General features: G+C 40.2%; 1 pseudogene; it reads right to left on the bottom strand.

Annotated features, from left to right (window-relative positions):
- Positions 1 to 3923: 3923 nt before the first annotated feature.
- On the bottom strand, positions 3924 to 32551 carry LOC115955375 (annotated as a pseudogene).
- Positions 32552 to 72089: the final 39538 nt, after the last annotated feature.

Below are 72089 nucleotides of genomic sequence, written 5' to 3' on the forward strand. Positions count from 1 at the left end.
TTAAAGTCATTGGCCTTGAAAGCAGGGTATGCTACTTAGGAAGCTAAATTTGAGTTGTACATGCAAGCTATCAGGGAAGCCAAGATCGAGGCCCTTAGGAAGAAACTGAGAACCGGGTGGCAAGAACCCAACTCATCCATCATGCCATACACATATCTAATGAAAGAAGATCTATACATATGGACCCAACTACATAATGGTGGATACCATTATAGGACTATGACAACCAATGTCTCAAAGTGCTTCAATGGAGTACTCTAAGGTGCCTGTGGCCTGCCCATTACTGCAATGGTTGAATTCACTTGGAGCAAACTTTTCGCGTATTTCCATGATCGACACAAAGAAATTACTCATGATCTCTTGGAGGGCAAGGTATGGAGTAAATATGCCCTAAAAATCTATGATGCAAATCTAAAAAACTCTACAGGACACCAATTAAGGGAATTTAATAATTTGAATGGTATATATCAAGTAATTACCACACACAACATCTATAGCTCTGGAGGGGGACACCATAGTCATGAAATAAACATATTGGTCAGAACATGTGATTGTGGAAAGTGGCAAAATCAAAAGATCCCTTGTTCATATGCAATTAGAGTTCTTCAGTTCCTAGGGCAAGATGCGACTAGATATTGACCCTCGTTATAGTTTGGAGAATGCCATTTGCACCTATTCACATGCATTGTGGTGCCAAAGTCAGAGTCATTGTGGAGGGATGTAGACGGTCCAAAATGGGTGCCTGACCCAGAGCTGTTGTGGGCCAAAGGTCGACCTGTGAAGTCTAGGATACGGAATGAGATGGATGGGGTCTGGCGAGAACCAGGAAGCCGGAGGCTAGATTCTGACTTGAGGGAGATTCAACAAAAGTAGAGCTGTGGACTGTGTCATCAGCAAGGGCATAACCGTAGAAGATGTCCACTTTTCCGTGGGGCTTCGACAAGCAGTAATGATCCAAACTAGGTAAGTGATGATTTTATATAAAATTCCATGATTGTATCAATTAGCCAAGTTGTGTAGATTAGTACCTTTGTTTTGGCTTTTGGTATCTAACGACAATATTTCAATTTTTGTCAGGCATGCAAATACTCGATTTTGGAATGGCATTGTAGATGTAAATTGTGGTTCTCTTTACTGTGTATTCAAACTTCCTTCTGCATTGTATCGGCACAATTATTATTTTGTTCATCACTGAATGCACTTGTAATTGAAGTATTCGATATCCAATGTACCTGTTTCTAGATTGTGATATTATGAATGTTTAATTTTGTCTTTCAATTGGTTGTTAATTATTTCCATTCTTTTCCCCCTCTAAAACATGGTATTGAGTTGTGATTTATCATCAAAATTGAAGCTTAATTTTTTACTTAATCATAATATTTTAACCTGTTGGAAACTAAAGGAGAAGTTTATATTATGAAGGATTGACATTTGTTGGATATTTCTTGTATGTTCGTCATTCTTTGATATTCTTTCCTACATTATTTTCAAACATTATTAACTTGAGGCAAAATACTCTGTGCCAAATACTCTAGGTGACTGCATTTCATATGTTGTGAACTTTGAGATCCTAGAGCTTTGATACTAAAAGAACCTGCCTAATGAAGAGCTACGAAAAGTTGGGGCAAGCTGTATAACATGAGTCCACTTAAAGGGAATGTGTAATCAAGAAGCGAGATAGCTAGACTATGGAGGGAATGTGTAGTCATGAAGCAAGATCCAGTGTGGAACTATCATTTGTAATCAAAGTGTATATTTCAGTAGAAGTCTTGTCATTATGGCCTTGTAATCAAAATGTATATAGTAATAAAATTTTGTTCTCTTTTGGATTAAATCTTTTTTCTTGTCTACTTCTTCGATCAAATTCTTGCTTTTTGCCATGTAGAAATTCTCTTGTTTGCTTTGTTTCTGCTTTGCATAGGTGTTACTCTGTTTCTGTGTTTGGTTTTTCTATAGGATTGAAAAGGAAAAAAAAAAAAAAAAAAATTTCCAGTAAAACTCGAGTTTTGAGTCCTCGAGTACTGTGTAAAACTCGAATTTCTAGTCCTCAAGTACAACTATGTTTTTTTCTGGTCCTCGAGTTCTTAGGACTCGAGTTCAATGAACTCGAGTTTTGTTTTTGTTTTTGTTATTTTTTTTTTCGTAAATCCTGGCATCAGGCCCTTCTGTGATACACCTGCCAATATTCTCTTAGGTAACAAGAAAACTGAATCTAACCATTGAGTGAATTCTATCCATTTCAAGACAAATGGAGAGAAGTTTGGATACCATTAGATTCATGAAAATTAATTTTGAACTTCACTTGGATAGTCTCCACTTAGAGACAAAATGAAAAAAATCCTAATCTGGATTAAGCATGATGTAAGAGCGTACTTGAGGATAATCTAGTTTATGACCCTATAAGTTTTATAACAAATGTTAGTTTATATCCTTGTACACAATACAAAGGATTCTGACTTTTGCAATACATACAGTGGAGACATATCTCGGTCAAGTACTACAACTGGGGCTGCAAAAGCCAAATATTGTTCAAAAGTATCTGCTTTGGCTAAATGCTGTTTAAGTTTCATAGCTAAAGTTCTTTTATCAAAAATTATCGCTTACTCCACAGCAACCAATATACAATTAAACAAACGATTCAAACACAACATTCTCAAGAAAAGTATTTTGTCCATCAAAACATGCAAAGTAATTAAGGTGGGACCTGTTATGTTTCGCTCCACACAATAATGGTCTCTCTTCGTTTTGGTTTTGCTCTTTTGACTAAAGGTAACATTCAAAATTATGGTGCCAAGTGCACAAAAGGAAAGAATACATAGGCGGTATACGAAGTATCATTTTAAATAGATGAAATGAATATGAAAGAATAAAACTAACAAGAGATCAAGCCCCAAAGAACTAAACCTACGGCCATCAAAACCCCCAATCTCTTAAAAGACTTCCATACAACTCTGACTGAATCCGTTAAGCAATAAAGCACCCAATATCACTACTTCAAATCTTAGCTACCAACCATGCAATGTCTTCTGCAATATCCTTCATTGGATCCAATAAATGTGATAAAGAGAAGGAAGGCTACCGTCTTGACCAGTTGATGATGAACCACACAAGCTCTCGATGTCCATCTTGCACATACATTTATAGGGAACAACCCCATATCTTTGTACAATCGCCATAAATATGAAACCACTTCACTAGAAACAAAGTGTCACTTGGTGGTTTACATCCATAAAGAACAAAATGACCAACAACAAGTAGCTAGAGCTTCCCCTCCACACCACATCTTCTGCCTCTTAACATTAACCAAAGAAAACTTCACCTACAGGCTTCACATTTGTTAAATATATTATTAGCAACGTGATATGTTATACCATGTTATGTATGCGAGAATTGATGCGAAAGAGGAAGTATAAAATAGGAACATCGAGAACACGAAAATTACATGGTTCAACCTTGTCGGCCTACATCCACAGAGGAATCCCTCAAGAGCTATATCTTTATTGTATAGCAATGTAGTACAAAACCTGTGATACGATGAACCTTAACATAAGTATATATAAACAACTAAACCCTAGACTACTAGTACAAGCAGGAGTGGACTTGGGCCTATTACATTGGGCTAATATGTCTATTATATCTCTAACAACATTCTTTATTTCTGTAATTTTTCAGTAAAGTGATGGTCTCTATGTACTTTGTACATTTCTAACTTCACAATAACTAAGGGGAAAAAAGAAACAAGATAGCAGATCTTGGACAACAATTTATATTTGAAATATATCATTTTTTTTATTTGAACACAACTTCCAACTCTTTGATCCCCATCTTCTCACTTCTGGGAAAATTCTCTCAAAATTTTTTGATTCCTATCTATACATATACATAATCTTTACTACTAGGGATGGGATGCTAACTTACTTTTTTGTATCATGATCCTTATATGTTTAGCGAACTCCACCGTTGCTCCCAAACTGAATATCCATGGACAAAACAAGACACAGGTGTGAAGGATCCAGTGGGCAGTCACGAGTCTGATCTGGAAGCTGTGAAGGACGAAAGAAGACCTGCAGCTTAGGCAGGTAATATATCTCCAAATGTTGACATGGCAGCTGCTGATCTATCCTTGAATATACTTACTTATCCATCTGTTAGAATGGATCCCAATTTGAATGTGCTCTCTCCAAATCTGCTTCCAACTTGGCCATTACAAGGAAAGCATTTTAACATTGGCTTTCCAAAACTGTGACATAAATGGATAACTAACAAAACATTGAAACCATATTTACATAAAAGACAAGGCCATTAATTATATTATATATCTTCGTTCAAGAATAACAATCTACAGAATTACTTGCAAGATTTCCATCTCAATAGCTTGTTACAGAAGAGAAGTAAATCAACTAATGTATTGTTATTGCATGGAATAATCCAATGCCAATATCTAATAGCTATGAGATTTTGTATGCGAGCTCATTGCAGGGAAGAAAAGTGACAATTATTAACATCTGTAGTTAGCATAGTGAACTTCTAGTTAGAGCATCTGACCCAAAAACTTAGGAAATGGGATGAAGAGATCCAATAAGTAGATAATCCAACTCATAACAACTGATATGGGACTCTCTAATACCTACTCTTATGCTCAGGCCCAACAGAAACAAAAAGATAAATAAAAGGGCCCAATCAGTTAAACAAATGTAATAACGGACACAAATTAGTCTAACACGTGAATTCGAAAACATACAGAAACCAACCTCTACTCCCAAATTATAGCATCCAACCCATGAGTTCAAATTCCTAGGTAAAGAGGCCACACTAGCATATAAACTCAAATTATGGCCCATACCAACCTATTTGTAACTAGGAACTCTGTAACATGTATACAATGTTTTTAAACTATTTAGCTTTTTAAGCGATCTAATTCAATCCTAAAAAGACTACCACCAACACGTGATCAACAAAGGCATTCTTTCATAAATACTACCATATACACGTACAACTTTGCTATCTCAAAATTACCATTTTTCATATGAAAGTCAAATCACCAATTTTATGGCAGTTTCTCCTTGAGACTGCCCAAGATCTCTTTTGTGCCAAGTACACCATGAAAGTTCAAAAACGTGTACAAAAACACCTTTGAACGTTTAGACCTCCAAATAACAACTTAATCAATTCAAGCAATATGTCAAACAACTAGTGTGCGGAAACTTAACATATGCTATCAAACGAAATTGATTAAATACTATCTAAGCCATAACAGATTAATATCCACAGCGGATAAATAAAAAGGCAAAGATAGATAGGAAGGAAGATGCAAACACAAAGACAACACGCGATGTGTTATCGAAGAGGAAACCGAAGCCCTCGGCGAAAAACCTCTCCGCCGCCCTTCAAGCGGTAATCAATCCACTAGAAAATATAGTTGGGATACAAGGACAGCAATAGACCCTCCAAGCCTAATCTACCCAGTGCACCTAAGCCCTCCAAGCTTCTTGCTCCAACGAGGTTACGCCAAACCTTTTTCTTTTCTAGCTTCCCGGATTCCGCTACTAGACCGTAGCATCAACCAATGAAGATTGGTTCCTTTCTAACTGCTTCCCAGAAATCCAAACAGCAGTCTCACAATGATGATGATGGTGAGAACCTGGTTTGGTATAAAGCCTCTCAAGGATTTGACAATGGAGAGGAAGAGAGTTGAGGAATTTGAAGAGTCTCTAAGGTATAGATTGTGTGTGAATCAATCTAGTTTTTCTCTAGGGTTTCTCTCTCAAAATTCTCTCTGGAATCTCTCTTTCCATCGTGGGTAATAGGGGTATTTATACTAAAGTGGAGAGGAATGTGAAACGTCAGGTTTTTACAAAACAGGGGTGGCTCGCGGCTTGACTAAGTCGCGAGATCCAGTCGCGAGATAACCGTATGGCCAGTTGTCCTGTTTTGTCCTGTAGTGCTCCAGCTAGCATGACTGTTCATCTTCCAGCATGCTTGGCACGTGTGCAGCTTCTGGCGGCTTGCAGCCGCGAGTCACCCGCGAGTCCCAGCCGCGACACTCTGTTTTCTTGCACACTCTTGAGCAAACTTCACTCTATCTCACTCACTACCCTTACATCAAACCCACCTAAATACAGGGTTACTAAATGCTGAATTACAAGCAAATTTGTCATGGAATAAAGCCAACACATGGTTGATTAAATTCAACCTTACAATCTCCCCCTTTGGCTATTCCATGACAAAACACCATAAAACAGACTCTAGACTTAAACGTGAGTTTGGGAACAATGGCAAAACTCACTCACACCTAAATCTAGAAGCTGAGCAGCTCTTGAATCATATGAACATGAATCTCCTGAAACACAAAAATACACCATGATCATTGTAAGCAGAAAATCATAAAATGCATATGAAACAGGCAATATGTGATCAAGCAAAGATGGAGTTTAGAAACAAACCATGGCTTGATCAACCAAGTGAACACCACAAGGTAGTGATCACAGTGCTCATTCACACTTGGAATGAACACAAGGACATACAAGTTAACAAGCACAAGGCAAGACACTTGTATGCTCAACACTCAACCAATGCATAACACACAAGGTATATGCATCTAGGAACAATCCTACAAGGGCACAAGAGTGACAGTACATAAACCAAAATGCAGAACATTTAGATTAAAGTACTGATTTCAACATAGCATAAAGACTGCATTAAGCAAGGTACATACCATAAAGCCTACAAATTATGCATAAAAATATTAACCCTAAAAGCTTACAAAAGCACATGGGTACAAACCACATTATATTGAATAAAAACTTAAACAATATAAACTAAAAGTGCTTAAAATTTCTCCCCTTCAGAATGATGAGAAGCTGTGATGCTCTTGAAACATATATACTTGTAACCTAAAACACTTGCACAAAACACATTAGACCCTCAAGGTAAAGCAAGTAATACAAGGACAAATATAATGTAACAAGTAAAAAGCGATCAAGTAAACATGTTGTGAAACATATGAGAAACTTGATCAAACACCAAAACAGTCATATAGAAATGACTACAATGATCACATAGCAAAGCAAATGATCATCTGAACATGCATACAATGAAGCATAATAGCATAGGGATATATGCATGACCAAAGTACAAACATGATGCAATGAGAACAACAAAGCATAACTCAAGGCACCATAAAGCCAACAAGAAAACAAACAGAACAAAGTTTTCTAGTTAACACAATGTCTTCTCCCCCTTGGTATATGCATCTCCCCTATGGAATATCTCTCCCCCTACAAATGTGCATGAGAAATAAAATTTCTCCCCCTAAGGATGTGCACAAGAGTCATATAGAAATGACAAAATACTCCGAAACATTCTCTAGAGTATACTCTCCCCCTTTTTGTCAGGAATAGACAAAGGGTCAAGAAGAAACGAGGGCAAGAGATGAAGGTATAAACAATGCTAATGATGCATGAGGGGTGCAAGATGAATGAAAAAATGAAGCTCAAACCTAAGACAAAGTAACATGCTACAAAGCATAAGGTAAGCATGACATGCTAGGATGAAGAAATAAGGTAAAGTCCAATGCATGACAAGGGTAACAAAAGTGTGTGCAAGAGGTGGCTAAGTGTAATGCATGACCAATGCATGAAAAATGCACATGTGGGGCAAAGTGTGCAAAATACACAACTAATGAACCAAACATGTTCCTAATGAGGAAACATGAGAAACCCCAAAGTTTGGTACTCATCGGAGTCCAAACAAGCGAGAAAATGTCTAAGAGGCATTTTATCAAACACCTAGCATGCACACTATGAACAAAAATGTGAAACAATGCATGAATATCATGAAATCCACCCTTAATACATGTTCTTTCTGCCACAAGGGGCCAATATCCAATGCATATCAACAAAAGAAACCAATCCCATGAAGAAAATTGACAAAAAATAAGTTTTCCCAACCCCTATGATGAAAATCCCAACCAAGAGCACAAAACTCTCCAAAACATAATCTAAGGATCAAAATCAATGAAAAGAGTTTATAATTACCTTAGAGATGTTAATGGATTGAAAAACCATTCAAATTGGTTGGGTTTTGATGTAAAAATATTGAAAGAGGGGTTTTAGAGAGGATGGGAGAGGTTTAAAACAAGTTTCCCACGAAAAAGCTCTTTAAAAAGTTGATTCTGGGCGACTCGCGACTGGCGAGTCGCGAGACAAGTCGCGAGTGAGCCGCGAAACCTCTCTGTCTGAACTCGCGGCTTAGACTCGCGGCTTGCAAGCCGCCAAACCGAGTAGCCAAAACTGGCAGCTTGCTGGCAGCTCGCGCAAGTAGCCAAAATGAGTGGCCAAAAATTCTGATACTTGTTTTTCAAAACAGAACATGTTTAAACATTGAAAAACAAAGTAAGCACTAAACATAAACACAAAAAATGATAAAAATCACTTCCAAAAACATATAAAATGATCAAAAATCTTTTTGAATTAATCCATATAAGATTGAGCACACACACATCACATTTAGACAAGTACAATCTAACAAATGAATAAGACATTCATTGAACATTAGGCAAGTGTGTTATGTGTGTGTATCAAATGTGGAATAGTCCTTAGTCTAGAGTGAAGCTTCAATGATCAATTCAATCAAGTCATACACAACTAGTACTAAGTCAAGTGGTCTATCTCAATTATAGAAATGAACATATATGATCTCCCACACAAAAAAAAATGATTACATAAGATTGAAGCTTTTCATTTGGCTTCATACAATTCATATCATTTGATCATTTTGAATCAATAAAACTCATTTTGAGCACTACATCTCATTTTTGAAATTGATGCCTGAAATTTTTGATATTTCAATTTGATGAACAAGCCTTTGGCTTTTTGGACATCATACATTTTCATATAAGTCGCTTTCCCTTTTTCCTAGTCGAATACTAGTATGTGCGACGGCTTTTGCAGCTCATTATCTCTTTTCATTTTGAGATAAACATTTATTGAGCTCTTTAAGCAATAAAAATAAAAGAGTGGGAAGAGATATAAGCACAAGTCTACGCATGTATCAAAACCAGCATGACTATTGACTAATCATTCATGACAAGCTTGAAGATCGATTTACAACAATCACACAAAGATGTCAAGATTTTTCCCACAAAGATATAGGTGCAAAAATAACAAGCTAAGCTCGTAAATGCACAAAGCCATTTGTACAAAGGTACAAGGCCAAACTCACATGTGATATGTGCTCAAACATATACGATCAAACTTTTTGAATTTTTTACTTTTTATGTGGTTTTGGATTTTTTTTTTACTCACACAAAACTGAAATATAAAAGTAAGATCAAAAACAAAACAATGCATATAAATAGATGCAAGATGCACAAAATGCATGAAGTTATGACATTTAATGCATGAAGGGTCCTACAAAGATCGAAAGAATTAGATCAAGGACCAAAAGAGCAAAGGCTCAACCATAGGAACCCTTCCTCATCCAAACGGAACGATTGTTTGGAATGAGTGTCTCAAGAGAAGTGAGACGAGGGTTGGAAGAATGAGAACCGGAGATACACATAGACAAAGAGGTAAGAGCATTAACCACTTTCTTCAACAACTTACCATTTTCCATCCAATCCGGTTTAGCTTTCAAAGCACAATCCATGGCAAATAAACACAAGGGGTCAAGGATCACACTTAGGTATTTAAACCACAACAAGTGTACCCGCTCTGATACCAATTGAAAGTTCAAAAACGTGTACAAAAACACCTTTGAACGTTTAGACCCCCAAATAACAACTTAATCAATTCAAGCAATATGTCAAACAACTAGTGTGCGGAAACTTAACATATGCTATCAAACGAAATTGATTAAATACTATCTAAGCCATAACAGATTAATATCCACAGCAGATAAATAAAAAGGCAAAGATAGATAGGAAGGAAGATGCAAAGACAAAGACAACACGCGATGTGTTATCGAAGAGGAAACCGAAGCCCTCGGCGAAAAACCTCTCCGCCGCCCTCCAAGCGGTAATCAATCCACTAGAAAATATAGTTGGGATATAAGGACAGCAATAGACCCTCCAAGCCTAATCTACCCAGTGCACCTAAGCCCTCCAAGCTTCTTGCTCCAACGAGGTTACGCCGAACCTTTTTCTTTTCTAGCTTCCCGGATTCCGCTACTAGACCGTAGCATCAACCAATGAAGATTGGTTCCTTCCTAACTGCTTCCCAGAAATCCAAACAGCAGTCTCACAATGATGATGATGGTGAGAACCTGGTTTGGTATAAAGCCTCTCAAGGATTTGACAATGGAGAGGAAGAGAGTTGAGGAATTTGAAGAGTCTCTAAGGTATAGATTATGTGTGAATCAATCTAGTTTTTCTCTAGGGTTTCTCTCTCAAAATTCTCTCTGGAAGCTCTCTTTCCATCGTGGGTAATAGGGGTATTTATACTGGAGTGGAGAGGAATGTGAAACGTCAGGTTTTTACAAAACAGGGGTGGCTCGCGGCTTGACCTCGCGGCTTGACTAAGTCGCGAGATCCAGTCGCGAGATAACCGTATGACCAGTTGTCCTGTTTTGTCCTGTAGTGCTCCAGCTAGCATGACTGTTCATCTTCCAGCATGCTTGGCACGTGTGCAGCTTCTGGCGGCTTGCAGCCGCGAGTCACCCGCGAGTCCCAGCCGCGACACTCTGTTTTCTTGCACACTCTTGAGCAAACTTCACTCTATCTCACTCACTACCCTTACATCAAACCCACCTAAATACAGGGTTACTAAATGCTGAATTACAAGCAAATTTGTCATGGAATAAAGCCAACACATGGTTGATTAAATTCAACCTTACACACCACATAAGAAATAAGGGAGAAATATTTCAAATCAAACTACTTCAGTCCCTATCAAGAGTGCCATTGGTTTCATTGTGATAGTTTACATATTTCATAACATGTTGAATTTCATGAAATAGCATATGACATCTTAAAAAGCAATTTATGTGAAAATGCAATCATAAGGTAGGTATACCTCTATCACACACACAAAAAGATAAACAGCAGCCTTACCTGCATGAAAGATTTTAGTAATGGTGTCGCTACACCAAAACTGGAGTTATCATCCAAATCCATCTTTCGGGAAAGATCACCATTTGTATAAGCTTTCCAGGATGTTCTTGAAGAGATATCATCCGAAGGTGCTGTTATAGATGTCTTAGTTGTGCCTCTTGAAGATAAAGCTGGAGCACTGGATAACCAAGACGGATTTGAAAGTCAGAAAGCGCTTTTTTAGAGTATTTATAACCCATGCAATGATTGTATTGAATTGGGAGTGGTTAGTTGAAGAGAAAGAGCGAGAGATGACAACAATGCTAAAAGCCTAAAATAGACAAGATTGATTTATCATTCAGTACAAATGAGTTTGTTTAGAACCTCGGTTCAGGTTTGGTATTTGGTACTAGTTGATAAAATAAGATAACATACAAAGATTTATTTGAATATCTACCCACACACCCATGCACTCTATCTAATTATGGACAAGAAAAACTAAAAGGGTAGAACACTAACCTGATTGGAAGATATTTAAAGCGAGGAACTGTAGAACATCTCATAATATTGGACTCTGAATTAGTAGGCAGCTTCTGAACAGTATCCGTGTACATTCGATTAAGTTGCACATAGAATCCAAAGAGGATAGCATGCCGTAGGTATGATTGCCTCTCATTTTCCCAAAGATATGGCTCATACCTTTGAAAAAACAGACACTATCAAATCAAATGAAACCTTAATAGTCAAATAAAATTGATGATGCCAAAAATCGTCAATAAGTCACACAATCCTCACGTGCTCAAGACACCATCTGCGAAACAAAAAAAAAAAAAAAAAGACTTTAGGAGAGTACCGGTGTGGTACTGGCCAAAGATCCTCCGAAGGTTAAGTTAGGGAACTCTTCATAACTCTAGAGTGCCAGAGTTGGGGGAATTATGCATACCTTAATTTGTGAGGGCCTTTGGGTTTTTATAGTAGCATGGGGTTGATATTTGTTCCTTGGCCTAGAAGATCTTTCCTTATGGGAGAGATCTTCTTTAATTCGCGTATCTTACGGGATCCTTTCCTTATAGGACTCTCTTGATTAGAGTTAAGCGTGGGGCACAAAATATTTCCATGTCAGCCTCGTCAATGGTTCGCTTATCCTCTTCAACTTCACTCCGTCAACTTCTTATCCCATCCATATATTCTAGTCATCTCGTTCAAGTGTTTGTTGACCTCAAGGTGTAGCGTCAGCTTTAAGGTGGAACAGTCGACTTTATCCTATCGTTGTTGGGCTATGAATGTGCAAACGAGGTTGACGAGTTTATTAGGACCGTCGCCTTTCCCTAATATGGACGAGTTTATTAATACCACAAATTTACCCTTATTAGCTGCCCCTTAATTCATAGCCTCGTTGGCTTCAGTCAACGAGTTATGGAGTTCAATTCATAGCTCCATTTTTTTTTTCAAAAAAGAGAGGGCATTTATAGGTGATTCCTCGAGCAGCCTTTATTAAATGCTTGAACACGCGGCTCAAGCGAGTTGGCCCTGTTTCTGGACGAGGGTGTCGCTTCGTCTTCCGTGCAGTTTTCACCCTATATATATCTCACTTCCTTCCTCATTTTCTCCTATTTCATCATTGTTGATCTTTAGAGAGAGAGCTCATCACTTTGAGAACTTTGCGCACATCATCTTGCCTCTTTGCCTTTGTTGTCGTTCTTTTGCTAAGACCGTCACCTCTCAAGGAGCCATCTACTAACTTGGTAAGTCACCTTTTCTTTTATTTCATCCTGTCTTTGATCTTTGTTTTTCTAGTTGATCATTCAACTCTTTTAGAAAGGCAATCATCTTAAGTTTTTAGAATACCTTCGTCGCTTGTAGGTAAATAGATGTCTAGAGAAGTTACGAGTGAGCAGTCGTCAGTCCGTGAGGGAGTGGGCTATGACGAGGTCTTCCAAATAGGTCATGAGCCCAAAGAGAGCCTTTCCTGGTCGTCAGAGAGGGAAACGTTAGCTCATTCTCCTAATGAGGAAGTGGAAAGTTGTGTTGGGGAGGAAAGTGAGGAGGAGGAGATAGATGTGGGTGAGGATGAAGGTGATGAAGGAGGAGAAAAGGGAGAGGATGACGAGGATGAGGGTGATGTTAACGAGAGAACCCTCGACGGTCGAAGTTTAGGAAGCCTTGGGGATAGGCATACTTGTCCATTTATCCTCCCCAAAATGTGGACCATCAATGACTTCTTGCAGACGATGACGGCCAACATCTTCAAGAATTTGAGGGATCGTTACAGATTCCTAACCATATCACAATCCGTCTCCCTGGGAAATTCGAGAAGTGCTACTCAAGGAAGACTACAGACGTCGGCATGTACGACGCTATGTTCACAATAGGACTGAGGTTGCCACTGACGGTGTTGCACCATCAGTTGCCTAATTTTCTTGGATTATCCATCAGCCAAATTGCTTCACATGCTTGGAGGATCTTTATAAGGGCTAGGATTTTGTAGGGTCGTCTGAGTGGTGGGAACTGTCAGCTTTTGTTGTATGAGTTTTTTTATTACTACAGACCTTAGCACATCGTCTCGTCCCAAGGAATATACCACTTTGCTGCATGGAAGAAGGGGTTAAGGCTCATGTCAGACATGCCCGACTCTAACAGGATTTGGAAGGCTAGATACTTCTTCGTTAAGGGTACGGATTGGGTATGCTGTCTAGAAGAGTGGACTACAATGCCCTATGGTTTTGACAATACTTGGGGTATTGTCAAAGATTAAGGTTTAGCACCATTAGTTTATGCTTTAACTTTTTCCATTTATTTTTTTAAGTGTTTTAATGTCGTCGTTTTCCTTTTTCAGCCAATGTTTGTCCAAACATAACTGACAAGTAGGAGGCCTTCATTCGTCAAGTTCTTGAAATCCCATTTGTGCAATGGAAGTGTAGGGATTTAATTACCCATGACATGCTGCACCCATAATATGGTGGTCCGGAGCCAACGCCTGTAGCATGTAGATTAAATACTTACTCCCGTCAGCATAAGTTATTACTTATTTATTTCCGTCGTTTTTTCTTTTTGTCGTCTCTTGGTCTAAGACTTGTCACTTGTCCTTTGCAGAAATGGAGGCAGCCAGACAAAGGGCCTTGGTGAGGGCTGCTGTAGCACGCAAGAAGGAGGAAGAGAAGAAGGCGAAGGGGAAGGAAAAGGTGTCCTTGTCAGCCCCAAAGGCCGCCAAAAAGGGGGCGCCTAAGAGGAAGGCTGACGGGAAGGACGACCGTCCTTCCAAGAAAGTATCTATCACCCCCAGTGACAAACTGCCTAAGAAATCCTCGCCTCCCAAGTCTAGCCACAGAGCCGACAAAGGATTAATGACGACGTCAGGCCCCGTCACCTAGGGATCTATCCGTCATCTTCTTACTCACAAGGAACCCGTCGTTGAGGGATCTGTCCTTCTTTCTTACTTATTTACTGCTCAATAGCTGATGGTTGTTCTGTTTGCAAACGCTGGTCCATATGAAGGCGCTTTAGGATAGGAGCATCGCCCAGGAAGGGGTGATTGGCCGTCTATGCAAGCGCAACGGGATCCTGACTGACGAGCAAGATCAGTATAAGGAAGCCCTGTATGCTCTTAATAAGGAGGCGAAGGAGCTGATGGAGAAGCTGAATGAGGAGGGTGCCAAGAGGGAAAAGGAGCAACAAGCTAAGGAGGCGATTGAGAAGGAACTGACGGCTCTTCTTGGTTAGGTTGAGATAGCAAAGGTTGACACCGTCACTAAATTCAAGGCTTCATGGCCTTTTATTGACGCTTGTGTCGTCTACTATGGTGACGGGTTTAAGGACTGCTTGAAGTAGGTTAAGTCCGTCTACCCAAACTTGGATTTATCCAAGGTCTCCATAGATGACCCGCTACCATCAACCCTTGCTGGTGACACCATCTACGAGGGTACCGACGACTCTACTGAGTCCAAACATGACCCAAAGGATGAAGGTGTCATTCTTGCTCAACCTGTGGTAGATAAGGCTGTCACTCCTTTGATCCCATCAACCAAAGCTCTAGATGCTGAAAATCCTTCCACTGAGGACGCTCAAAACCCTCCTTCAAAAGACGACGAGAACCCTTCAGCTCAGCTTAGCTTAGCTTTTTATTTGTAATGACAGTTTTTGTTATGTATTTTATCTAATTTTCAGGCAATGCTTAGTACCCTTCTATTCTTTGGGCCTTGTTTGTAAAAATTTTGCTTTATTTATGGTACATTTTTATTATTTTGCACTCGTCGCTTTTGAGCAATTGTGTTTGATTTTTATGCGCATGTCCCTCCATTCTTGTGCCAGTGTCAGGATGTGTTTATCCTTCAAAGAACTTGATAACTAACTAGGAAGAATTCGTAGGCTTGTAGACTCTGTGATAACCCCATCCACTTATGGACTTATAGAACACAAGTATTCTTATAGGATGAACTCGTCTGCTTGTTGATATTGTAACAAATTCGTTTGCTTGTAGACTTGAATAAATTTAAGGCATCCCAATAGGTTGAACTCGTCCACTTGTGGATTTTAATAATAATAAACTTGTCCTTGTAAGACCTTACTAATGTACACGTCCACTTAGTAATGACTTGGTAATGAACTCATCCACTTTTAGGGACTTAATAATGGGTTCGTCCACTGAAGGACTTAGTAATGAGCTCATCCACTTAAGGATTTACTAATGAGCTCGTCCATTTAAGGACTTAATAATGAACTTGTCCACTTTTAGGGACATAATAGTAGGCTCATCCACTTAAGGACTTAGTAATGAGCTTGTCCATTTAAGGACTTAATAATGAACTCGTCCACTTTAGGAACTTTGTAAAAGTAGTTTTGTAGAGACAAATGTATACGTAGGTCATTTCTAAATAACTACTCTTATTATGATAAATGCGTGCATAAGTGAAAAATTGTTCTTAAAAAGGATAAAGAAATACTGCCCTTTAGGCTTAGAAAGTACTTTAAGCAAAAATTTAACTAAAAGAAATAAACTGGAAATGAGAAGTGTCACTCTTCCTATTGTCATCTACTGGTAGTATTTCCTAAGATGTTCGGTGTTCCACAAATGATTCAGCTTTTGTCTGTCTAGCGTCTCTGGTGATAAGTGTCTTTCCTCTGCCATGAAGTGATTTTGTAAGGTCCTTCCCAGTTAGGATCGAGCTTTCCTTGGGTGGTATCTCTAGTGGCGCCTATTACTTTCCTCAAGACAAGGTCTCCAACCTTGAAGTCTCTGTGTCTGACTCTAGAATTGTAATGTTTGGCCATAAGGTCCTAGTATCGCACGAGCCTTTGTTCCGCTGCTGCACTGACTTCGTCCACTAAGTCAAGCTGTAGATGCATCACCTCATCGTTCTTTCTTTCATCATGATTGTCTACCCTATAGCTTGTGAGTCCGACCTCAGTTGGGATAACTGCCTTACATCTGTATGCTAGTCGAAACGATGTCTCCCCGATTGGAGTCCTTGCTGTCGTTCTGTATGCCCATAGTACGCTTGGCAGCTCCTCTGGCCATATACCCTTTTCCCCCTCGACCCAAGTCTTGATGATCTTAAGCAAGGATCGGTTTGTGACCTCAACCTGTCTGTTGGCTTGAGGGTGGGCGGGAGAGGAGTATTGGTTCTTGATTCCTAATTGTGAGCAAAAATCCCTGAATGAGTCATTGTCGAACTGCTTCCTGTTATCTAAGACTAAGACCCTAGGGATCCCATACCTACAGACGATGTTTCTCCATATGAAGCTTCTCATGTTCTTTTTTGTTATGGCGGCCAAGGCTTCGGCTTCCACCCATTTGGTGAAATAATCTATGTCAACTATAAGGAACTTCAACTACCGCACTACTATTGGAAATGGACCCATAAGCAAATGGCCACGGGGCCGTCATTAGGGTTAGTTCTTCCGTCAGCTGTCTGATGACGTTGCTAAACCTTTGACATTTATCACAAGCTTTGACATAAGTATGGGCATCCTTCTGCATAGTAGGCCAATAGTATCTAGCTCAAATCAGTTTCTGTACCAACGACCGCGACCCTGAGTGGTTCCCACAAATCCCTTCGTGGACTTCTCTCATGACATAGTCTGCTTCTTTGAGGCTTAAACATCTCAAGTATAGGCGGGAGAAGCCTCTCTTATACAAGACGCCCTTTATCAAAATGAACCATGCTGCTTGGACCTTTAGTTTCCTTGCTGCTTCCTTATCGTCTAGTAATGCGCCGTTTTTTAAGTAAGAAACTAATGGTGTGGTTTAGTTGTTTTTAAAGCTAATCTCCTGCACATTGACGGGATCTATTAATGGCAAAATCTAAACAAAAGAAAGTACCTTGTCGGGGATGATCATGTGTTCTACTGATACAGCCTTGGCAATGTAGTCGACTTGCTCATTCTCCCCTCTGGGGATTTGAACGATCTTGGCCTGTAGGTCATCTATCCTTCTCTTTACTTGCTCCAAGTACTTCTTTATCCTTTCACCCTTACATTCATAATCACCGTTTACTTGGTTTGTGGCGACCTGGGAGTCGTAATAATTAACCACTCTTGTGGCCCCTGCTGCTTTAGCGAGATTTAATCCTGCCACTAAAGTTTCGTACTCTGCTTCATTATTGGTCGTAGGGAAGTCCAGACAAACCATGCATTCGATCTCGTCCCCTTCTAAAGAACGAAGTACAATGCCCGCTCCACCTGCCTATCTGTTAGACGACCCGTCTACGTGTACACTCCACTGAGGATATTCTTCTTCCCCCTGACCTTCCACGTTAGTGAATTCTGCAATAAAGTCAGCAACCACCTACGCCTTAATGGCAGTACGCGGGCAGTACTGTATGTCGAATTCACTCAAATTTGTTGCCCATAGTGCCATTCGTCCGGCAACTTCAAGATTACTCATTGCTCACTGCAAAGGATTGTCAGTCAGGACGATCACCGTATGGGCTTGGAAGTATGGCTTAAGCTTGCGGGCTGCTATAACTAAAGCGAAGAAGAACTTCTCCATCGGTGGGTGCCTATCTTCTGCACCACGAAGTGCTCGACTGGCATATTACACGGGTTTTTGCACTTGGTCCTCTTCTCTGATCGAGGCTACACTAACGGCGGCCAGGGATATAGCCAAGTAAAGGAACAATTCTTTCCCTGGTTTTGAGCGACTCAGCAACAACGGGGAAGAGAGGTAGGCCTTCAGATCCTCGAACGCCTGCTGACACTCGACTTTTTACCAGCATGTCATCAACATAGACTTAGACATTTCTTCTAATCTGCTGTGCAAACATCTTGTTCATGAGCCTCTAATATGTCGCGCCTACGTTTTTGAGGCCGAACAGCATTATTTTATAGCAAAAAAGGCCCGGGCTAGTAACAAACGAAGTCTTCTCCTGATTTGCTTCATCCATTTTGATCTGGTTATAACCTGAAAAAGCCTCCATGAAGCTCAATAACTGGTGTTGAGCCGTAGATTCAACTAGGACATCGACTTGCAGTAGGGGGTAACTATCTTTGGGCACACTTTGTTCAAGTCTGTGAAGTCTACGCACATTCTCCATTTCCCGTTGGCTTTCTTGACCATCACAACGTTTGCCAGCCAGTCAAGGTAGTAAACTTTCCTAATGAAGCCTGCCTCTTGTAACTTACGGACTTCTTCTACTATAGCTTAGTCTCGTTTTGGGGCAAACACCCGCTTATTCTGACGAAGGGGTAGAAAGGAGGGTGACATATTCAACCTGTGCACCATGACCGAAGGGTCGATTCCCGACATGTCTTCATGACTCCAGGCAAATACATCCTGGTTTTCTTGGAGGAAAGTTGTGAGTGCTCGGCGAACCATCGAGCTAGCAAGGGTGCCAATCCTTATTGTTCGATCTGGCTTGGAGTTGTCGAGAGGTATCTCTTCAAGTCTTTCAACTGGCTCTGCCACCATTCATGACTCTTCTATGTTCATTATCTACACATAGTCGTCCATCTCCAACATTGATATGTAACACTCTCGTGTAGCAGCCTAATCTCCACGTACTTCTCCTACTCCATACTCAGTGGGGAACTTGATCATCAGGTGGTAGGTCGAGGTTACGGCCTTTCACAAGTTGAAGGTAGGTTGCTCGAGGATGGCATTATAGGCTGACAAGCAGTTGACAACTAGGAATGTAACATCTTTAATGATTTGCTAAGGATAATCACCAACCGTAATGGGTAGCATGACTGCGCCAAGGAGGTATACTTTAGTCCCTCCGAACCCAACGAATGGGGCATTGGTTGGGACCAGCCATTCTTTGTCAATCCCTATTTGCTAGAATGCTGGGTAGTAAAGGATGTCAGCACAACTTCCGTTGTCGACCAAGACCTGGTGTGTGTTGAAGACAACCCGTACGCTAACGACAAGTGCATTGTCATACAGGTGGTGGAGACGTTAAGCATCTTCTTCTGAGAATTCGATGATGGGGTTGTCGATCTGCGCCATCTTTGGGACAAAGCCCGTTAGCTGGACATTCTAAACCATCCTGAGGTAAGTTTTTTGAGCCTTTTTGGACGAATCAAAGGCCGCCGTGCCTCCAACAATCATTCTTATATCTCCTATAGGCGGCCTTGGACGCTCATTCTCCCGTCGGGGAGCCTGTTCTTGTTGTGGGTCCACTTTTTCTGTACTAATGAACCTTTGCAACTTTCCTTGTCTAATAAGAGCTTTTATTTATTGCTTCAGGTCGCAGCAGTCAACTGTGTCATGACCGTGGTCATGGTGGAAGCGACAGTACTTGTCTCTGGACCTCTTATTGGGATCTCCCTTTAACTTGCCGAGAAATGTCATGGCTCCTTCGTCTTTGATCTGTATCAAGACTTGGTCGATCAGGGCAGTTAACGGGGTGAAGTTTGTAAACCTCCAGGTGGGGGGCTTGGAGTGCCTATCATCTCGTCGTTCTCCAGTTCTAGCCATCTTCTGCCCCCTATTTTGCCGTACATCCTCCTGTCTTTCCCTCTTCTTGGGCTTCTCTTCTTGGGCCAATAGTGTGTCTTCCGCGTTCATGTACTTCGTAGCCCTATAAAGTACATTCAACATGGTCTTTAGATCATTCTTATACAAAGAAAATAAGAACTTACCCTTTCGTAACCTATTCGTGAATGTGGCCATGAGTATCTTGTCATCAGCTTCATCGATTGAGAGTGCCTCTTTGTTATAAGGGGCTATGTAAGACCTTAGCATCTCATCCCCCCGTTGCTTAATGCTTATCAGGCATGCAATGGATTTCTTATATCTGTGCCCCCCAATAAAATGCAAGGCAAACTGGGCGTTTAACTCCTTAAAGGTACCAATGGAGTTAGGCTTTAACTTGTTGAACCAAATCCTTGCAGGACCCTTCAATGTAATAGGGAAGGCCCTACACATGATCTCATTTGCCACTCCTTGAAGGTGCGTTGGGGTCTTGAAAGACTCCAAGTGATCTAGGAGTCCTTGGATCCGTCGTAACTCTCCACCTACGACATACAAAACTTCGGCGAAAGGGGGAACAAAGTGACGGACACAGCGAATGGAAAATTAGTTTGATGGACCAAGTCATCGAAGTTGCTAGACACCTACCCTCTGAGGGCGTTCATCATGAAGTCCATCCGTTCCTTCAACATCTGCATCTCTACGACTATGTGAGGTGGAGCCGTATCTATGACGGACGGACGGCTCGTGTCCTGTTGCTCTGGTCTGCTTGGGGCGTTGTTACCTTCCAGCCTTTCTTGGTCCCTTTTCTCAACGCTGGTGCCTTCTTGGTCCTCCTTCTGAGTGTTAAGCCCCGCGTTCTTTTGGCACAGTTGCTCTTCCAAATCATGGTTTTGCTTAGTGAGGCACTCCACGGCAGCGGCGTGAGTTTGAACCTGCCTCTCGAGGGCGGCTATGCATGGTTCATCTCCTTGAACATTTTTGATGGTCGCCATTGAGCGAGTAAATACCATGCAACTCTTTGTCTAGGATGCGATAGAGTGGCTTACAAGTCACCGTCCCCACAGACGGCGCCAACTGATGATGCCGAAAATCATCAGTAAGTCACACAATCCTCACGTGCACGAGACAACATCTACGAAACAAAAACAAAGAAGACCTTAGAAGAGTACCGATGTGGTACCGGCCAAAGACCCTCCGAAGGTTAAGTTAGGGAACTTTTCACAACTCTAGAGTGCCAAAGATGGGGGAATTATGCATGCCTTAGTTTATGAGGGCCTTTGGGTTTTTATAGTAGCATAGGATTGATATTCGTTCCTTGGCCTAGAAGATCTTTCCTTGTGGAAGAGATCTTCTCTAATTCACGTATCTTATAGGATCCTTTCCTTATAGGACTTTTGATTAGAGTTAAGCGTGGGGCACAAAATATTTCCTTATATGCTTATGCATGAAGGCCAAGTAAGGTCACATCAGCCTTGTCAATGGTTCACTTATCCTTTTCAGCTTCACTCTGTCAACTTCTTATCCCGTCTATATATTCTAATCGTCTCGTTCAGGTGTTTGTTGACCTCAAGGTGCAGCTGTCAGCTTTGAGGTGGAACAGTCGACTTTATCCTATCATTGTTGGGTTATGAACGTGCAAGCGAGGCTGACGAGTTTATTAGGACCGTCGCCCTTGCCTAATATGGACAAGTTTATTAATACCACAAATTTACCCTTATCAAAAATGATATACAGAAACAAATATAAATGTAATTCTGATTGACAGGAACACCAGCAGGACAAAAACCTCTAGGAATCTAGGTGTTGGATGGCACATTTTTAGAGAGATCTACTTTTAGGTGGTTCTACCAATGAATTTTTTTGCTGTGCACTTAATATAAGTACTCTGTTTTATCCTAAAGAAGACTCATGGCAATCTCCTTTTATTGTATCCACAAACAAAACAAATTACTCATCATATTGTTTATCATTTCTACAACTTCAAGTTTGCAATGCAACAGATAGATTTTTTATTTTTTTTATTTTAAAAAGATGTATAAAATTTTGAAACATCATGCTTCATTCAAACCTTGCCGAAATAAAGGAAAACTCAACAAACCTCATAGAATTAACCATTAAAAAGTTCCATTATCAACAAGAAGCAAGAAATTTTGATGCATTGCAACCAAACTGATCAACATATGAATTAATTAACCCATTTTGGTATCGTAATCTTAATATCTTGTTCAGTACATTGGCTACCAGTATGGACAATTCAACAGCGTTTCATCTTCACTTTGCATCAAAATGTGGTTCTCCCCACATTTTCTAGCATTCCAAACTTTTTTCACAATCAAATGCCATTTATGTCTAGGATTCGATTTTTTCCACTTTGGTACTATGGTCACACATTGAAGTTGACAATATCAACCATGACCATTTAGCCAAAAGATCTTCTTTACAGCTTCCAGGTGAATATTGATAATCCTTTGAGAGTAAACATGTGCAACACAGAAACAAGTAAAACATACTGTGTCTCCAATCCTAACTTTAGAGATGACATCTTTACGAAATTTCAACATTTAATATGAGTAAAAGAAGCTTAAAATTCAAACTTTGTATACAAGAAAGGGAACTTACGTAAGCCAGTTTATGGGATCCAATCTTTGTGAAAGACGGTTTACCAACCCATCAACACGCTCTCTAATGACAGACTTCTTCTGGCCTTGTTCTTGCTTCCGTCTAAAAGGATACTTTGGCTTTTGGCTGTCAGAGAATTCGTCAGTCATATTGGAATCAGCCCCGGAAAGAACATCAGCAGCAAATCTCATGTCTAATAGAATTTGCAAAACTCCTTTTTCTGACAGTTGAGATCCACCAGCCTCTCTAGTAGAAAGAGCGTCCCCATAAATATCAATTACCTACATGGAAACATTGCATTCAATATGCACAAACAAAAGTAAAAGTAATTAGGGGATGCTCTTATACCACCAGAGAATTGAAACTGACTTAGCAACATAATGGACCAACACTAGAGAAAAAGAGAAAAATTAACATTTTATAGAAGGAATCACTAGTAAACACCTAGTCTGCTGAGAGAGAGAGAGAGAGAGATTCTTATGTAGTTCAGAAAGGTTCTTGAATAATTTCAGCTTAAAGTGAATTTAAAGCACTTTCTAGAGTGAAAATATCAATTATTTGTGTATAAGATCATTAGCATGCTTAGATTTTCAGATGATGTGATGAGTTTGATCTATGAAGAAAGGAAAACTCATTCCAGAGAAGATATCAAGAAGAAATCAAATAAGAGGAAAAACACTTCGATCCATAAAGAGCAAGACATTGGCAAAGGTAACAGCAGCTTATTACAGCCACCTCTTTTTCACTTTTTACTTGTGTACAGTACCCATGTCCAGTGAATTGCAGGAAAAGTAGATCCCCTATGCACGTCCATCAAAGGGAAAGCCAAATAACATGATATATCCTTCATGCCTCTTCTCATCTGATAAGACCAAACAAAACAATGACAGAAGGGTTCCTATGTCAATCAAGTGACCTGTACAAAACCAGCTGCCGGTTTGTCGAGCTAGAAACCAAATGAGCAAGAGACTAGTCAAGAAGGGACACAACATTCTCCGGAGCTTATTAATCCATAATGAACAGGCAAAACTAGAACATTATAAGGGACGAACAGAAGAAGATCCAAGGAAGTTGACTCATCAAAAGGAACAAGTGACAAGGAAATGGAGGGAGATAGTTGTCAACAAAGACGAAGTATTTAGCTTCCAGAATATAAGGGAGTCCATGAAACACCCCATAATTTTATTATTTATTTAATTCTTATACGTAAATTAAAAAGAAGGTCCACAATTAAATGGATTTAATTGATTTGGACCTAAGATATTAAAAATAAGATAAATACTATGGAATATGAAACCCAAGTAAGGTGGCATAAGTAAATATATGGGCCTTGATAAGCTTTTTTAAAATTTAAAAAAAAAAAAAAAAAAAAAAAAAAAAAAAAAAAAAACCCTAGCATTTTACCTCTTAAGATACATGTATATATATAACAGATTTTCTTTTGTTTTAGCCACAACACGCGGTTGAACAACCTAATTTCTTTTTTTGCTTTGTGGCTAAACGTGAGACTACTACAAGCATAGTTTCCTTTAGCTCTAAATTTAGGATGTTGAATATTCTATAGCTAGACTTGTCCCACGTTGTAGGAAAGGCATGAGTGGTGCATGGAATTATATTAGTACCTACTAGGATAATGGACATCACTCCATGAATCTCCAGCTATGATTATTATATTAGATCAAGGGTGCTTGTGGTTAATATATATTCGTTTTGATAGTTCAAATAGTGTGTAAAACACCCTTGAACGTTTAGACCCCCAATTACAAAATAACTAATTCAAGCTTTATGTCAAACAACTAGTGTGCGGAAAATGAACAAAAACTATAAAACAGAATTGGTAAACAATCTAAGCCAATTAAAATCACAACCCACAGCAAATATTAAAAGGCAAAGATAAAAGGGAAGGAAGATGCAAACACAAGAACAACACACGATGTGTTATCGAAGAGGAAACCGAAGCCTTCGACATAAAACCTCTCCACCGCCCTTCAAGCGGTAAGTAATTCACTAGAAAATATAGTTAGGATACATGGACAGCAATAGACTCTCCAAGCCTAATCTACCCAGTGCATCTAAGCCCTCCAAGTTTCTTGCTCCAACGAGGTTGCGCCGAACCTATTTCTTTTCTAGCTTCCCGGATTCCGCTACTTGACCATAGTATCAACCAATGTAGATTGGTTCCTTCTTAACTGCTTCCCAGAACACCAAAGAGCCCTCTCACAGTAATGGACATGGTGAGAAAAGGTTTTGGTAAAAGGCCTCTCAAGGGTTTAACAATGGAAAGGAAGAGAGTTAAGGAATTTGAAGAGACTCTTATGTAAAGATTGTAGATGAATCAATCTTGTTTTTCTCTAGGGTTTCTCTCTCAAAATTCTCTCTGGAAGCTCTCTTTCTTTTGTGGGCATAAAGGGTATTTATACTGGGGTGAGAATGGAATGTGAAGAGTCAGGTTTTACAAAACAGGGGTGGCTTGCAGCTTGACTGAGTCGCGAGATCCAGCCGCGAGATAACAGAACAGCCAGTTGACCTATTTTGTCCTGTAGTGCTCCAGCTAGAACGACGCTTCAACATGCTTGGCACGTGTGCTGCATTTGGCGGCTTGAAGCCGCGAGTCACCCGCGAGATCAAGTCGCGAGTCTCTGTTTTCTTGTACACTCTTGAGCATTTCAACACTCTATCTCACTCACTACCCTTACAACAATCCCACCTAAATACAAGGTTCCTAAATGCTGAAATACAAGCAAATTTGGCACGGAATAAAGCCAACAAGATGGTTGATTAAATTCAACCTTACACGTCTATAGCCTCACCTTTTTTACGGTCAAATTGACATGCATCACACTTTTGTTATTGCCTAAATACTAGTCCAGCGGCATCAAGTGAATAATAGGCAACTAGATTGATAATTAAGGCTATTACATGGCTTCCAATATTAGATTGAATATATATATACATATATATATATATATATATAAAAAAATTGCTATGAAGATTTAAAGCTTTTAAATCCTTCTGTTGAAAAGCAATCACAACATCCAAATATATTGGTTTGCTAGCTTTGACAGTACTTGCTGTGTTAAGTCCACCAAGTCATACCTATATGTAACGTTTCCAGCAAAATTATTTCCAGCATCAATTAGAAGTCTTAAGGCTTTGATCACGGAGAAAATGGGCAAATGCCCTTTTCGCGCAAATTATGTAGCGTTTTACCCTTTTTCCCAAACTAATAATGAAAATACCCTTCTTTTAAAACTCAATTTGAGATCAATCGAGTTAGGCCCTATAGTGGCATTTTTAAGGAGTCTATAGTGGCGTTTTTGAGTCTATAGTGACGTTTTAAGGACCTATAGTGGCATTTTGTAACTCGACCTCTATGAACTCGAGTTATAGGTAAAAAAATAAAATAAAATAAATAAATAAATAAATAAATAATTGCCTATAACTTGAGTTCATGGAGGTCGAGTTACAAAACGCCACTATAGGTCCTTAAAACGTCACTATAGGCTCCTTAAAACGCTATTATAGGGCTCCAGAAAATTTTTTTTTTTAAACTCGATTTATCTCAAATCGAGTTACAAAAGAGGGGCATTTCCCTAATTAGTTTGGGAAATGGGGCAAAACGCTACAATTTTTGCTCAAAAGGGACATTTGCCAATTTTTTCCCTTTGATCACCTTCTATGTAGAATACCATAAATGTGCTTGAGGCAAAGGAGAGCTGGTATTTGATGGATCCCAATCTGGGAATTTGACTATGAAATCAGTGTTATGATCTTCTATTACATCTGTACAATTGTAAATTGTGTGATAAAGAATTTCCTAAGCTGCCTCAACTTAATGAATTGCTTTGCCATAGCGTCTATGGGAATAGGACTTAGATTGAATATATATAATATTAGAGTGAATAGATATGATAAAATATATGGCTGTTACATTTAGATTGATCAGATATTCATTATTTTTAAGTAATGAATATCTATGATTACATTAATGGAAAATCCGATTAGGCACCAATATTTTTAAGTCCAAAAATCTTATCAAAGCTAAAAATGAATTGGATAGTTAAGTGAATAAATAGAGAATTTTGGATATATCAATATTATCTAGGATAAAATTGTTTAAGTGTGAAAGCTGATTTTAAGTGGGAAATTGTGTGTTGATGGACCTATCTTTGGTGTTGCTAGATTCAAATTCTACTGATTTGTTGTGATTCAAGGGAGGTTGGTTTCATATTTTTGCAACTAAGAGGTAAATGGTGTTTACTAATTTTGGAGGTTTTCCCAAAATAGTGTTTATTATTAAACTATATTATATGAAAGAAATATGTTGATATTCTATATATAAATTGATATTTTATAAATGTTTAATGTGCACATTGACTATTCGTTTTATGAAAAACTTGTGGGACAACCTAAATTTATTTAAACTTGTATCTGTGTGAAAGTTCAAATAGCATATAAAACACCAATGAATGTTTAGACTCCTAATTACAAAATTACCAACATAAGCTTATAATCAAACAGTATATGTGTAGAGTATGAAATACAAACTATATCCAAATTGGTAACACACTCTAAACCAAAATTAATTACAAACACAGCAGCAATTAAAAGGTAAAGAGAAAGGAAAGAGAGATGCAAACACAAAGATAACATCGACATGTGTTATTGAAAAGGAAACCGAAGAACTCGGTGAAAAACGTCTCTGCCGCCCTTCAAGCGGTCAAATGATCCACTAAAGAATATAGTTGGGATATATGAATAGCAGAAGACCCTCCAAGCTTAATCTACCCAGTGCATCTAAGCCCTCCAAGCTTCTTGCTCCAACAGGGTTACGCTGAACCTTGTCTTCTTTAGCTTCCCGGATCCCGCAATACACCCATTGCATCAACCAAGTAAATTGGTCCTCTCTGAACTGCTTTCCAAGCACCAAAATACCTCCTCACTTATATAGGTAAGATGAGATAAGGATTTGGCAAAATGTACCTCTCAAGGATATGTCAATGGAGAAGGTGAGAGTAGAGGAATTTGAAAAATCAAATGATAAAGATTGTGAATGAATCAATCTTGTTTTTTTTAAGGTTTCTCTCTCAAAATTCTCTCTGGAAGCTCTCTACATTTTGTGAGTATAAGGGTATTTATAGTAGTGTATGTGAGGAATACGAAAAGTCAGTTTTCATCCAAATAGGCCATTCTGGCAACTCAACCTCGCAACTAGAACGAGTCGTGAGTCTCAGTCACGAGCTAACTGTTTGGCCAGACTGTCTATTTTTTCCTATAGTGCTCTAGCTGTCGTGACCCTTCAGCTCTCCTGTATGCTTCACACGTGTGCCACTTTGGCGACTTGCCAGTCGTGAGTCAGTCGCAAGATCCAGTCACGAGACTCATTTGATTTCACACATCTTAAGTATTTTTCACACTCTCTCACACACAACCCTTACAAAAATCTCACCTAAATATAGGGTATCTATTTGCTAAATTACAAGCAAATTTGGCACAGAATAAAATCAACAGATAATTGAATAAATTCAACCTTACAGTGTGAATATATCTTTATATTTTTTAGAATTATGAATGGATTATTTTTGTGAGCATATTGAATATGTTTTGAAAACCTATAGCAAGTTGTGATTAAAAACTCAGTATTGTATTTAGTCTTTAATAAGAGATAATCATACTGATAAAAGTCCTTAGCAAGGGACAATCCCTAAAAATGGGACATTACACATTTGATAGCTCCTTAGCAAGTGAGTATACTATTGAGAATCCAAAAAGAAAGCTCCTTAGTAAGGGAGTGCACCTTTAGATTCAAAAGGAGCCACCTTTAAGAAAAGAGATGAAAAGGAGGTTCTAGTCCTAAAAGGGGACAGCACAACCCTGTCAACGGGGCGTAAACGTTGACCATAAGAAGTGCCTAGGAAATTGTTTATATGATGGTATTGATATATATATATATATATATATATATATTATGATGGCTCACAATATAAATATATTTTTTTTATATGAAATATTTGATGATAAAAATATTGATGAGTTACAAGCTATGAATTTATTATAAGAATTATTTATTTGAAAGGTTTGTTCCCACACCTCAATGTTAGTGAATTCCACTTATTGAGTTATCTCACCCTCCTTTATTCCCCCTTACAGATACATTAGAGGGATCATTAGAGTAGAGATTCTTGAAGACAACACTTATGAATAATTTTGTGGAACTGAGGATTTTATTATTATTTTTATGGTATTAAACATTGTACTGGAGAATTATTTTGAGGATGTTTTATCTTTGGTGGATTAGTGCTCTGACATTTGTAATAAGATTTTAGATTGCTGGTTGCTTTTATTTAATATTTTTATGGATTATTTAGATTGAATCGACTTTTATTGCTTATGATTTTGGGGTGTTATAGTCCAAGGTACTTTACAAAGAAAAATCACAAGATGCTGAAGAAGCAAATCACCTCATTATTCAAATCTGAACAATCAACATTAGAATATTGTAATGAACCAGAGTACACTACAACAATTGTAAAGCACAAACATTTGGAGACAAAAAATAATACATATATATTGCCATAACAGTTAGGAAGATCAATCAAAATCGTCAAGCAAGTCGCATACCTTTCCCAATAATCTTAATGCAAATTTTTGCAGAATCATTTTGTCAAGGACACGAACTCCAATTCGATGAACTTCCTCACATGCTCGGAATAAAAATGAAATAATATAAAGAGAAGGCAAAGAAGGCAGCGATATTTTTCATCTCTGATTATCCCTCATCAAACTATTCTTGCTTGATTACTGTCTCTTCCCAGCCCTACCAAAATGTTCAAAAGACGGTTCAGCTTCGTTTAGTAATTAACAATACATATCACAAACAACATAGCATTCAAACCATATTGTCAGTTTTTGGCTAAGACAAGCTTTTGGTGTTTAGTTGAGCTTCACGTCTATCCAAAGTCATTTCATATGTCTTACTGAGAAACTAAATGAACTATTTTAATTGCCTTATATATTCTACTTAACTAGTGATAATTCCAATTGAGTACTTCAAAATTTATTAGCAGGTTGATCCAAAGTTTAATCCACTTTAATTTCACATCACAAATGTCTAAATACAACGTAAAAGAATTATCATAATTGCTTCCTTGAATAACTACTGATTCCTAATTAGTTTGCAAGAACAAAAAAAGGTATAGCTTCCACCTCATTTTATATTTCACCGATGATGATCCCAGAAAATAAATTGGATCTGTTTACTCCTCATCACTCTTCATAATTTACAAGGGTTTAGCAGGCCAAACAATTAAAATCAGACCAAAACAAGAAGCTAAAATGAGTCATTTAGTTCTAACATAAGCCAACCCCAGGAGTAATCTTAACATGGACTAATAAACCTTTTCCACAACTACGGGTGAGTTTGGTTCAGCTTTTTGTAAAAGTGCATAATAAAAAAGTAGAGTTTTCAAAAAGTGCATTTTCAAAAAGCTAAGTGTTTGATAAAAACTGTTAAAAAGTGTTTTTTGAAAAAGTTAAGTGTATGGCTAGCACTTATAAAAGTAGCAGTTTGAGGGATAAATTACCAAAAAAGACAATGTATATATAAGAGCATCTCCAGCAAGTTAGACAAATTTTTGTGCTGTTTGGACAATCAACAGTGACATTTATCTTTTGCCTATCCACTTTTTTAATTTTTATTTTGTAATCAAATTTATTCTTTTTTAATATTTATTTTTCTTTTTCTATTCATTCTCAACAATTATATTTTTCAACAAAAAGTGTTACATCCACAATATTTTTTGCAATACTTTCACAAGAATCATAACAAAATCTTATATGAAAAGTTGTTACTAGTTCTAATTTGAACCCATTACTAAAATTATATTTTTACTCATCAATATTAGCTAATTACTTAAAATTTATTGTGAAAATATTGTGGTAATATTTTTAAATTGTGATTTCTAATACTTTGCCTTTTTTTTCCTCCATATGTTTCCTTTTCCTTTATTTTTTTTTTTTCTCTTGTATTTTATCCACCACACACGTGTACATTATTTTGTCCACATCCTCTCCTTTTTCCCACACCTCCACTTTCCAGAAGGCTCTCATTCTTTCATTCTTTCCTCTTTCCTTTTTCCTTTTCCGTTTGTTTCCAGAAGGCTCTCTCAATTCCAAAGCTCTCCGGCTCTCTCAATTTCTTCTCTTTTTTTTTTCTTTTTTTTTTTTTTCCACTTGATTTCCAGAACTGAACATTGTTTGGCCGCAGACCTGAACTGAACATTGAGAAGCCTCACGACCTGAACTGAACACTGCGGGTTCGGTCTTTCTTCGTCTTCCTCTTCTTCTTCCTCTTCTTCTTCTTTCTTTATGTCTTTCTATGTGTTTATGGTTGTTTGGCCGTGGGTTTGTGCTATTTGATTTCTGTATTTTTGGATTGTGGTTTGTGTTTTGGGTAATGATTTTTCTGTGTGTTCTTTGGGTTGATTTCTCATGGGTGTGGGTTGGTTATGATTTCTCTGTTCTTTGGGTTGATTTCTCACGGAGAGGGCAGAGCAGAGAGACTTACGGAGAGGGCAGAGCAAAGCAGAGAGAAGAGATGGAGGCGTCGTGCAAAGGGAGAGCAGAGATGAGAGATGAGGGGCGTGAGAGAATTGAATAATTGATGGGTATTTCCGTAATTCTAATATTGCAACGGTAACCCATCCAAAACGCGCATTGCGCGTTTTCATTTAGGGACCCTCAGGGGTCCATAAAAATTTCCGCGTTTCTCCTTATTTTTGGTCTATGCCCAAAGCGCAACTTTTATCAAAAAGTTGCGTTTTAGGCTTAACCAAATGCATATTTTGGTTTGGCTTTTTTCAAAAAGCCCCTTTTTAGGCTTAAAATGTGGAAACAAACGAGCACTAATTAGGTTTTCTCACTATTAGAAATCAAACTTTCAAGGGTGACATTCATATCCAGACTAGCAGCCCATCTTACCTAATTAAACTTATGAAACCTTAAAAATGACAAAAGCATATGGGAAAAACAGATTAAGAAGACAGTGTGTCAAGCAAAATGCCACATACCCTCAAGGGAGTAGTTGATGATAACGCATCATCTTGTCCAAGACCCCGAGAAAGAAAAACTGAAAGGTCATCTGATAACCACAATACCCACAAGCTATGAGCTCGAATGCAAAGATCTCGTGTAGTTCTACTAAATTCTTCAAGTTTTGGGCTTGCAGTTTCAATGGCTCCACGCAATGTAGCAGCAGCCGATGAAGTTTGTCTTTTAGAGCCAATGGGCAATTGTCTTCCAGGACTATCAGGCACAGGAGAATCAGCAACCACCCAGGATTGTCTCAACAAGAATGGTAACTTATCAAAAACCACAGATACAGATTCATTTACCCAAAACCTTGGTGAACCAAGTATCACCGGAATGTGTTTTGAGTGGTTTCAGAATGCAAACAGGAGTTTCCCGACGAAAAGAGATCTCTCAACAGTTATAGCAGGTGGAACAGGCCAACCTTCCTTGTTGGCATTTTCCATCGCTGCATATAAATTATTAATCTCACGCTTCAATTGCGTCACTATAGTCGACATACTTTCATAACACTTATTTTGTACATATGGCGCCAGATCCTTTTACCTTAGTGCTGCCTTTGGAGATTCTAAGAAACTCAATACATCCTGAAGAACACTCTGACAGCTGCTATCTACTGCATCTATAATCCGACTAACTTCAACACCAAAATAGGCATTCAGACAACTCTGGAAATCATTCTCTTCCACTGGTGCTTTAAATCCAGAAAGCACACCCACCTTCTTAACAGTCGAGTCAATAAACCAAACCCCACCGCCCGTAAAAGGTCTGTTCAAGTTCTCCTGGAAATCAATCTGCCCATGCCCACTAGAAATCTCCCCAATAGCACGAATTGTATCCACCACATTCACAATCCTGGTCAGATCCTCAAACATTGCAACAAATAAGCGGTCGACAACATCCATAACCTACACAAACTGCAACATCCATAAGCAGTCTACAATAAGTAAAGGGGACTACATAGCAAATGGCAATCAAAAATAGAACAGAACGCCAAATATATATAAATATATATATATATATATATATATATATATATATACAAATTGATGAGACTGATGATGGATATGGCAGATTTAGGCAAATGGGTTCCTGGGATAACGGGGACCAGCAAAGGTCATGAGAGGATCTCCTAAATCTGCCATATCCATCATCAGTCTCATCAATTTGTATATATATATTTATATATATATATATATATATATATATATATATATTATTCATTATTAGCCAACCTCCTCTCACGACCTTTGCTGGTCCCCATTATCCTAGGAACCCATTTGCCTAAATCTGCCATATCCATCATCAGTCTCATCAATTTGACCTTTCCCAGCAGGTTGACCTCTACTACTAGCAAAAGAGGTTCTTTATAAAAATGAAGAATAACATGCAACAAGTCCAATACAAGCTAATGGGTTTTCAAGGAAATAATAGCTAACTTCTTGCCCATTAAACTAACCTCTATTGCCACAAACATATGTATGAAAATGTAAGAAATTAGTAAACTTATGAGGTTTTCAAATTCTAAAGTAGGAATTGAAGTTATAAAACATGGCAAATGTAAGGTTGAATTTATTCAACCTTCTAATTGGCTTTATTCCGTGCCAAATTTGCTTGTATTTCAGCATTTAGTAACCCTGTATTTAGGTGGGCTTGTTGTAAGGGTAATTAATGAGATAGAGTGAAGTTTGTTCAAGAGTGTGCAAGAAAACAGAGACTCACGGCTTGGTCTCGCGGGTGACTCGCGGCTGCAAGCCGCCAGACGCAGCATATGTGCCAAGCATGCCGAAAGGTGAACAGTCATGCTAGCTGGAGCACTACAGGACAAAACAGGACAACTGGCCATACGGTTATCTCGCGACTGGATCTTTCAACTTAGTCAAGCCGCGAGGTCAAGCCGCGAGCCACCCCTGTTTTGTAAAACCTGACGTTTCACATTCCTCTCTTACTCCAGTATAAATACCTCTTTTACCCACGAATGTAAGAGAGCTTCCAGAGAGAATTTTGAGAGAAAAACCCTAAAGAAAAACAAGATTGATTCACCCACAATCTATACATTAGAGTCTCTTCAAATTCCTCAACTCTCTTCCACTCCATTGTCAAATCCTTGAGAGGCATCTTACCGAACCTTGTTCTCACCATATTCATCATTGTGAGAGAGCTGTTTGGATTTCTGGGAAGCAGTTAGGAAGGAACCAATTTTCATTGGTTGATGCTACGGTCTAGTAGCAGAATCCGGGAAGTTAGAAAAGAAAAAGGTTCGACACAACCTCGTTGGAGCAAGAAGCTTGGAGGGCTTAGGTACACTGGGTAGATTAGGCTTGGAGGGTCTATTACTGTCTATGTATCCCAACTATATTTTCTAGTGGATTGTTTACCGCTTGGAGGGCGGCGGAGAGGTTTTACGTCGAGGGTTTCGGTTTCCTCTTCGATAACACATCGCGTGTTGTCTTTGTGTTTGCATCTTCCTTCCCTTTTATCTTTGCCTTTTAATAACTGCTGTGGGTTGTGCTTTTAATTTGGCTTAGATAGTTTTTCGAATTCCATATTATAGTTTATGTTAAGTTTCCGCACACTAGTTGTTTGACATAATACTTGAATTGGTTAAGTTGTAATTTGGGGGTCTAAACGTTCAAGGGTGTCTATACACATATTTGAACTTTCAATTGATATCAGAGCGGGTACACTCTTATTGGTTTCAATACCATTGTGTGATCCTTGACTCCCTTTTGAGATGGATCGGTCTCAATCCCTAAATGCACATCCATATTTTGATGGTAGTAATTATGCTTTTTTGAAGGTTCGCATGAGAGCTTTTTTGTGTTCTATTGATGAATCTGTTTGGGATGCTGTTGAGATTGGTTGGACTAGACCTGAGGCAGCCAAATCCACATGGGATAAGGTAGCACTCGTTGCATCTAATGCTAACAGTAAAGCACTCAATGCTATTTTCTGCGGTGTGTCTCCAGATGAATTTCACAGGATCTCTCTCATTACCGTTACCAAAGAAGCATGGGAGATATTGGAAACCACCTACGAAGGCACGAAGAAAGTGAAAGACACCAAGTTGCAAATGCTGACCACTCGATTTGAGGAGCTCAAAATGAGTGAGGATGAGTCCTTTGACTCTTTCTATAGGAAGTTAAATAAGGTGGTTGTCAGCAAGTTCAATTTGGGGGAGAAAACGGAGGATTCTAAAATTGTAAGGAAGATCCTTCGATCATTGCAGGAAAGTTTTCGTGCTAAAGTGACAGCAATTGAAGAGAGCAAGGACCTTGATGACATCAAAGTCTAGGAGCTGGTTGGTTCTCTTTAGACTTATGAGATGTCGTTGTCCAATCAACGGAAGAGTAAATCTCTTGCTCTAAAGACCATTAATGAGAAGGTGGAAGATCAAGACTCATCGGGAGAAGATGTGGTTGACAAAGATGTTGCATACCTTATTAAAAATTTCAGAAAGTTCTTGAAATTCAAAAATAATGGCAAATTTGATGATAAAAGAAAATTCCAAAGTTCTGGAAGGGAGAAAAGGGAATTCAAAAAGAAAGATGGAAAAGAATTCCAACCTACACAAGGTGTCACTTGTTTCGAATGTAACGGGCATGGACACTTTAAGAAAGAATGTCCGAATTATTTAAAATCGAAAGGCAAAGTGTATGCCACAACATTGAGTGACTCAGATTCATCTAACTCAGAATCTGAAAAAAGCTGTGATGGAGAAGGGAACTACTCAGCTTTTATGACTATTGCTCATGTTGAGTCTTCAGACGAGTTGAATCTGCTTGTACGAGACCTTGGAGAACATAGTGATGAAGAATCACTGGGAATTGTTGAAGAATCAGATGCTGAAGAAGATGAAAGCACAGCCAATCTTCAAGAGAATTATAACTCACTCCTAGAGAAGTCGGGTGAGTACACAAGGGTGGCCAAAGCTGCTGTGAGAAAAATAAAGAAGGCAGAGGAGGATTACAAAAGTCTCCTAATCCGATATAAGGAGGCCAAATGTGAGATAGAAACACTGAATGGTGAGCTGTCAAAAGCTTACACAAAAGTGAGATTTCTTGAGTAAGAGGTTGTGCAAGCAAATGCTAAAATAGAGAGGGTCACCACCAAGAAGCTAGATGATGTTATTTCATCTCAAAAGAGTTTTTCAGACAAATCCGGATTGGGATATACCGGAGGAAGTAACTCATCTGGAAATGTCACTAAAGAAGTGAAGTTTATAAAGGCCAAAGAATCAGCCGATGTTGGTCCTACTGCTGAGAAGCCCAAGATTGAGGAGAAGAGAAATGTGGGGAACGAACGGTTGTTGAATTCCCATAATCAATCTGTGGGCAGGTCTGAATCTCGTGCCAAGTCACGCCCACGACCACAAAGAGGTCCTAGAGCAACTTATGTGTGCCATTATTGCGGACTTCAAGGGCATACTCGACCAAATTGCCAAAAGTTGAGAGCAAAGAATAGTGCAACTCCTCAAAGGTCAGGAGGACCTAGAAATGATAGAAGAAATTGGGTAGGTGAACAATCTAGAGATCAAAATGGCGATCCCGGAATGATGAACGTGATGAAGATGATAGGTGCATTCACCAACTGCTTAGAAAGCTTCTCACGAAGGTTTGAAAGCCCTAACTCCCGTACCCAATCCTATAAGGAAATCACCCCAAACGCAAGTGACGTGTGGGTGAAAAAGGGTACTCATGCATAAGCATTACAACATGTCCATGCATTAATACTTCCTATGCTTTGCGACGATGTTTGTTTGTTTGATTGTTGTTTTTGATGTTGGTCGTTTGCTTGTCTTCTTGTGCATACTTTTAATTTTTTTTTGTTGTTTTTTATCAATCTTTTGCTTTTAGTGTCAAAAATCCAAAAAACCACATAAAAATTAGAAAATCAAAAAGTTTGATTGACATTGTTGAGCTTTTGTCTCAAAACTTGTTTTGCCTTGTACCTTTGTGCTAATGGCTTTGTGCATTTTCGAGCATTGCTTGTTTCTTTGCACTCATATCACTGTGGGAAAAATCTTGAAATCTATGTGATTGTTGTAAATAGATCTTCAAACTTGTCATGAATGATTAGTGAATGGTTATGTTGATCTTGAGACATGCATAGACTTGTGTCTATATATCTTCCCACTCTTTATTTTTGTTTTTACTAAAAAAGAGCTCACCAAATGTAAATCTCCAAATGAAAAGAGATATTGAGCTGCAAAAACCTATCGTACATTCTAGTATTTGACTAGGAAAAAGGGTAAGCAACCTTATATTAAAGAGAATGTTTATTCAAAAAGCCAAAGGCTTGTTCATTAAAGTGAAATATCAAATATCACTCTCACAATAACAGGTGATTGCCTCAAAAGATCAAAATGATAAAATGTTATGATTGAAAGTGGAGTCAAATGTAAAGCTCCAAGATATGTTATCAAGTTTTGTGGGAGGTCATATATACATATTTCTATAATTGAGATGGATCACTTGATCTAGTACTAATTGTGTATGCCTTGGTTGAATTGATCATTGAAGTTTCACATTAGACTAAGGACTATCTTATTGTTGATATCCACACACAACACATAAGTTTATGTTCAATAAATGCCATATTCATTTGTGTGATTGTACTTGATGAAATGTGTTTTTTTACATAATCAATCTTTGTTAATTCAAACACAAAAAGATTTTTGAGTGTTTTTAGGTGTTTTTGGAAAGTATTTTGTTTAAAAACCTGAAAATTTCAAAAACCCTGTTTTGCCTTGTTTTGGCGACTCAGTCACGAGTAAGTCAAGTCGCGAGCCTCAGTCGCGTCTTCGCGGGTCATTGTTGGCGACTTGTTCGGGAGTGGAAGGTCCAGTCGCGAGGGTTACTTAGAGATTTTCGCGGCTTAACTCGCGACTCACTCGCGGGTAGGCCTTCCAGTCGCGAAAAACATTTAGAAAATTTTTTCAAACTTTTGTCTTTGAGTGTTTTGGCGGCTTGAACTGGCGACTTGTTGGCGACTCTCTTCAATCGCGAAAAACGCGTGTTTGGCAAAAATAGGGGCAATTTTTAAATTTTTTTCAGTTTTTCCCTCGATCTTTTGTGACTGCTCATCTTCTCTCTAAACTGTCTCCTTCCCAAACACTCCGTGTACCCATTTTCAAACCTCATTGGTGCTTCATTTCTTTTCCAAATCATCAAGAAAAGGTATGGGTCTTGTTTTCCTAATCTCATTTTCACTATTTCATGGATGTTTCTATTACCATTTGGATTGATATTGTGTTCGAAACTTTCCTCTCTTTGTGTGATGGGTATGGCTTGTTATGTTTGTTGTTGTTTTCATCCGTTTTCATGTTGAGTGATCACAATGTGCTTTTTCATTGTTCTGATATTTGCCTGTTGTTGATTCTGAAAATCTTTTGTTAAATGGGTTTGGTATTTATATGACTTGCTCCTTTCACTTGTTTGTGTGTTGATGTTGTTTTACGGCATTAGTTTACTGTGCTTTTATGTTAACATAACGTGTGGATGTTGGCATCTTGAAAGTATTACTTTAAAACAACTTCTTTTTCTGAATGTTGTGTCTCATAGCCCTGTGCTCTAGTTTGGGTGCGTTGATCCTTCATTTTGAAAATTTTTTCCATGTTCATATCTTATGTGGTATGTTTTATGATATCTGCTCTTAATGTTCAAATGCTGTCTTTGTATGCATATCATGGTCATGGTAAATTGTCTCATTGACAGTTCTATTTGAGCTTGTCTCTCTATGCTTGTTTTCACACTATCACCATTTTGCTGCACCCGTCACATTGTGCACCTTAGTATTGATGGAATTTTGGTTGGGTCTGCACTATCTTAAGTTTGTATTTATGTATTGAAATCTCTTTTTTTCACTTCTATTTGCATCGAATCATGTTGATATTTATCTTGTGTGGTACTGTTGTTGGTTCTTTGCTGTGAGCCTATTCTCTTGCAGATGTCTCGTCGATCTTCCAGGGGTAAAGACATTGTTGCTGACGATCCAGCAACACTAGTTGCTAAAAGGACTCAACTATCATCACAGGCATCTCAAGACTCCAATGAGGAGAGGTTCAGAACTCCGCTTACCTCACACATCTACTCAAACATCTTTGACAAGTTAACTCCTATAGTGGAACGGGTGGTGGAGTTTAACACCTTAGGGACCACTTTTATCCCTCAAATCTTTGAGCAACGAGATTGGGCAAACTTGTTTGGAAACTTTGACGATCCAATGGATGAACTGGTCAAAGAATGCTTCTCCAATGCAACTGATCTTAGAGCTGAACTTATTTTCTGGGTCAAAGGAAAAGAGTTTGGTATTTCCCCAAACTCTATCGCAGATCTTCTCGGCATCACTAGACCTCAGAATGTGGATCTAACTCCGTACGATAATCGAACTCCAGAGATTGAAGAAATTCTACAAATCCTAGGATCCGATCATGAAGTATCCAATACAGGAACATCCATCAGCACCGTAAAGTTTGCACCAGAGCTGACCACACTGAAGCTGATCATGTTCACTAATCTCTACCCACTGTCCAACACTACATTCATCAATCTTGGGAGAGCTCTATTCCTTTGTTATCTTATTACAGGAGCCCCCATTGATATATGTGCTCACATCTATTACACCATGAGGAAGACCACGGTTCGAACTGCAGCTCGAGGAATTATTCCATTTTGCAGTCTCATCATGAAGCTCATTCTTCATGAAGGCATTGTTCCTCCTACAGATGGAAAAATGTTAACCCGTCAGCGTCCTTTTTCCATGTACACTCTTCAAGCTAGCAGAAGTCACTCCTCTAAAACACCAAAGAATGCACACACCACATCTGCCCCTGAGTCAGAGACACCTGCACATACCACATCTACTTCGTATGCTGTTCCTGAAGTTCCACAAGCTAGTATTCCGCAAGCACAGACTACTCCTCATACTGATAGAGTGGGCAGTTTACTTGAGCATATTCAAAAACGCATTGATGAGACTGTGACTCTTCTCTACTCCATAAACAACCATGTTCAAATGCGTCACGAGACTATGGAGAATCAGCTAGACGCTATTCAACAAAAATTGGACGACAACCTTTAGCTATTCGTGCCAAAAAGGGGGAGAGCATGCAATAAGGGGGAGAAAGTTCAAAGGGAAGTGTGCATAGTGATAGGGGGAATACACACATACTTTTGACATACTTTTGTTTTAAGTCTTATCCTCTAAACTTAAAGGTTTATGTTTTTGGACTTTTAGTGTTTATATGGGTTTGACACACTGTGGTTTTGGTGTATATTTGTTTCTAACTCATAACTTATACTCTTGGTTTAATCTTTTATATATTTTGTTGATGTTATTCAGGATATATTGTGTTTGTACCCATGTGCTTATGTAAGCTTTTAGGGTTAATGTTTTCATGCATATTATGTAGGCTTTATGGTTTGTACCTTGCTTAATGCAGTCTTTTATGCTATGTTGAAATCAGTACTTCTATCTAAATGTCTTGCATTTTGATTTATGTACTGTCACTCTTGTGCCCTTGTAGGATTGTTCCTAGATGCATATACTTAGTTTATTATGCATTGGTTGAGTGTTGAGCATACAAGTATCTTGCCTTGTGCTTGTTAGCTTGTATGTCCTTGTGTTCATTCCAAGTGTGAATGAGCATTGTGGTCACTACCTTGTAGTGATTACTTGGTTGATCAAGCCATGGTTTGTTTCTTAACTCAATCTTTGTTTGATCACATATTGCCTGTTTCATATGCATTTCACGATTTTCTACTTACAATGATCATGGTGTATTGTTGTGTTTCAGGAGTCTTATGTTCATATGATTCAAGTGCTTCACAGCTTCTAGAGTTAGGTGTGAGTGAGTTTTGCTCAACTGTTCCCAACTCACATGTAAGGTTGAATTTATTCAACCATCTAATTGGCTTTACTCCGTGCCAAATTTGCTTGTATTTCAACATTTAGTAACCCTATATTTAGGTAGGCTTGTTGTAAGGGTAGTGAGTGAGATAGAGTGAAGTTTGCTCAAGAGTGTGTAAGAAAACAAAGACTCGCGGCTTGGCCTCGCGGGTGACTCGCGGCTGCAAGCCGCCAGACGCAGCACACGTGCCAAGCATGCCGGAAGGTGAACAGTCATGCTAGCTGGAGCACTACAGGAAAAAACAGGACAACTGGCCATACGGTTATCTCGCGACTGGATCTCGCAACTTAGTCAAGCCGCGAGCCACCCCTATTTTGTAAAACCTGACGTTTCACATTCCTCTCTTACTCCAGTATAAATACCCCTTTTACCCACGAATGTAAGAGAGTTTCAAAAGAGAATTTTGAGAGAGAAACCCAAAAGAAAAACAAGATTGATTCACTCACAATCTATACATTAGAGTCTCTTCAAATTCCTCAACTCTCTTCCTCTCCATTGTCAAATCCTTGAGAGGCATCTTACCAAACCTTGTTCTCACTATATTCATCACTGTGAGAGAGCTGTTTGGATTTCTGGGAAGTAGTTAAGAAGGAACCAATCTTCATTGGTTAATGCTACGGTCTAGTAGCGGAATCCGGGAAGCTAGAAAAGAAAAAGGTTCGGCACAACCTCGTTGGAGCAAGAAGCTTGGAGGGCTTAGGTGCACTGGGTAGATTAGGCTTGGAGGGTCTATTGTTATCTATGTATCCCAACTATATTTTCTAGTGGATTGTTTACCGCTTGTAGGGCGACGGAGAGGTTTTACGCCGAAGGCTTCGGTTTCCTCTTCAATAACACATCGCGTGTTGTCTTTGTGTTTGCATCTTCCTTCCCTTTTATCTTTGCCTTTTATTAACTGCTGTGGGTTGTGTTTTTAATTTGGCTTTGATAGTTTTTCCAATTCCATATTATAGCTTATGTTAAGTTTCTGCACACTAGTTGTTTGACATAATGCTTGAATTGGTTAAGTTGTAATTTGGGGGTCTAAACGTTCAAGAGTGTCTATACACATATTTGAGCTTTTAGCAAAATTCACATACAAATTCAGATGGGATGCTGACCCTAATGCATTTTACGCTTATGCTGTCTCGTATAGTGTCTGGTTTGTGGGGGAGGGGGTACTGCATCTCCTTGGTGAGGCTCCTAGCGTTGCTGCAAAGATGCAATTACAACCAAATAATGGATTAAATGAATTTTAATATCAACCATAACAACAGTCACAAAATTATTCATTACATTAAATGACATGTCATATCGTGGGGCCAGCCTTATGTCCTGCTTTGTGACCACCTGTCCCATAAGGAGGTGTTTTTCTTGTGCGTTTAGGTCGACCTTGTGGGGGTGAGTGTAACCCAACTACCTGCTTATTCTTGACATGCACATCTAGCTGTTTTGCTTGACTCTCAACAACTAAAGATCCTACAACTACGGGGGAGGATGGTGTAGCAGATGAAATGTGAGTGAGGCCCGTAGTCATGGGATTTGTATGCAATCTAGGAGTGGGCATGAATGACATGGAGTCACTATGGGCTGGTACATGGTCTATATGACCAATGCTATATGAGGGGGATTAAGTGTGCATGACAAGAGTGGTCTCATTGAAATCAATGCCGAGATCAAAGGATGGCGAAGTAAGTGAAAGATGAGCGGGGTCAAAAAATGTACATGGGGTAGGTGAAGGGATCTCGGGGTGAGAAGATGCATGAGTAATGGGTACAGGGATCTCTAGGCCAGGAAATGTAGGAGTAGTACGTGGAGGGATCTCTAGGGAAGGAGATGCATGTAGAGGTGGAGGGAACTCGAGGGCAGGAGATGCATGTGGGGGTGGAGGGGGATCCGGCCTACTGATAACTTGATGAGGTGCAGCACACTGACCATGGCTATGGCTGGCAAGAGTTGAGCACATGCTTGGTCATCCAGTATCTTCTAGCGCTTCTGGATTTGCCCTATCATTATCTTCCAAAGGAAGCTGGGCTGCTAGACGATGAAGGCGATCCACTACCTTCAACACAGCTGTAATCTGCTTGAACTCAAGACTGCCTACTACATAACGCGTCAACATCTACTTATGATTGGCAACCTGTAAGTAAATAAATACAATTAGTTCATCTAACACAAAAATGGTAATATGCAACAAAATTTGGAAAGAAAGGTCAAAGTGATTATCATAATAAGAAGTACGGTGCTAGTGTGGTCGACAAACCTCCAAGTGACCCTATCGTACCAGCGGAAGTATGGATGAACACTCAACATAGCACCCTCTAGTCGTGCTCCATGACATAATAATTGTGCTCTCCTATTCCATACTTGGATATGGCCAAGATATTTGGCCCTTCAATCCACTTTGGTCTTACCCCTCAGGTGGCATGAAAGGAATCATCAGTATCAACACAATCTGGTGTATGTTTCTCTAGTAGCCAGAGACATACAAGCGGCACTCTCACCGTCCACATCTCCCACCTGAGAAATAGAACGCAGGCAGGTGGCCTAATTCGGCTTCATATGGTTGCCACACCACCTGATATAGCCAAAAAAAAGGGTAGCACATTATGCAATGTTCCATTATTTTCAACTATGAGATATTTACAATTATAACAGTATACACTATTCATAAACATTACAATAATACAATTTGGGTACCTGGTTAGGATGCATAGAATCTAGAAACTAACAGTACCGGACTAAGCAGATTTCGTTGGGACTATTCTTCGTGCTCACGATCCACACCCACCTACAATTAAGAAAGAAGGAGTCAATATCTACCAATTATGCAATCTAATAAAAAAGAAAAAGGATTGTATGCTGATGGAAGCTTAAAAAAATCCCTACTGTTTATTTTTCTTTCAAATACTACTACTATACTACATAAGCATCCTTAGTTGTAGAATAATACTTGAATAATGCTAAGTTCAAATTTTTTTTTTTATCAACTTAAGTATTTGGGACAAGTAGGTCTAGACTTCTTTATCCGAAGACATAAATTTAATTGGTGAGAAAAAGGGAGAGAGAGACACTATAATAAAATGTTTTTTTGTTCATCATTCAATGATTATAGATCTTTTTGGCACGTTAGCTCACAAAATAATGATTACTTCTGTGGGGACCAGGTATGAGACTGTTAGGCCTTGACTCACTTGGGCTCACAATTTATTTGTAGTGGGCTTGAGGATTTCCTACTCTAGGTCGTTCTCGGCAGAGAGACTCAAAGCAACACTCAATTTCTTCTTCTCCCTTGACTGTTTTCTCTCTATTTTTCTGAACCCTTCTTCTTCCTCAACTTCTTCTATTTATTGCTTCAAGTTAGTGGGGAGATCATAATTACTGCCATTGTTAATGCAATTGGAGGTCCAATATTATCTGATTTAAATGGGTATTTAGGTGAGAGTGGGGTGCAACAATTATGACCTTGGAACTTGGTTCCAGCTTAGTCGATAGTGCTCGGTAATGTAGTTTACCGAGCATATCATGATTTTCCCGGACACGGTTCATACGCTTGTTCGGGAAAGCTTATGCCGAGCACTTATCAGAATTCAAGGCCCAAAACTAGTTTTTACACCAAGGCAGTTCCAAGAAGGGCTTAGGGCAATGGGGCTGTTCCCGTTGGGCCTAGGCCCAAGGGCCTATATGGGTCTTGGGATCTCGGTACCGTATATTAGCCCCCCCTTGATTCATACCCGGTTACCGGGAAGAATCAAGGAGCTGGCCGAGCCTTTTGACCTCGGAGATTTTTATGGCCTGGGAGTCGTGGTTACGGTTTCTCATTAATGCTCATCTCAAAAGACGTGCCGTTTCTCGGCACCAGGTACAGTTGTCATTATTGCCTGACGCTTCGTGAACCGAAGCGGCGCGCGTATCGGTTACATTTGGTATTCGCAGGGCCGTTCGTGAATCGTGCCCATTTATTGCTTGATTAAACATCTCTTTGCTCCCCTTTCTGGTTCTATAAATAGCTCCCCTCAGAACATTCTCTCATTTTTCCTCCACCTCTGATATTTCGTGCTTACTCTCTATCAACCAACTCTCTATGCGCTTACTCACCTGCCCAGTGTTCCCTTCCTCCTTAGAGCCCAAAGTAAGTTTTTCTTCCCCTTTCTATTCCTTCAGCTTATTTCTTCAAGTTCCCTTTCATAGCATTAGGTGTTATAGATGGGTTACTCTTATCTTCTAGAGTCCCCAGCTACCTTGGCCACCTTTAGGAGCACATTTAGTATTCCCGATGACGTGGATGTGGCTTACTACCACGAGAGTGATATTGCTCTCCACCGAGGATTTGGTACAGCCTTCTTTCCTCTGATGGCAATTTTAGAAGGCGGGGTTAGGTTCCCCGTGGATCCCCTTTTGACCGATACACTTAGGTACTACGGGCTGTGTCCCGACCAACTTCCCCTCAACTTTTACCGGGTAGTTAGTTGCGTCAGTAGGTTGAACCATACCTTTGATTTACAGTTAAATTACCATGACATTAACCACATGTATAGCCTCTGTGGGAACAAAGCTACCAACTATTACCTAAAGACAAGAGATAATCGGGTACGGCTGATATCATGCCTGCCTGATTCGAACGAGAACTCCGCCGGGGAGTTCGTTCGAGTGCGCGGCAATTGGTTTTCCGGGGACGTCCCTTGTCCCCTTTCACGGCGTGAAGTGGGTTTGTACCAATTTCTTGGTCTAATTGTTTTCCTCCACTTTTCGTTTTCTTTTTATTGAAGTAAATCTTTATAATCAGATACTAATATGACACTTGTTCCTTTGCAGACGGCAAAGTGTTTGTTCCGGACATCAGAACCGTCCATGCCAAGGATTTGAACTTCATCCTTCGTTTCGAGATATACGTGCACTGGGACGGACAACTCCGGGCTTCGCACCTGATCCTCGGAGTAGAGCCAGTTTACTCCACCTGGTAGAACTTTAAGCAGGTACTTCTAGTTGACAGTCCCCTGCTGTCATACATAGACGTCCGGTACACAAACTTCTTGCCATCGAAAATTACAACCGGGGAGGCGAGGAAGTTTGGACGGCGCTTCACTTGCTCGGACGAGCTAGCCCCTTTGCGAGACAAGTCCGCGGAACGGGTGTCTCGGCGCCTTAAAGAGTTAGCCCACGAAGCTATCCAACAAGAGGGCCCTGTTCAAGAGCAGCCGCAGCCCGAGAATCCCCCGACCGAGCCTCAGCAACCAGTGATTGAAGCAGCTGCCTTGTCGGCTGAAGCTATCCAACCCGGCAGAAGGATGGTGTCAAGGAAGGTCATGACCCTTGACCGCTTCGTGCCCGGTGCACGGCAGCCCAACCAGCCCCCACCCTCTCAGGGCCGAGGCTAAGGGCCTCAGCCTCCACCCTCTTCTCAGGCTGGACGGGCTCGTAAGAAACAAAAGGTAACCGATCAACCTTCCACGGGCCCGGGAGATGCTACCGTCTAGACTCCTCCTCAGCCAACAGGTGGGATCGTTATCCATGAGCCACAGACCCAGGTTGGTACAGGGGTTGTGTCCTCCTCCCAAGTGGCTCCTGCGTGGAAGCCCAAGTTCTTATTGGACGGCAAGCCATTACCTTCAACCGCCTGTGTACGGATGTGGGAGAAAGGCGAGGGTGGCCGTATTGCCCAAACTCTGGCCGAAGGTCTTCTTCTTCCCGAGGACGTGCATGCCTTTGAGGAGGGATCTGAAGAGTCTGTAGGGCGCCGATTAGAGTGGCACGCTATTGCAATAATTCTTTAGTTTATTTATTTCTTCCCATACATTCACTTCTGCTTCCTTATTAACTTTTGTGCTTGCTAGGCTGCCCAACTGGCTCACATAGTGGCTGGCCGGGCACGGGATCTTGCCGAGGAGGTCAAGCGCGAAAAGGGGGCGCGGGAGTCAGCGGCCAAAACGGCGAAGGAAAAGCTAAAGGCAGCTGAGTCCGCCGAGAAGAAGGCTGCTGCCGTGGAGAAAAACAGGGCATTGGCAGAAAAGAGGTGCGCGGAGCTCTTAACTAAGCAGAATGAAATAGAGGTCAAGCTAGCTGAAGCCATCAGCCTCAATACTTCCAATGCCAAGGAACTAGCCGACCTTAGGGCAGCCTTGGCGGCCTGCGAGCAGAAGTGGTACAACGAAGGCTTTGTTGATGCCGAGAAATCTACAGAGCCGGTAGTGGCCCAGGCTCGGAACCTGGGTTTTGAGGCCGGGTGGTTCGCCGCTCTCCAAGCACTGGGAGTTCCCGAGGATTCACACCTGAGAGACCCCGGCCAAATTCCCTTTCCGAGCCCTGTAACTGTCGTGCAGGATCCCCCGGCTGCTGTTGATGTGGAGGAAACGGCAAGCATGAGGGAGCTGGTTGAACAAATTGATGCTCATGCCGAGCCAGAGGACATGGAAGCCACCAGCATCCCAACTGTACAGGACCTTCTCGGTGAAGACTCGCATTTCCCCCTGACCAACCAGCCAGAAGTGACGGACCCGGCCCGACCCTCCAGCTGATTTTTTACAGTCCTCTTACTTTATTTATGCTTTTACTTATTTTTATCGCATTTTCAATTTAATGGTTTATTTGCCTATGTCACCGGGATGTGGTGAACGAACAATTACTTTTACTTGTTTGATTGGTAAACCGTTTTCCTTTTCTAACTTTCGTTTTTAATCTGTTGAATGAATTTCTATCTGCTTGTATGTTTTGCTTGGATCATGCCACTGTTTTGGCCATTTAATGGAATGATACCCCAAAACCTATTGCGCGGTGCTTTGGAGAATCCGAGAGTGCCAATGGATTCAGCGTTTGTAAAGGGTTAGGGTTCTCGTATGTTCGGTGATTTTGATCCTATCGAGGGTGATGTTTTTGTTTTTTACCCTTTTATTCCTTGGTGACGATAAGGCTTCCACCCGCTCGGCGAATTTAGCTTAACCAAGAGCCAGGTTTCTGTCCTTTGTGTTTTTAGTGATAGGTTTCAACCTGCTCGGCGATTTTAATCGAGCCAAGGGCCAGGTTTCTGTCCTTAGTGATTCTAGTTATAAGGTTTCCACCTGCTCGACGATTTTAATCGAGCCGAGGGCCAGGTTTCTGTCCTTAGAGATTTTAGTTATAAGGTTTCCTCCTGCTCGGCGATTTTAATCGAGCCGAGGCCCAGGTTTCTGTCCTTAGAGATTTTAGTTATAAGGTTTCCACCTGCTCGGCGATTTTAATCGAGCCGAGGGCCAGGTTTCTGTCCTTAGAGATTTTAGTCATAAGGTTTCCACCTGCTCGGCGATTTTAATCGAGCCGAGGGCCAGGTTTCTGTCCTTAGAGATTTTATTTGCAATTCTCTTGGTGTGCAGTTATGGAACCAAAAACAGCATATACAAACAACTTCATCATAATCTTGATTTTAGCAAAATACAAGTTCTGGCTTACACGGATGGTCACGCGTAGAACTTTTTTAAGTTGTTGGCATTCCACGGCCGGGGAAGTGGCCTCTCGTCAAGGTCTTCCAAGTAGTAGGCCCCTGCACCGGCGATGGCAGTAACTCTGTATGGTCCCTCCCAGGTTTGAGCAAGCTTCCCATGACTTTTCTTAGCACCAGTTCTCCGGCACTGAATTCCCTCCCCTTTACATTTCAGTTGTATCTTTGGGCTAGTTTCTGCTGATACTCGGCGAGCCGTATGGTTGCGACCTCCCTACATTCTTCTAGCCAATCCAAACGCTCCATCATCAGATCGGCGTTCTGGACGGGGTCAAACCCCGCGACCCGTGCACTGCATAAGCTCACCTCGATTGGTATCACAGCCTCCGCTCCGTACGTCAAAGAGAACGAGGTCTTGCCCGTGGATCTTCTGGGGGTCATACGGTAAGCCCATAATACATTGGGTAGCTCTTCTACCCATCTTCCTTTCGCCCCGTCCAACCTCCTCTTGAGCCCGTTCAAAACAGTCTTGTTCACTGCCTCAGCTTGGCCGTTAATTTGTGGGTAAGCTGGGGTTGAATACTTGTTCCTGATGCCGAGTTCACTGCAAAAGGTCCAAATAGCTTTGCTATCGAACTGTAGCCCATTGTCTGTTACTAGCGAATTTGGCACCCCAAACCTTGTGACTATGTTTTTACATACAAACTTTTTTATGTCAGTATCCCGGATATTTGCCAAGGCTTCGGCTTCCGCCCATTTTGTGAAGTAATCTACAGCCACCAATACAAAACGGCGGTTCCCTGTTGCTCGAGGGAATGGTCCGAGGATGTCAAGCCCCCATTGTGCGAGCGGCCATGGGCTGCTGACGGGATTTAGACGACCTGCAAGCTGATGGATCAAAGGGGCGTGCTTTTGACATTGTTCGCAACTCCGCACATATTCGGCGGCATCCTTCTGCATCTGTGGCCACCAAAACCCCTAGGTCATCGCTCTGTGTGCTAAAGATCGTCCCCCAACATGACCGCCACACACTCCCTCATGTAGCTCAGTCAGAAGCTCGCGGACTTTCTCGGGATGTAAGCATAAAAGGTAAGGGCCTGCAAAGGACCTTCGGTACAATTTATGATCCGAAGACAGCCAGTACCGGGGAGCCACCTGACGAATCTTATTGGCCTCGTCTTCATCATCCGAAACTTTATCTTCGGCAAGGAAATCTATGATCGGGTTCATCCAACACGGATTGGCCACCGCTACCTTGGCAACCTCTACTCTAGCTTTGTCGGGAATACTCTTCACACTGATACTTGGCTCTCTTATAAGTTCTATTGTGACTAGCCGTGGCGTGTCCTCGGTAGCCGATGAGGCTAACGTGGCAAGTGAGTCGGTGTGTTTGTTTTGTGACCGAGCTACCTGGGACACCTTTACCGTCCCGAATTGATCGATAATCTGCTTGGTCGCTCTTAGATAAGCTTTCATTCGAGAGTCCCGAGCCTCGAAGTCTCCTGTGATCTGATAAACAACCAGCCGAGAGTCCGAGTAAATCTTAACATCTTTTGCGCCTAGATGCAATACGGCCCTCAAACCGACCAGTAAGGCCTCATACTCGACTTCATTGTTTGAGGCTTTGAATCCCAATCTGAAGGAGTGCTCCAATCATATGCCCTCAAGGGTGATTATGACAATACTAGCCCCGACCCCAATAGCATTTGAAGCTCCGTCCACAAATACCCTCCACGGGCGAATTTCTGCATTACAGATTACCTTGCCGTCGTTCTTGGGTGTGAATTCTGCAATGAAATCTGCGAGAACCTGTCCCTTCACCGAGCTTCTAGGGCGGTATCTTATGTCAAACGATCCCAACCGAGTCCCCCATTTGGCAATTCGGCCTGTGAAGTCTGATCTCTTTAACAGTGACTGTAATGGATACTCGGTAAGGACGAACACCGTATGAGCCTGGAAGTAGTGTGGCAACTTCCTAGTGGCGTACACCAGGGCTAAAACCAACTTCTCCAGGGGCAGGTACCTTGTCTCGTCATCTACCAAGGTTTTGCTTATGTAATACACTGGCATCTATACTCCTTGGTCGCTTAGTAACACAGCATTTACGACATGGTCAGTGACTGAGAGGTACATAAATAAATCCTCCCTGGGCTCCGAGGCCGTCAACCTCGGTACCTTTGCCAAGTATTCCTTTAGCACTCGAAAAGCCTCATCACATCCCTCATCCCAATGAAACCCCTTCCACTTCTTCAGAAGTTGATAAAACGGCCGGCAGCGATCGGCGAACTTGGAGATGAATCGGTTTAGGGCGGCTAACATTCTAGTAAGCACTTGCACCTCCTTGGGATTGCTTGGTGGTCTAAGACGGTTCACGGCCTCTATTTGGTCGAGGTTAACCTCTATTCCCCGAGTAGAGATTAGATAACCCAGGAACTTGCTAGCCCCCACACCGAAAGTGCACTTCTCGGCATTCAGGGGCAATTTATGCCGCCGTAGTATCTCGAATACTCCCCGGAGGTCTTCCGTATGCGGTGACTCTTTTCTGCTTTTTACCACCATGTCGTCAATATATACTTCAACCGTGCATCCAATTTTTTCTCGGAACATTCTCGTCATCATCTGCTGGTACGTGGCTCCGGCATTCTTCAATCCAAACGGCATGACCTCATAGTGATAGTTTGCATTCGGGGATATAAATGTTGTCTTTTCTCGATCCTCGGGCACCAAGGCAATCTGGTGGTAAACTTGGAAAGCATCCAGGAAGCTCATCCTCGGGTGCCCATACGTGGCGTCTACTAGTTGATCAATCTTGGGCATTGGGAATGGGTCCTTGGGACACGCCCTGTTCAAGTCTGTGAAGTCCACACAAACTCTCCATTTACCGTTCTTCTTCTTCACTACAACTGTGTTTGCTAGCCATCTCGGAGAAGAATATTTCTTTTATGACTCTGGCCTCCTTCAGCCGCTGGACCTCCAGATTTACTACGTCGACATGTTCCTTTGACGCTCTTCTCGGTTTCTACTTCTTCGAGGGAAATGATGGGCCCACGTTGAGTTTGTGGACAATGAACTCGGGATCTACACCGGGCACTTCATACGGGTTCCAAGCGAAAACATGTACGTTTTGCAAAAGGAAGAACAACATCTCTACCCTTTCCCGGTCATTCATGCTTGTACCTATCTGGAAATACTTGTCAGTATCTGGAAGAATTCTAACCTTCAATACCTCCTCGGCCACATCCGCCTCCGTTTCCCCTCGGGGCTTCTGTAATTGCTATGAAGTTTCTTTCTCGGCCTGTTCGGCTTATTCGAGCTGTTCACTTTTCCATCTGATCGCGGCAACAAGACACTGTCTCGTCACTTGTTGGTTCCCCCTCACCTCGGCAACTCCATACTCAGTGGAAAATTTTACTTTCACGTGGAGGGTGGACGGAACAGCCTTCATGGCGTGAATCCACGGCCTCCCAAGGATTGCGGTATACGGTGAGAACGATCGGACTACTATGAAGGTAACTATAACTCCCTTGCCTTCCATGTCCACCAGGAGAGAGATTTGTCCCTCGGGAATTACGACTCTCCCGTCAAATAAGACCAGCGGCGTGTCATGTTTCACCAAATCCTGGGTCTTCAATCCGAGCCCTTCGAAGAGGTCTGGGTACATGACGTCAGCCCCGCTCCCTTGGTCGATCATCACCCTCTTCACCAAGAACCCACCTATCCGGGCCGTCACCACCAAAGCATCGTCATGAGGTTGGACCATCCCTTCCAAATCATCTTCTCCGAACGTAATGGTCAGCCGTTCAACTTTTTTCCTCTTCTCGGCTGAATCTCCTCCCGTGCAAGCCACCGTTAATACCCTTTTTGCTGCTGCCGTTCCTCTTGGTGCAGCATGGATGACTTCGATTACCCCCAGTGGAGGCGAGAGGGGGTTTCTTTTTTGTTGGACGCCCTGGCCGGCTTCTCGGTCAATGGAGTCTACAACAAACTCTTTCAGGTACCCTGCCTTTACTAGCTGCTCGAGATGATCTTTTAATACCCGACACTGCTCGGTGGTGTGTCCTTTGTCTCTGTGATAGGTGCAGTATAGGTTTTGGTTCCTCCGAGACGGGTCGCCCCCCATTTTGTTTGGCCACCTGAAGAAAGTCTCGTTCTTGATCCTCTCCAAGATTTTGTGCACGGGTTCTTTGAACGCCACATTAACCCCTTCGATTTGCACCTCTGGTTCCTGCATTCTGAAGTCTTTTTTGGGTCTTGCCGGTACAACGCCTTGCCAAGATCTCCCAAGTAACGGTGCTTTCCCCCTGCTCTGCAGCCGATCGTCCTCCAGACGTTTGTACTCCTCTATGCGTCTCATCAGTTGCCTCATATCCTCGGGGGGTCTTTTCGTCAACGACTCCCGCAATTCAGAGTCTTCGGAGAGCCCCATCCTAAAGGTGCTTGCCGCAATTTTCTCATTCCCTCCACCAATCTCGTTGTAGAGTTCCCAGTATCGACTGGTATAACTCCGAAGGGTTTCTCCGACCCTCATCTTTATGGAAAGTAGCGCGTCAACCAGTTGTTGCACTCGGCTACATGTCATGAATCTACTGCCGAACTCTTGAATCAGCTCGGCGAAGCTACGTATGGAGCCTTTCCGTAACCCATTGAACCATCTCTGGGCCGTTGAGCCGAGACTAGAGGGGAATACTTTACACATCAATGCATTATTGTGTGCATGCAAAGACATCATATGGATGTAATGACTGACATGCTCCACGGGGTCTGTCTTCCCCTCGTAGGAATTGAATGGCGGTCGCGTGAATCTGCTCGGCATAGGGGCCCGTTCAATCTCATCGAAGAACGGCGACCGGGCAACCATTCGTAAGGCTCAGCTCATGGCGTCCATGGCAGCATTGTGATGCTGCTGTTCCTCCGGCGATTCTGACCCTCGGTCATCGTATCCATGCGACCGTGAACGGTCCTGCTGGTGACGTGTCTCCCGGGAGTGCCAGTGTGGCTCTTGAGAGCGTGATCGGTCTTGGAATCATTGTGTACCAGATCGGCTGGAGCCCTCCTCACCCCGATTTCTCCTTTGCCAGGGGTTACGATTCCTTTCTTAGCGCCGACCCCTTGCCTCCAGCTCCAAATCCATTACCAATCTGCGCAACCGCTCCAGTTCTCGGTCTCTATCATCATACTGCCGATGCGCCAAGGCGCCTAAAACCGTTCGGTGTGTCTGGGCCGACCCTTCTCCTAATCCGGACCTTTCCTCTCCTCTGGGGTGCTCCCTATCCTCCCGCCGTTTCTGCCTTCTCTCCCTCCACGTCGATCCCCGAGAAGATCCTATGGAACTACTCGGCGCACGCCCTCCTGAACGCTCCTCGGACATTTCCCTTGTTTGAGTCTCAGTCGAGCCACAGCTTCGTAGGAGAGCCCCACGGTGGGCGCCAATTGTGGGGACCAGGTATGAGACTGTTGGGCCTTGACTCACTTGGGCTCACAATTTATTTGTAGTGGGTTTGAGGATTTCCTACTCTGGGTCGTTCTCGGCAGAGAGACTCAAAGCAACACTCAGTTTCTTCTTCTCCCTTGACTGTTTTCTCTCTATTTTTCTGAACCCCTTCTTCTTCCCCAACTTCTTCTATTTATAGTTTCAAGTTAGTGGGGAGATCATAATTACTACCATTGTTAGTGCAATTAGAGGTCCAATATTACCTGATTTAAGTGGGTATTTAGGTGTAAGTGGGGTGCAACAATTATGGCCTTGGAACTTGGTTCCAGCTTAGTTGATAGTGCTCGGTAATGTAGTTTACCGAGCATATCATGATTTTCCCGAACACGGTTCATACGCTTGTTCGAGAAAGCTTATGCCGAGCACTTATCAGAATTCAAGGCCCAAAACTAGTTTTTACACCAAGGCAGTTCCAAGAAGGGCTTAAGGCAATGGGGCTGTTCCCGTTGGGCCTGTGCCCAAGGGCCTATATGGGTCTTGGGATCTCGGTGCCGTACAACTTCTTATAGACTAGCAAGAGTGAACAAAAAAACTTTATTTTAATTTTTTTTTTCCTTATCAATAGTTGTGGAATTCAATTATTGTTTTTCCTATGCTATTTATCCACAAAACTCAACAAAATTATTCCACCAAAGGATGAGTTATAAAAGAAATAAAAAAGAAGAAGAAATTGAAAAAAAAGAATCTAATTAGCAAAAAAATAAAACAGAGAGAGAGATACAAGCTTTGTATCATATATATGGCCCATTCTTCCTACAATATTCTAATTGAGAAATTCGCATTTATTTTTTGGCCATAACCCCACTACCTTATTTAAAAACAACAGCAATAACAGAAACAAGAAGAAGAAGAAGAAAGCCTTAGTCCAAAAAGTATGGGGCAGCTACCTTATTTTAATCTAAAAAATACATTCAGTGGATACTACATACACACATTATATCTACTGCAGAACCCAAAAGTACAGGAAAACTTTCAAAGGCAAACATCTTCTAATATTGGCATTATCAAACGGATAGCTTAAAACCAAACCAAGTCTGCACTTGCAAGTATGGAATCTGAAACTTGGACAAAATAGAGAGAATTTAAACCACAAAGCAACCAAAAACTTGACAATGGCCCTCAGGTATCCAATAGGTAGCAAAACCCACAAACCAAATTAAAATAACCAATCAAATCATGCACAAACTTACAAACACAAAATAGCACTTTCCAACATATGGCATGTACGTCTAACCACTCAATTAATATTGTGGACCAATATTTAAAGATATATGCAAAACGCTGTCCAATAAGTAAATTGTAACACCACAGATTCTAATAACGAATGAATAAAGAACACCTAATCGCATTTTATTCTAAGATTGAACATACAACTCCACATCACTACACGCCTGCCATGTGCGGAACTCATGATAGCTTAATTTATTAAATCCTTCATTGCACAAACTACAAGCAAAACACAACTGAAGAGATAAAATTGATAGGAAACCCCACAAGCCAAAGTTTCTGACCAAAATACTCGCACAAGTAAGCTTTAGTATCAAAATACCACACAAATTTACAAGCACAAATGGCAGTGTCCAAGAAATGGCCCATAAATTTAACAACTCAATAACATTGACCATTGCTCAAAGCGTACTAAGGAAAAAGGCTGGCCTGTAGGTAAGTAGTAGACACCCACATATTCTGATTATTAAGACAGCAAAAACATAGCAAACCACCATCACACACCTGCCATATAAAACATAAAATGGGTTGCCTTTTATCGCATTAACATCACTGCAAACCCATGATCATTAACAAAATGAGCCAAATATTCAGCTCTGAGATACTCAAAGCCGATAAAGATATTGAACCCACTCGCTTAATAGAAACAACAACAAAAATAGATAATCACGAGACATCCCTCACACAAGCAACAGGTCCGTAATTCAAAATGTAGCTTTTGGGCAAGTTATCAATACACTCACAAGTCACAGCCCATTAGGCATTACCTCTAACTGCCATCCATCTCTGATAGACAACCCAACTTCAGAAACATTTCACTTAGTTTTTTTTTTTTTTTTTAGAAAGAAATCAAGTACTTTTATTAATGTAAATGAGTTACATCTAAATACAAAAACAAAACAATATGAGGTGGAATATCTTCCATCCAAACTTGGAAATCTGGTATGCATATCTGGTATGCATATAGCATGTTTCACCAAATTATGAGCTACACTATTGCTGTTTCTCTTTACATGAGAATACAACACTCTTTGAAAATGATTCGAATAAAGTTTCACATCTCCCACTAGCAAACCCAATGGACTTAGGTTCTGCTCTTGTGACTTCAAAGCTTGAATTGAACCAAGAGCATCCCCTTCTAGTATTATCCTTTGGAACCCCAACTCATGAGCGAACATCAAGACTTTCCGGGCAGCCAATGTTTCTGTCTCTTATGCCTTATATGCCTGCGATAACTTTTCTGAACATGAAGCTAGAACAGCCCCATTGTTGTCCCTTATTACAACTCCAACACCTGACTTATTTAACTCACCAAAGACCGCACCATCAAAGTTCACTTTCACAAAACCTGCTTGTGGAGCTTGCCATCTGTTACCTCCTGGACTGTTGCTTCTGATCTGCATACCTAAAGCTTCTGTGCTTGATCTGAAGTGCGCCAACATTGCAGCTGACTGTGCAGCAACTTGGTGCAGCAGATTAGCTTGAAGATTGAGCCTAACCTTGTCTCTCTGATTCCAAATAGTACAGGCCGTATATGCAAACAGCTCCAGTGATTTTCCTTTCTCTACCATCCATAACAATAGCTTTTTGACACACGTAAAATCAATTTCACCTCTAAACCCCCCCCCCCTTCCTGATCAGCCCACACAATATCAAGCTCTGGACAAGACCATAAAGCATGCACCGAATCCTCTATTGCCCTTTTACACCTTTCACATATCAGGTCCTCCAAGATTTTCCTTCGCATCAAAGCATGTTTGGTTGGAAGTACATTACAGCAAGCTCTCCAAAGGAAGTTTTTTATCTTTGGAGGGGCTTGCATCTACCATACTTCCTTCCAAACACGCTTATGACAGATTGGAGGGGTTTAAGCATTCAATTGCAGCTCCTCTTCTTCTTTAAGGAACCTATAACCAGACTTACATGTGCAGTTTCCTGAAGTGGTATACGGCCAATACAAGGAGTCCTCTGTCACATGTTGGCTAAGGGGAATTTTCTTTATCAACTTGGCACCCTCTTACACAAATAATCCATCCACCATCTGCTCATTCCAACTTCTTGTGCTTGGGTCAATAAGTGAGTCGACGTTATGATTTTCAAAACTCTCCAATGGGCAAATAGGCTGAACCGTTGGATGTTTTCCTGGCAGCCAACGATGCTACCAAATATTTATTTTTTCTCCACTTCCTACCATTTCACTTAGTTAATATAAAAAATTGATGTATGACATTCCACAACATTTGAAAGAACGCCTAGGTTCACTGAGATATGAAAAAACCCCACTCTTGGATATTACAATGTGATTAATTCCATTCAAATTTAACATTACATACCACTAAGTTTATACTAATAAATGATTATCTAAACAAAGTTTATACCAATAAATGATTATCTAAACAAAGTTTATACCAATAAATGATTATCTAAACATATGATCAGTGCTAGAAATTAATAACACTTTTATTATACATCAATCATAATATATGACCTTAGTTGTAACGCCCCAAAATCATAAGCAATAAAAGTCTATTTAATCTAAATAATCCATAAAAATATTAAATAAAAGAAACCAGAAATCTTGAATCTCATCACAAAAGTCAAAGCTCTAATTCACTAAATACAAAACATCCTCAAAATAATTCTTCAATACAATGTTTAATGCCATAAAATGATAATAAAATCCTCAATTCCACAAAATAGTTCGTAACTGCTGTCTCTGAAGAATCTCTACTCCAATAACCCCTCTAATGTATCTGTAATGGAAAATAAAGGGGGGTGAGATAACTCAATAAGTGGAATTCACTAACATTGGGGTGTGGGAACAAACCTTCAAATAAATAATTCTTACAGCAATTTCATAACTTGTAACTCATCAATATTTATCATTAAATATTTCATGTAAAAGAAAAATATCTTTATATTGTGAGCCATGATAATATATATATATATATATATATATATATATCAATACCATCACATACACAGTTTCCTAGGCTTTGCTCGTGGTCAACGTTTACGCCCCGTTGACAGTGTTATGCTGTCCCCTTTTCTGGGACTGGAACTTCCTTTTCACCCCATTTCTTAAGGATGGCTACTTTGGAACCTAAAGGTGCACTCTCTTGCTAAGGAGCTTCCTTTTTGGATCCTCAATGGTATACTCCCTTGCTAAGGAGCTATCAAATGTGCACTGTCCCCTTTTCTGGGACCATCCCTTGCTAAGGACTAGCTACAGTATGATTGTCCCTTGCTAAGGTCTAATACAACACTGAGCTTTCAATCATGACTTGCCATAGGTTTTCAAAACATATACAAGATGCTCATATACATAATCCATTCAAGATGCTCACAAAAATAATCCATTCATAATTCTCGAAAATATAAGGATATATTCACAAATACAAATTTAAATAAATTTATGTTGTCCCACAAGTTTTTCATAAAACGAATAATTAATGTGCACATCAAGCATTTATAAAATATCAATTTACATATAAAATATCAACATATTTCTTTGATATAAATAGTTTAATAATCAACGCTGTTTTGGGAAAACTCCCAAAATTAGTAAACACCACTTACCTCTTAGTTGGAAAAAAAATAAAATAAAAGAAATCAACCTCCCTTGAATCACAACAATTCAATAGAATTAGAACCTAGCAACACCAAAAATAGGTTCATCAATACACAATTTCCCACTTAAAAATCTATTTTCACACTTAAACAGTTTTATCCTAGACAATATTGATATATCCAAAATTCTCCATTTATTCACCTAACTATCCAATTTACTTTCAACTTTGATCAGATTTCTGGACTTAAAAATATTGTTGCCTAATCAGATTTTTCCATTAACGTAATCATAGATATTAATGAAACTTCAATATAGCTAAAAGAAAGCTAGTGCAATAATATAGTTCTGCCAAATCAATCTTAGAGCCAATAGAGGTCCATATCACTATACATACTATTCATACATAATCAATTTCAAAGCTTGGACCATACGGCTATATAAACAATTCCTATTATAATATTGTAATTATCAACCCAAAGACCCAAAATCCAGTACACGGCTGAACTAGTGTGAATGCATATTAACCGGTTGTTGATACCCATTTTCGCGACACATTTTCTACAAGCCCGATTCAACCAAACCCAACTTCCTTGTGGGCTCAATTCATGTATTATATTTTATTTTTTTAAGCATGGCCCAAGCCCATGCGACTTATTGGGGGAAATTGAGGAAGTGTGGTTTGGAGGGTATAAGTTGGTTCCTTTCAGACCTTTTGCATGAGCCTAGCCCATGCATGCTTCCAAGTGGGCAAGGGACACTGGTAGCACCTCAGGCTCATGGAGGAGGTCTTGTATCCAAAATTTCCACCCCAAAATAGCTTTTATGCTCTGGGTGACTGTGGCCTAAAGTTTCTGCCCTAACCCACTTTTACCTTTAAAACATAGTTGGCTCCCATTGGCCAACTCCATCTGCTAGGCCTCACTTAGGTGAGCCTTTCAATGGTCTGAAATGTCTGATCAAAGGCAACCAATTAGAGCAAACCCCCTTTATTTCCAAAATTATGTACTGTGGCCTAAAGTTTCTACCCTAACCCACTTTTACCTTTAAAACATAGTTGGCTCCCATTGGCCAACTCCATCTGCTAGGCCTCACTTAGGTCAGCCTTTCAATGGTCTGAAATTTCTGATCAAAGGCAACCAATTAGAGTTAACCCCCTTTATTTCCAAAATTATGTAAAAAGCTTACCAAACTCTATATAAAACTCTCTCTTCAGCTCATAAAAAGGGGCAGCCACGTTCTACCTAGAGCCTTGAAACTTTAGAGCAAAAAACACATTCTGCTATTCAACAATCTTACAACTCCGAAGTTTGGGGGTGGAAATATGGGTATAGGGGAACCTTCCCTCTCTTCCTCACGACCTCCCTCAATTTCCTCTTCTGTGTGACTGTGGGTCAAAGTTTCAGACCTGTTAAACCACGTTTTCCCTATAAAGCTAAAACTTGAGAGCAAAAACCTACTGAGCCAAGAGACATTCTCACAATTCTAAACCTTAGGGGTGGAAATATGGGTACAGGGGAACCTTCCCTCTCTTCCTCACGACCTTCATCATTTTCTTTTTCTGTGTGACTGTGGGTCGAAGTTTGAGACTTGTTATATTTTTATGCTTTTTCTGCACTTTCATTATTAGCATTTTGATTTTCTCTTGTCAAAGCACCATTAGCCTTTTGTTCATTATACATTTGGAATTTTGAGCTTGATTCTCCACAAATAAACACTTCTAAAGAACCCAAAGGAAGATTTGGGCCATTCTCGCATTTTCGGCCCTTGTCGCAAAAATGTCCCCAACATTTTGGTGACTCTGCTGAGGAGTCAAGCAGCTGACACAAGAGAAATGGTGCCTCCAAAGGTGTGGAACCAGCGAAGAGATGGTGTTTCTCACACCAACTTGTCATTCCAAGGGAAGTTGTATGATGCTTTACCGCGCAAGAAGAGCATTGTGAAGTTAAGCTTGAAAAAATTCTATCCTTAGCTCATTGAGCTGCTGGAGATGCTCCAAATCATGTGACAAAATCGCTCTAACCTCCGGAAACCACCCAAGAAGTTAAGGATGAAGGGAGAATCAACTTTCTTATTCAAGGAAAAAAAAATTTCTTCCACTCGTCCATATATATATATATATATATATATTTAGCTATCATTCTTATGGATGAATCATCATTTATCTCTTACTTTACATGATATTTGTGAAAAAATTTTGTTGTAGCTTGAAAATGCAAAAATGGCAAGCCACAAATCCAACCGCGAAGGGTATGACGGTTCCAACCAATAATCAACAATGCAAAGCTCTAAACATCAATTTCAAAACCAAGAACCCCTCACGCGCTGAGCATATGGGAGCCACAAGTGATTGACTCATTTTGGCACAACAATAATTGCCATTGTGTGCGACCCTTCGTAGTTGAATATTTTTGGCGTCGCCGCTAAATGAAGTCTTCACCAATTAGCTAAAGGCCATAGCTAAATGGCCCACCGCAAAGCGCTAGATATTCCATACACCAAGCCTTGAGGTAGTGACATACCATACATCAAGTTGTATTGCTGCTGAGTTAGCGCCGAGCATATGGGGGCTGCCGCGAGTGATTAAATTATTTTGGCACAACAATAGTCGTTGTTGTGTGCGACCCTTCGCAACTAAACATTTTTGGCATCATCGCTAAATGAAGTCTTCACCGAAGAGCTAAAAGCCATAGCTAAATGGCCCACCGTAAGGCGCTAGACGTTCCATGCACCAAGCCTTGAGGTTGCAACACACCATACATCAAGTCTTTAAGAAGCGACATTTCATAAGCCAAGTTTTGAAGTCATACGAGCGGCATACTACCGTTTAAAGCGCACTTAAGCTAAGACTCTCGAGCACTCTCTTTGCTAATTCATTTTTTTATACATATCGTTTAAACCATTTTAACTTTCAAATTTTTATTCAAAATATTTTTTATAAGTCGTTTATGCTATTTCGCTTGGCCATGACTATCGCTTACTAATATAAATCACATTTGCACTTAGGGTGAAATGGAAACCTTCTCAGAGCACCCAATGACAAAGAAAATCCGAACTCAATTCCCTCTCACCGAAGCTGTGACACGCTTATGAACGCTAAGCTATGACGAGCTCACGCATCCAAAATCTTGGTTGATCCACGCACGCCAAGCCATAGCATGTACATATATCTCAAGTTATGACAAGCGCATGCATTCCAAGCCATGACAACACCTTAATCCTTCTTGAATTTGAGATTATACTTGAAAAGGGAAGTTCAAACGTTGCCATCATCAAGAAAATTGTTCTTGTCACTCAATTCTTGCAATTGAAATCCATGGCCAAGCCAACTAATAAGGAAAGTTCGCGCGCACCTTTGAAGAATGCTTCACTAGAGCTCACTCTAAACATTGATGTCAAACAACTCAAAATTCACAAGCTAGTTGCTGGAAATCCATTCCAAAAATTTTTGAGTGGAATCTTAGTATTGATGTGAAAGCTCAGAATAAGCGGCATAGAGGCTAATGAAAAAAATTGTTGTGCTAGGGATGCAACAACCCTATACCGACGTCTCTAATGCTTAGCCCATCATTGTCTGAAAGTTAGAAGCTAAGCAAAGCAAAGTATGGAGCTGCTATTTGTGGTACCATGTATCTTCGACAAAGAGGCTAACCGAAGTGTGGGAGAAAAACTGTGGTGCTGGGAATGAAACAATCCTATATCGACATCTTCGATGCTTAGCCTATCATTGTCCCAAAATTAGAAGCCAAGTTAGCTGAGTATGGAGACGCTGTCTAAGGCACAACAAATCTTCGACAAAGAGGAATTATATTCTGCCCTCTATATAGCAAATGAGGAACCCCATTTTTGGAATTCATCTTGGAGAAATATGGTGAGTACTAAGGGAGGAATAAATCCTACCAACAACTCTTGGCGATGGGATACCATTGGTTTGGCATAACCAAATTCGCTAAAGTCGCCACACTTCCAAGTGCACTCCAAGCTTATACGCACACACTATATAAGCCTTCAAGACGTGAGTGCTCCATAGCCTTTTATACTCAGGGGCTTGAACTCATTGGACCTATCCATTCACCCTTGAATGAGTACATTCGGGTCTTTGCCGCGACTAAATAGTTCACTAAGTGGGCGGAAGCAATTTGACTCAAGCAAAGCTATGGGAATGGTTGTAGCCAAACTCATCAAGAAGTATATCATTTGTTACTTTGACGTCTCGTTCATAAGCGACAACAACACGTCTCGCTTATACCAATTTTTGAAGGCAAGCCCTATGAAATACTAGGAAGCCGATGAACTATCATATTATCCAAGCATGGTGAGATCCCTACATGCAAAGGTGCAATGCCTTCAATAAGGTGGGGAAAGCCAATGCTTTCTTCTAATGAGAAACCTTGCGAAACGACAAGAAAACCAACAAATTACTCTTACAGCAAAGCCTCTACATGCGAGGGTAAAAAAAAAATGCTCTCAATAAGGTAAGGAAAGCCAAACGCATACTCTCTCAATGGTAAGCCCTATCAAATGGCTAGGAAGCCAATGAGACGTTTTATCATGGCGATACCCCTACTTGTGAAGGTACAACTAGCCCTTAACAAGGTAGGGAAGCCAATGCGCCCTCAAAGGAAATCCCTACCGAATGATTAGGAAGCCGACGAGATGTCATATCATTCATATGTGGCAAAACCCCTACTTGCGAGGATGCAATGCCCTCGACAAAGTAGAGAAAGCCAACATTTTCTTAACGGCAAGCCTTTCAAAGCGGTAGAGAAGCCAACATAACATCTTAAAATTCAAGCACGGTGATCCACTACATGCGGGGACATAGCCAGCCCTCAAAAGAATGAGAAAGCCGATGCATAAACCTTATAAAGCTGCAAGGAAGTCAATAAACTATTACCCCATTGCCAAATGGTAATTCGTTATATGCAAGGATACAACTCCTCAAGAGAATGGCAAAATCGTGCATTCTATAGGGCGTTATATGCAAGAATGTGATTTCTTCAAAATTGATAGTAATACAAGCTTCATTCAAGCCGCTGTCTATGAGAACACAATCAACCTTTACGAAACGGTGACAAACAAGTGCACCATGAGCCATAGCATGCGCAAACGCAGCCCATATGTGGAGGCTTCTTGAAACTAAAGAAATAGCAACCTAATGTATGTCGACTACCAAGCGACGAGCCAAGCTTCAATACATATAAGGTTCTATTTGTGAAACCAAATCTACCTATCAATAGAGCGCTGAAAAATGGTGCACGGACAACAAGACGTGCACTTAGCCAAAACCTTTTTGCGAGGGCATGACAACCAAGCAACATGTCTACTAACTAGCCCTTGCAAAGGCAAAGCCATATTCACAACATATCCAATTAAGCACAAGTTATTCTCAAGAGACTACGTGCATATAATCTATCAAAATTATGCTACTTCATCGCAAGGTGCACTCGACCCTTCCAAGCAAGCTTTTCTCAATATATTCAAATGGTCACGGCCATACAAGAGTTGTTTTCGCAAAAAAAAACGTGTTCATAGCCTATTGAAGAAAGGTAGAAACTCATTCTCAAGGTACAAAATGCAAACTATTCACATCCTTGAGGTACAAATCATTCTTTTCATTCCAAAATTCAAATTACATGTTGAGACATAGTATATGTGTTTCTTTGTACAAAATACAAATTGTACTTACAAACCATAACAGTGCAAATTCAAAATGGCACCAATATAACTAGACAGGAGCTACTCTATACATAAGTGGGCTGTCCACAAGGGTGGAATACAAGAGAAAATGTTTCCAAGGCAGCAGCCCATATTACACACTTCAACTAGTTCGAAATTTCAAAACTTGGGGCTCAATACAAGACAGTCGGATAAAAAAAAAATAAAAAAAAAATAAAAAAATAAAAAAAAAAAAAGGGGAAAGCAAGAAAGGAGGCGAAGGAAAAAGTTAAAGCAATGTCGTAGTCCCTATCCAACATCACCATCTTTGGGACATTGGCTTGCAATCGCTCTCTTCTTTACTTCGAAGCCGCAAGTGAGAAACAGACTAAAAATGGCCTAAAGTTATTAGCAACAACCATGGTACCATCTATTGCAGCTCTATGTTGTTGTTTGTAGTGGCTTTAATCTTAGAAAATGATGCATTGGCAATGGGATTGGCCTCGGGAATGAAAGTCCCAATGACGACATCACAATTGTCTAAGCCACAGTCATCCTACAAGAAATCATAGTACAACTCACTCAATATACTATTATATGCAATCAAGAAAAGAAAATGAAGAAAGATATGTGACTTACCAAGTGAGTTACAAAGTTCCCACTCAACAATGGTGTATCTCCCAAAGTATTCTTATTCTATGCAGGACGGCAATGCGATGCACTCAATAATCCCTATTGGCATGAAAAGGGGTTGGCAATGAGTTTTGACTTCTCACAATAGATTTTATGTTTCCAAAGAAATCCATGGCTTCATTCTCAAACAAATGGAGCTGCGACATTACCACAAGCGAAAGCATCTCGACACAACGACGTTTCATTGAACATTTTTTATAGCCACGCAACAAAGAGGAATCTCCAACTTGCTCACAAGTTACTCCATTCATCATTTTAGCGTACACAACAGCTATTTTACAAGGCGACCTCTCATGCTATCATGGTCAATCTGGTCCTATCAAGGCCCAAGACGCGAGGGCTGTTATAGATGGGCAATACCATAATCAAATAATAGACGCTCTATAGAATCATTAATAATGGTTTCGCCAACACTCTCCTCTTCATCACAACAAACATGAAGCAACAACAACTTATGACTCTGCATTTTATTCGCATTCGCCATGATAACACAATATTGGGGGCTGCCAGTGCCAGCACATACAGCAGCTATGTCACACCTTTATACTACATCGCCAAGTGATATTTTTGCTCCATTCTATCTCAAATGCGCTATACGGCTAACAATATCACTTATAGCTCGTGGTTATAGCTTCATCAAAACAAATCTTGGCAAACGTAATCTCATCAAATTAACCAACAATCAAGCAACTCAAGAAAATTGAAGCATCCTTAATGTGGTACAATTTGCATAGAGTTTCAAGATAGCCTTTCATTCATCATCATCTTCTCCTATGGACCCAAGTCAAATTTACAGTCAAGTATGCTACTTCTACTTCCAACACCAATACCTACTCAATATCAGGCATGGTTGTGCTACGAACTGATTTTCATGCCTTGCGACTATCGAAATCAATAAGGAGTCTACTTCGATATGAAATTCAGATTCAATTACAATGACTCAACCTTATGGGTCGATACCTCACGGTATCTGCGATCTCCTAAGGAAGAGCCAACCTACGCATCAACGGCACTATTCATTCAACATGTCGCCAAATACATCCAAGAGATCGGCCAAAAAAAAGTTAACTCACCGAGGTGAGCATCGCATCTGACTTTATCGAGCTTGCACAAAGAACAGATTCAACATCCTGTCGCCGCTTTCGGCATCAAATCTCTTACAACAAAATCCTCGCTCCTTAGTGAAGAAGGTTCCTTCCTCTTCGCCAACAACATTGCTTAGCCAAAATTGGTATAGATGGTCTAGCAACCATGGGCGGCAATCTATCGCAAACCTCCACTAACATCATCGATGGAACAACTCTACTCTTTGTCGATGGGTTTCCTCTTCCTTTAGCGATGGCACTTCGTCCCACCTAAATCCTGACATTTTCAACGGTGGACGGTGCTGAGCTCTTCAAGTTTATGCTTTGCACCAACAAAGATCTCCTCCAGTCCTCCGTTTTGCCGTCATCATCTCACCGCCCTTAGGTTTCAGCAAATGTGGGTTAAAACAAATATTCACAGCTCTTGAAGCGAATAACGAAGAATAGAAGAAAGTATGAAAGATGACATGTCAGTGGAGAAGAAGAAAGGCCACCAAAGGAAGCCAAAAAAAAGTGGCGTGAAACTTTGGTAAATCTAAAAAAAAAAAAAAGAAGAAGAAGGAAAAGCTTTCCATGATTAATAATAGGAGGATTTTGCTCCTACACTCCTACAATAACAACGAGGGGGGGACAAGAATAGCCTAAAGCATGTGGCTTGAAATTTAAAAAAAGACATGGAGTCATCTGGAGCAAACCAAGGAAAAGAAAAAGGAATGCTAAAGTTACCTGGTGGTGCATAGAAAAACCATAGAAACAATAAGAAGATACTATGGAGGCGTTGACTTGAGATGTGTGGACATGAAGGCTATTGGTCAAATAGTTGGACTAAAGCTTAAAGTTGTCCCGAATAAATTTCATCAAGTTACATTCAACTTTTCCAAGCTCCACAATTCATGTTATTTCTACAAATGAGCTCCATTGACCCGCATCTTCTCAACAAAAAATAGAGCGTTTGGGGTAAATTATTTTCCAAACCCGCAACATATGCAAGTAATGGGAAACATCAACTACTCACACCGCATGCCGCAAGCGCCACGCGTGCTCGGGGGCTAATGTTGATACCCATTTTCGCGATACATTTTCTACAAGCCCGATTCAACCAAACCCAACTTCCTTGTGGGCTCAATTCATGTATTATATTTTATTTTTTTAAGCATGGCCCAAGCCCATGCGACTTATTGGGGGAAATTGAGGAAGTGTGATTTGGAGGGTATAGGTTGGCTCCTTTTGGACCTTTTGCATGAGCCTAGCCCATGCGTGCTTCCAAGTGGACAAGGGACATTGGTAGCACCTCAGGCTCATGGAGGAGGTCTTGTATCTAAAATTTTCACCCCAAAATAGTTTTTATGCTCTGGGTGACTGTGGCCTAAAGTTTCTACCCTAACCCACTTTTACCTTTAAAACATAGTTGGCTCCCATTGGCCAACTCCATTTGCTAGGCCTCACTTAGGTGAGCCTTTCAATGGTCTGAAATGTCTGACCAAAGGCAACCAATTAGAGCAAACCCCCTTTATTTCCAAAATTATGTAAAAAGCTTACCAAATTCTATATAAAACTCTCTCTTCAGCTCATAAAAAGGGGCAACCACGTTCTACCTAGCCCTGAAACTTCAGAGCAAAAAACTCATTCAGCTATTCAACAATCTTACAATTCCGAAGTTTGGGGGTGGAAATATGGGTATAGGGGAACCTTCTCTCTCTTCCTCACGACCTCCCTCAATTTCTTCTTCTGTGTGACTGTGGGTCGAAGTTTTAGACCTGTTAAACCACGTTTTCCCTATAAAGCTGAAACTTGAGAGCAAAAACCCACTAAGCCAAGAGACATTCTCACAATTCTGAGCCTTAGGGGTGGAAATATGGGTACAGGGGAACCTTCCCTCTCTTCCTCACGACCTTCCTCATTTTCTTTTTCTGTGTGACTATGGGTCGAAGTTTCAGACCTGTTATGTTTTTATGCTTTTTCTGCATTTTCATTATTAGCATTTTGATTTTCTATTGTCAAAGCACCATTAGCCTTTTGTTCATTATACATTTGGAATTTTGGGCTTGATTCTCCATAAATAAACACTTCTAAAGAACCCAAGGGGAGATTTGTGCCATTCTCGCATTTTCGGCCCTTGTCGCAAAAACGTCCCCGACACCGGTCAACAATTGAGGCTTTGTGTGAATGCATAGTAACCGGTCAACAATTGAAGCTATGAGTGAAAGCATAATAACCATAAACACTCTTTTCCCTTTAACATGGTGACAAAGTCCAAGCCTATTACTCTATTTGGTTCAGTTTCAAAGTCTTCCTGACATACAGCCATATTTACCATTCTTAATCAAATATAATAGTAATTCTAGGAGCCCTTTTTTCTATTAGTATAATCATAGAAACCATACCTGAAATCTCTACTCACAGCCACAGTGAAGAGAAGTGAAGTTCAGTAGTGTGATGTGGCTGAAGCAAAGGAAGCCTCATAAGTATATGCACATGTAGCTTAAGAGGTAAAAGACTAGGGTTTTCAAGGCTCATATATTTACTCATGTCACCTCACTTGGGCTTCATATCCCATAGTATTTTTTTTTTTATATCTTAGGCCCAAATCAATTTAATCCATTTAATTGTAAGCCTCCTTTATAATTTACGTATAATAATTTAATTGGTATCAAAATTATGAGGTGTTACATCAGTGGTTATAAAACAATATATAAAAATAAATAAAAATCCTATTAATTTTCAAAATTTGAAGAATATCAAGGTTAAAATTTTATTTTCTATGTCTAACAATGTGTCACATTTTTTAAAACTATGGATCCATTTCCAATAAAGAGAATCGGTCAAGGAAGAGACTTACTTAATGGACAATGGAGAATGTGCTAATGGTGGGCCATATGCATCATCTGGTAGGAGGTCTATCATTGGGCACAAAAAAGGAAATCTGAACCATGCCCAATATTGAACCAATATCAAGACCCCACCAATCTGACTAGCACCTCTATCAGTTGCCCTGCACAACTCTCCGTACAACCATGCAAGGCAAGTGCTCCCCCAACTATACCGAGGTGGATTGTGAAGGTCCCTCAATATCTACAACCACATCGTATGCACCCTATCACCAGACTTGTTGGCAAAAATTGTGTCTCCTAAGAGTGCTAGAATATAACACCATGCATACTAATGCACAACAACCTCTGCTACACCATCAGGCAACCCTTGGTCAACCTTTTTCAAGTAGCTTGTTAATTTGGATCCTTTGTCCTTGAAGCACCACAGGATTAGTAACAATTCCAAGCATATTCTGACATTCAAGAGCCCACCCCAAGTCACAAGTTCCAACAATTGTCTCACCATCGATTGGAATCTCCAAAAGAACCTCCACATCCTGTAATGTGATCGTCATCTCACCGTGTGGTAGGTGGAAGGTGTGGGTTTCAGGCCACCATCGCTCAACAAAGGTCGTTATCAAGTTATGATCAATCTCTCAAGATGGGGTCCTATGCAACCCCTCTAATCCAACTCTCTTGACAATGTCGAGGACGTGATCATCCACCATCAGGCGTCGTTTTTGGAACTCGTCATTACGACCACGACATTTCAGTGCCCTGGATCCTGCACATGATAGAACCATGGTAATGAGATGCAATATGCCATAAACTTTGTACATATGATTGTAGCTATTGTTCCCAAAGAAATAATAATAAAGTTGTTATTAGGGGAAATTAAAATATCATCCCCAAAAAAAAAAAAAAAAAAAAAAAGCCACAAAGGGAGAAAATAAAAGGATGCAATGCACTTGATACATTTGTTTTTAGCCGTTTATCATGCTACTTATGTCATGCATGCTATTGTGTAAACAAAGGGAAGCAGCAACCATGAAAAAGCATGGCAACAGGGGTAACATAAAATATTTCAAAGAGCATGAATATTTAGAATCAAAGAACAGAGAGAAAATTTTCTAAATGAGCTTTTCTCTCTTCACTCACTGTATTCTTTCTTTCCCATTTTGATTTGAATTCTCATGTGAGTTTTTATACTTGTTTTCAATGGTTTAGCCTAATACCAGGATATGAACACCAGGGCTTGAGGCAGAACAAAGCAAGGAAGAGTGGGATAAGCAACCAATAGGGAGCAAGAATCAAATGCAACACGAAACAACCAAGCAGGGGAAATGTATAATTGTATACTAACCACCAACTAATTAATTTGTGTGTGATATTTCCTCTCTTTCATACACATATTGTTTCTCTCCTAAATGTATATTAACACACACAAAACATAGGGCATATTGATTCATGTTTGAGTGTTGACTACTACATACTAGTGTGTGCGGAGTGTGTTTGTCATGCCAGTTGATTTCAAGTATAATTTTGAAATTGTTGATTCCAAAATTATAATTTAAGGCTGTGTGTTTGTATGTGTGCAACAAACCTTTCATACAACAGAAAAAATCACTCTTCCACACACAAATTGGCAAAACACATGCACACCACACACTTTCAGACACCCTATTCAAACCAACCTAGTTGACAGCCATACCCATACAGAAATCCACACGTTCCAGGAACAAAAAAAAAAAAAAAACAATCAAACAAACAAACAAACTTAGTTGCCTAGGACCTCCAATCTGAGAGAGTTGATCTAGAATAAGGTATATGGGCATTTTAGAGAAAATAGACTTAGGTTGGTTTAGTTTTTAGAGTGATGCCTCGTCTGCTAAGTCCAACTCCAACCCATTCCGAAAAGTGATGTTTAAACGCAAAATCCTATTTTAAATAAATCTCAACCCATTCACTCAACAAGCTCCTCACACTAAGTGTGCATTTGGATACCGCTTATTTTGCTAAAAACCGAAAACACTGTAGCAAAATAATTTTTAAATGTGTGAATAGTGCCGTGTGACCCATTTTTAATGAAAGTTTTGGTAAAAAAAGAGATTTGTAAGTCTCATGAACAGTGCATGCAACCCACTGGAAAAGACAAAAATGTGCATCTCCCAAAAAAAAAAAAAAAAGGTGAAATGCTGGACGCCAAACGCCAGCTGCTATCCAAATGAAGCTTAATCCTATTTTACTTTTATAAATTTTTGAAGTGGGGAATAGCCAAATGGGGACCCATAGAGCTTAATTTCAACTAGACCTTTGTGAAAATTTCTATCATGTCAGCTATTCCTTTTTTCAATCCCATCTTGGAGACTTTGACAAGTAATGGCAAGAGTATAAAGTACAAAGTATATGTAACTTGCCAATTTATTTTTTTATCTTCTTCATGTCCAAGGTTTTTTTTTATTTTTTTTATCCCTTACTAGAAATAGAAAATGAATTGAATTCAACATGTTTTTTAATAAATTTTTTTGTTGCACTAAGCCACTAACATTGAAGAATACATGACAAGTGGGCTTTGCACCCAATATAACCCTATCTAATTTACCACTAGTTTTGATGGGCTATAGAGGCCCAATTAGTTATGGGCATGAATCTGTGTAACCTTTATGTAAGGGTGTGCAACAGTTAACCAATCTAACTCAACCCAACTAATGGGCATGACTATGCATTCAAAGCTTTGTAATACCATTGACAAACTTATAATTTTTGAGAATTGGAAAAAAAAAAATCAACATAATGTAAAAGGATAAGAAGAGAATATAGAAATTCAGTAGGTGATCGATTTTAATTTTATCTCGCCTTCCCAAACAGCACACGGTCGATGTTCTTTTAGAAAACTTAACACCGAACGCTCCGTGGGACCAGGACTGAACCCATCAGGGATCTCAACAGCAACGGTAGCCATACTACACGAAGTTTTGGGAGTCAAGAGTAATATAAGCTCATGTTGAAGATAAATTGGCAAGGATCTCAATGTATAACCTAATTTCTTGCACAAACAATAAGTATGACAATCAACCACAGGGAATAAAGATACATATAAAAAACTCAATATGCTGTCAACAATTGTAAAAGCAAAGCTTTATGTTAAGATTAAAGAAAGAAAGCTTAATTTGCAACACAATTCTGACACCAAACTCTTTTATGTTTATTATGCTTATTTGGATACATGCTTGTTTAAAATTCACACAATACAAATCATTCCAAATAAAAGTAATTTTTCATGAGCATTAACAGGAACTCAAAGCTTTGGGTTCTAGATATAGGCATATTTTGCTTTAATTTTATGATCTTCGTTCCATTTCTAGAAATTTCCATTGGTGCAGGGCAAAGCAGATTAAGGCATCACCACGTGTTAACTGTAATGAGGACAAATATGCTAAGAAGCATGAAGCTCTCTGTCCTGATAAAGATGAATCATGCAAGAGAATTCTAAATAAGGTCAGAATTATATTATGGAACTCTTTGTATGACCTGCAATAGTTGATTTTAAAAGTCTTTATATAACCCGCAATTTTTAACACAACTTCCATTCATATAGTTGAAGGCGAGT

The sequence above is a fragment of the Quercus lobata genome, chromosome 1, assembly GCF_001633185.2.
Source record: "Quercus lobata isolate SW786 chromosome 1, ValleyOak3.0 Primary Assembly, whole genome shotgun sequence".
NCBI lineage: Eukaryota > Viridiplantae > Streptophyta > Magnoliopsida > Fagales > Fagaceae > Quercus > Quercus lobata.